Raw genomic sequence first — 72089 nt, forward strand, 5'->3', positions numbered from 1 at the left:
TATTGTGATTTCACATTGCTATGTCCAACGGTTTCATCTTCATGTTTTTAGATTTATTGGTTTAAATTCTAAAAATATTTGGAGGATGATGTTTTTGCAGTATTTAATCTTTATGATTTGGTATATTGCAACTTGTTATGAGATATTGGTGTTTACGTCCGTGAACTATGTTTGTCCCATACTTTGTCAAAAGTAAAGTCGTTTATGATCGATATTCATGTATTGGTTAAAGAATGTATGGACTTTTGACAATTACAAAAGTTAAGCCTATATTGTCAATCTTTGACGGAAGATAAGTTAAAATCTTTTGTTTGCAAGGATTATGTCTATTGAATGTCGTTATGCGAATAGTGATGGAAGATAGAATGAATCCTTGTGTATTCCATAGTATTGATATCTACTGATCCATATTTTATGTAATACTGTGAGGCTCCGTAATGTGTCTTATGTTGAGCACAATACAACTAAGCTGATTAATTTTTTGATTAGCTTGGTTGGTTGTTCCATAAGGTACTTTATGTTGAGCATTTAGAACTAATTAATCATCTTGGTTGGTTATTTAGTTATTTGCTCCGAAAGTCTTCTTTTGTCGAGCAAAACTTTTGACAATTAAATTGATTACTTTTGTGATTAGTTTGGTTGTGTATTCCAATTAGATTAATTATAGGTTCTCTTGTAATTAGTCTAATTGAGTATTCATATATTCCACAATTCCTTGTGTTGAGTATATGAACGGCTATACTAATCATGTTCTATTGGTTAATGTATTCGTAGCTCCGTAAGTTTACTTATGTTGAGCACAATCAATTAAATTGATCACTTTTGTGGTTTGATTTAGTTGTTTATTCCAATTAAATTAATCATGGGTTTACTTGTGATTAATTTGATTGAGTTTTGGATATAGAAAATCATTCCTATGGTTTTTGGTGTCCATTTAAAAATCCTTCTTTTCTTTCGAAATTAAGGTCGCTCTTGTTGTTCTTTCGTGAATGACATCAAACGGGGAGAGTTCTTTTGAACTTGTGCTTAATGGTAATATCTTGCGGGGTGTGCGGCTGTGGAATTTTATAGGGGTTATCTTGTATCTTAAAACTCCTTGATGAATGCATTTAGCTTCGACTTTATGATTGCATCTAAATTAAGTTGGTATGTATTTTTTTCTTTTAGTCTATGAAACGTCTCTTCTCGGAAATTTCATTAGGATCCCGTTCTTGTACCTTTGCCAGTTTTATTGACAAAAAGGGGGAGAATTAATGTGTAGTTCTACTACATATACATATGGTTTTCGGATCATTGTGTAAGGGGGAGTGGTTTCCATGTGAGATGGAGTATTGACTAAGGGGGAGTGATACATATCACCGTAGTATTATTGTTAAAGTCGTGATGCAATTGGACTTTGATGTTACATAATAATACTATGTCACTGTAAATTGATGATCGAGAATCTCGATTTCTCTCATTGTTATTATGTTATAGCTACGGATCTTCAACAACGGTGATGCTAAACTTACAACCTTTGGGACTAATGGATTACTTGGAAGGACGAAGATTTCAAGGAACGTTGAAAATTAGACTATGGAATAGGAGCAACTAAAGTTTATCTTTTTTGTATTCCATATGTATTAATAGTTTTGTCACTAAAATTGACAAAGGGGGAGATTGTTAGAGCATAGCTCGGTCGACCTCGCATGCATTGCCATATCAAGCATGTTTGTCAATGTTAGTGATCAAAACTATGAGTCTTCATTTCTAGTCTACATATCTAAGTCTCGGACTAGGATAGAAAAGTGTAGTTGAGCTCAAGGACTTCATGACGATCATCATACAACGACGAAGATCTACTCAAGGAACCGTGGAACTTCATCAACAAAAAGGTATGTGGAAACTTGAACTTATCTATCACTCAAAAGTCTGTCTACTCTATCTCCTACTTCTTATGAGGCAAAAGTCGTATGCTATATAGACTGGATCATACACATTTGATATTTCGAGCGGAGTATATCTCGCCTATCTATATCTCGAAATCATGTGTTGGTAAAGCGTTTCGCTTTGATCAGGTTTATCTTCACCTAGTGACGAAAGTCATAATGTTTCAATCACTTTGAAAATCGCTTTGGCGAGAAATAGTGTAACAACTATATAACGTCCTCTAAGAATGTTTCAATGTTTGGAATGAGAGTTTAGGTCTATATAACCAATGATGGATAGAAGCATTGTGTGGTAACACATATGTGCATAAGTCCTATTCCTTAATCCGAAGTTTGCGAACTTTGTTGATTGAGAGAAACCGGAGGAATTGGCTTTGCCAAGTCCGCGAACCCAGTTTGTGAACTCAGTCCGCGAACTGTCGGAAGTTATTGTACCGAGAATTTCTGTTGGGATTCCAAATTCGTTCGTGATGTACAAGTCCGCGAACTGGCGGAAGTCTCTTTACCGAGATTTTATGTTGAGTTTGGAAACTCTGCCGGTTGCCTTAAGTCCGCGAAATTGTTTGCGAACTTGAGTGGGTTATGATCTAAAGATGTGCTCTGAACATGAAACTTAAATTACTAAGGAATGCAGTATGCAAACCGTGGCTATAAAGTTCATGAGCCGATTCAAATCGAATCGAATCATATTTGTTTCAATTGTGTCTTCTGTAGTTACATAAGATCTCATAGCAATTGAATAACTCTCTAACTAGTTCATTTGAGTCAATTGAACTAGTTATGGTGAAGAAGAACAAGGTTAATATGAAATGCTCATATGGTTAACCTTTTGGGTTACTATGTTGAACCAACATACACGTACACGTTTGGGCACGGTTTTCACCAACCCAGTAAACGTATCTCTCAAGTGTGTGTGACAAGCTAAGTTTTCGGTCTAACGGTTGAGAAATATTAGCTTGAATCTAAATCAGGTTTTCATCTAACGGTGAATAGTGATTGCTTTATACCTAAGGAAAAACCCTGATTTGAAGACTATATAAAGGAGACATCTAGCATTGGGCAAAACTAATCCCCACACGTCTGTGTGCTACTAGTGTGCTCGCTAGAGTCGATTCTCCTCTAACCTTTGGTTTTCTTCTCTAAAACCAGGTTAACAACTTAAAGACTTCATTGGGATTGTGAAGCCAGACCGATACTACTTTTATCGTAGTTGTGTGATCTGATCTTGCATCTTCTATCGTACGAGTACAATCTTATTGATTGGCTTGAGATCGTGAGAGTTCTCCGATAGGAAAGATAAAGAAGTCACAAACATCTTCATCTTACTGTTTGTGATTCCTCGACGTCCTCTTGTTTATACAAGTAAGACTGTTGAGAGGTGATTGATTAATCTAGGCTGTTCTTCGGGAATATAAGACCGGATTATCAATTGGTTCCTGTTTACCTTGATTTCATATCATAAGACGGAACAAAAACCTAGGGTTCTTCTGTGGGAGACAAATTTATCCTTTGATAGACTTTTCAGTGTGAGACGAATTTTTTTATTATCAAGTCTGCGATTTTGGGTTGCAACAACTCTTAGTTGTGGGTGAGATCAGCTAAGAGAATCAAGTGCGCAGTGTCCTGCTGAATCAGAGGCATAGGGAGTACAACTGTAACTTGGATCAGTAGGAGACTGATTAGGGTTCAACTATAGTCCAGTCTGAAGTTAGCTTGGAGTAGGCTAGTGTCTGTAGCGGCTTAATACAGTGTGTGTATTCAATCTGGACTAGGTCCCGGGGTTTTTCTGCATTTGCGGTTTCCTCGTTAAGGAAATTTCTGGTGTCTTTGTTATTTCCTTTTCCGCATTATATTGTTTATCTTTATAATTGAAATAATACAGGTTGTGCGCTAAAGTTTAATCGATTAGAGATCCGACCTTGTGGTTGTTGATTTCATTGATTAACACTTGGACATTGGTCTTTGGTACCGTCCAAGTTATTCCTTGTATTTGATAAAGACTCGCTATTGTTTTTAGCTTGAGTAAAGATCAAATCAATAGAGAGATATTAACCCCTCGATATACTTTATTCTAGATTGAGTCTGACTGTCTAGTTGATTCTCTAGTAAAGTATATTGGAGTTAATCCATACAGATTGCTAAGCGAAATATTGGGTGGTGTTGTTAGACCCCCGCTTTTTCAGTTGATTCTCTAGAAAGTATATTGGAGTTTGTCCATACAAATTGCTAAGCGAAATATTGGGTGTGGTTGTTGTACCCCCACTTTTTCAATTGGTGTCAGAGCAGGAAAACACTCCAAACCTGATAAGTTTGTGTTTGTTCGTTCCTTAAAAATTGTCCCATGGGAAATTTCTTTGGAAAAATTGCTCTTGGCATCTGTAACGCACGCCGGAAGTCCTTAAAGATTGCTCAAGAATTATTATGGTTAAAACCTCCGGGTTCACATGATAATCTCATCTCATCTAAAAAGGAAAATTTAGATGATGAGAACCAATCAAAAGGAAAAAAAAATTTGAGGAAATTTTCTTCAGGCTCAAGGATATGGACCCTCAACAAGTTAACTCTTGATCTCTTTGAGGAATACTATTGTAATGGATCAATTGATAAAGATCTATTTAGAGCGTTCAAAAGGCGTTTTTAATCTCTTAGAAAAACTTAATTCTGTTAAGTCTAAGAATCCTTCCAAAAAAGGTTATGTACATGTTAAATCTTCGAATAATATTGTACATCCTGGGAATTGGAAGAATTTTCCTTCTAGCCAGATCAAACGAAGGATAGGAAGCTCTGACTGCCCTGATTATCATCATTACGTTTATTATATCACGGAGATTGTTCACACATATCAACCAGAAATGTTGCATGAGAATTCCTCTGCACATTATGCCTCTTGGTAACAAGCCTGGCACTACCCCATTTGTATGTATCTTGGAATGGGGCAAGAAATATTTGAGTTGTATACAGTTTTGTTATTCTCTCTTAGAATATCAAATAAAGCTTTCTACTGCATCCATCGTCTCTCACAAAAGTATGTTTTCACGGGATGCATAACCTTTGATGTGCAAACGGCTAAGAAAATCCCATCTTCCTTGTGTGGGTTGTGGTTCACAAACGGGTCCAAGCCCATATTTGGTCTTATAAAGAAGATGTTCGAGCACCCTCTTCTTCATCACCCGTCCGCGTATGTGAACCTCTAGGGTTTTGTGTGCTTCCTCCATTGAAGCCTTCTTGAAGAAATTGAAAGAAAGGGTGTTCAAGATTCACTCCAAGTAAGGAAATTCCTCTTGTTCCTTTCAATTTCTTAGATCTCATGATGAATTCTAAGGGCTCAAAAAGAAGCTCCAAAAACTCAAATACCTCTAGCATGGATTCTCCTTGTGACCAAAACTCTCTTAGGATTAGGTTTGTGGATGATTCTTGTGCTAGAATTTTTGAAAAGATTTCATCTAAAGGTTCCATCCTAGAAAAGAAATTGGATCTCTCTAGTGGTCATGAAGACGATTTAGCTTGCTTCACAAAATTCAAGCTTGGAAATATCTTTGATGGTCATGGTCAAGGATTTGATTCTCTCACAAGAATTTTCTATGCCAACATTCATGATGTTGATCTTAATAAGATGGAATTCAAATCCATGATAAATAGAAAAAGATTTCTTGTTGATAGAGAATTAATTTCAAAGGTTACCAATATTCCGTTGGGAAACGTGCGTCTTCCTAGACCAAGTGATGAACGACCATCATGTGATGAAATCTCTCTTGGGCTTTGTGGAAAGAAGGTAGCTTGGAATCAAGGAAAGTTTCCTACCAATGATCTTAGTATTGCGTTGATGGAATTTGGAAAACTTGGTATCTCAAATCTTTGTCCCTCCACAATTGAGAATTCTTGGTGGAGTCATGAGTTTCCGGAATTGGTCTATTTCCTTGAATCGGGTGTTCAAAGTATCGATATTTGTGGTTTTATCATCTTTCAAATGACTTCGATGACTTCACCTATCAAGATATTAGGTTACCCTTGCTTGATTGGTCAAATTTGCCATGATCTTTGTTTTGATCCAATTGACAACTCTCTCGGGGTTCCCAAACCGGTTCATCCATGTACCTTCAGACGCATAAGGGAGAATGTGTGCAAAAGACAAAGAGATGCTTCACTTAACGATTGTGACCCTACCACCTTGAGCCTTCTTCAAAAATTCCACAAGGGCGTGTGTAAGGTCGATTCAAGGGTGAAGTGTGTGTAAGAACAATTGTCATTAATTGCAACTAAGTTTCCCGAGCTCAAGGAAGAGTTGAAAACAATACAAGCATCTTAGAGTATTTCCGATGAGGAAGACAATGAGTAAAAGATGATCTTATTGCCTAGTAAATCTTATATTTTCTTGTTTTTGTTAGAAGAATAACTAGAGTTTGGAATAGCCATTATTGTGATTACACATAGCTATGTCCAACGTTTTCATCTTCATGTTTTTATAGATTTATTGGTTTAAACTCTAAATTTGTTTGGAAGATGATTTTTGCAGTATTAATCTTTATGGTTTTATATATTGCAATTTTTTTACGAGATATGTGTGTTTATGTCCGTGAACTATGATTGTCCCATACCTTGTCAAAAGTAAAGTCTTTCGTATGTCGATATGCATGTATTGACAAAAGAATGAATAGACTTTTGACAAATATAAAAGTTAAGCCTATTATGTCAATTATTGATGGAAGATAAGTTAAAATATTTTGTTTGCAAGGATTATGTCTATTGAATGTCGTTATGCGAATAGTAATGGAAAATAGAATGAATCCTTGTGTATTCCGCAGTATTGATCTTCTCTGATCCATATTTTATGTATTAGTGTGAGGCTCCGTAAAGTGTCTTATGTTCAGCATTGAACGACCAAGTTGATTATTTTTACGATTAGCTTTGTTGTTGTTCCGTGAGGTACTTTATGTCGAGCATATTCAACTAAATTAATCATCTTGTTTGGTTATTTAGTTGTTGCTCCGTAATTTTTCTTATGTCGAGCATGACCAATTAAATTGATTGTGTATTTCAATTAGATTAATTATGGGTTCTCTTGTGATTAATCTAATTGTATATTTTTGAGTCTCCATAAGTTCACTTATGTTTGAGCATTTTGGATTCAAATTCATACTTGTATGTGATTTGTTATGTCCAAAGAAATCCTTCTTTTCTTTCGAAATTAAGGTCGTTCTTGTTGTTCTTTCGAGAATGACATTTTATGGGGGAGAGTTCTTAATTGAACTTGTGCTTAATTGCCAAATCTTTGTGGAGAGTGCGACTGTGGAATATTATAGGGGTTATCTTGTATCTTTACAAATTCCTTGATGAATGCATTTAGCTTCGGCTTTATGATTGCATCTAAATAAGATGATATATTTTTGCTTTGTTTTGGTCATGAAATGTCTCTTTCGGAAATTTCATTAGGATCTCGTTCTTGTACCTTTACCAATTTTATTAACAAAAAGGGGGAGAATTAATATGTAGTTCACACTACAAATACATATGGTTTTCGGATCATTATGTAAGGGGGAGTGGTTTCCATGTGAGATGAAGTATTGACTAAGGGGGAGTGATACATATCACCATAGTATTGTTGTTGAAGTTGTGATACAATTGAACTTTGACGCTGTGTAATGATACTATGACACTGTATAACAATGATTGAGAACTCTTGTTTTCTCGTTGTTATAGCTATGGATTTTCAATAACGATGATGCTGAACTTACAACATTTGGGATCATTGGAGTACTTGGAAGTGACGAAGATTTCATGTAATATTGAAGATTAGACATATGGAATAGGAGCTACAATTAATTGTTTGCCTGATTAATAGTCATCACCTCCACACTTGCACTGCCGTACGTGCCAGTCCCCTATAATTTGGGTATATTTTAGGTCTTCCACTCTATAAACTATAATTATATTTGACCAAATGAATTACCGGTTGAACCACTGGTTAAACCAGTTGATCCTGACCCAATGATTTTACTAGGTCGTTGTCCGATCTGGGTCTTAAAACAATGGCTCTAACAGTTTTGGTTAACCATCCATGAACAATGTCTTTGTACACGGTTCGGTTACGGTTCATCCTAACCAGAGTGTATATCTTGTTATGTTAATCTCATTTCAAAGATTCATCTAACAGTGGATATTGTTTGCTTGGTTCCAAATCTATATTAACTTAAACCTAAAGCAACCTATAATTTGAAAGTCTATATAAGGGAGAACCTCAAGCAATTGGGATTTTTAAATCCCTGACACTTTTTTTTGTGTGTCCTAGTTGTAAACTAGAGTCGTCCTCTCCCTAAAACCCTTATAGGGTTTAGCAACTAAAAAGACTTCACCTAAGGATTCGTGAAGCTAGGTCCAACTATCTTTTATCTTGATAGTTTGTGTATCCTGATATTGTATGATTGTTGAGATGCTCACTCAAACAAGATAGATAGAAATCGCAAAGTTCTCTTCGTCTCAGACTTTGTGATTTCACAGGTTTAATACTTATGAGGTGAATAATAATCTATGCTTCTCTTCGGAAAGCATAAGTCCGGATTTTGATGTTAGCTAGACTTTATCTATTTCTATCGATTTCCAGTCTCACCTTGATCTATTGATCATAAAGGAAATTAGACATAGGCTTATCTATGGGAGGAAGATTGGTTTAAAGTATTCAATTGAGTTGGAGCAACTCTTATGTTGTAAAGGACGTCAGCTAAGGGAATCAATTGTGCGGAGTCCTGTTGGGACTCAAGAGGCGTAAGGAGCGCGTCTGTAACTGAATTGTTGTGAGGGTTTAATTCGCTCTTAACTATATTCCAGTCCGAAGTTAATTGGTAGTAGGCTAGTGTCTGTAGCGGTTTAATACAGTTTGGTGTTCAAGTGGGGACTAGGTCCCTGGGTTTTTTTTGCATTTGCGGTTTCCTCGTCAACATAATATTTGGTGTCTGTGAAAATTTTTTTTCCGAGTTATATTGTTTATCTTTATAATTGAAATATCACAGGTTGTACGTAAATCAATCAAAGTAGATACATCCATCATTGTTTATTGGATACGACTTGATTGATCCTTTGATATTGATTTTTGAGATCGTCCAAGTACTCTCGCACATAATCAGGTTCACAGATTCGGTTCTGTAAACTTTCTGATTGTGGGAGAAAGAGATATAAGCTTTTCGTATAATACCTTGATTGAGATTCATTAAGTTGAACTCTCGGAATTGTATTCGAGTTTAGTCCATATAGGTTTCCTAAGAAAAAGTTTGCGGTGTATTTTGGTACCCCCGCGTTTTCACTAAGTTATTATTAACATACCAGGAAAACTCAAAAGAGAAAAACCTGAAAATGCACGACTTAAAACAGTATTGGACGCGCATATGTTTCCTCATTAAAACCTTGACAAGGAAAACCAAGTGGGAGAAAACCTTGACGAAGGAAAAAGAGTACAACACGATAAGTCCATTGAATGCACCTTTGATGATGGCGCTCCCCCTGATAGATACTTCAGTCAATTCTTGGCTTGCAAATCTTTGAGTAGAGACTTTCCAGTTTTGAAGAGCGAATTTCTTGAATGCAGAAGATTACTGTGCTTTCGTGAGAATGTCAGATAGTTGGTGAAATCTTCTTTTGTGTTGCTCAAGCAGTATTGTCTTTGATTAATATATACTTTTGCAAAGTCTACGTTCTTCTTCAACATATTGAAGACTTGTGTCACGGATTGATGCTTCCCGAGATGATTTGAAAAAGTAGTTGATGTAGTTTCTTCAATAAACAACCAAGATATAGGTACATCACCTTAAGTGAACAAAAATATATTTGTGATCCACTGTATGTAGGGTTCATAAGGGACATCCAGTTTTCTTGGGAAATTTTTATGTTGATTTGGTTTAACAAAATGACCTAGTTAATAGTGGGAATCCACCAAATAACCAAAATTGATACAAATCCCCCTTGGATGACCACCATGTTGAATTAAATTGCCTTATTAAAACCTTTCCAATAAAACCCGATGGAAAAAATTTGGACGAAGGAAAAAGAGCGCAAATATCAACATTTTAAACGTCAACCAAATGTTACCTCATTAAAACAATGTCAGGAAATCATAGAGGACCAAACCTGAACGAAGGGAAAAGAGTACAACTTTTTATGTAAATATGGATGCTAACCCAACTATATGAGTTTTATATCAGACAAGCATCAAAATATCTAGTCTATCTCTTTAAGCTAGCATAATTCAAACTGCAGATTTAAGAAAGAAAAAAAAAATAGAATTTATGCTGCTAAAGCGTGGATTTTGGCGGTTTTTAAAGGGCTCCTCAAGAGACCTATAAAGTTGATATCATCAACTAATTAGTCCGGATTTTTTTTTTTGTACCAATTTTTTTTTTATAAAAAACATCAAGGATTGTTAAACCTGACATGGTTAGGTGGTTGTCTGAATATAATTTGAATCCTACAAGGATTACAAATTTAAATATATGGGATGATAACATGTTTGAATGTTTAGAAAATTTACTTGGTCCTAATACATTATCTCAAAAATTGAAATGCATAAGTGACAACTTGGAATGGTGTATTACTAATGTATATTCTCCTTGTACATATTGGGAAAGATGGGAATTTTTGGAAGAAGTTGAAGATCTTACAGGTTGGGCAACTGAAAACTGGGTATTAACAAGAAATTTTAATGCAATTAGAAGAACAAACGAAAGATATAAACCAGGTGGGTTAAAGAGGTATACAAGATTACGCAATGAATACATGGGAGCTCATAATTTGATAGATTTACCTCTCAATGGTGGTTTGTACACATGGAGCAATATGCAAGAAGATCCTTTGTTATGCAGAATAGAAATTTTTTTAGTGACACCACAATTTGCAGGAAAATTTCCCTTGTTTTCACAAACACTACTGTCAAGAACATTGTTAGATCACTCAGCTTTCTTGTTAACAACTTCAAATATCAATAGAAGTAAACCTCCATTCAGAGTGGAGAGTTATTGATTCTCTCATCCTGATTTCATCAAGAACTTTAAAGTATGGTGGGAAGTTATGCAGTTCTTTATGTCTCCAACTTACATATTATAAAAAAAAACTGGAAAATCTAAAATTCTTCCTCAAGAGATTGAGCAAAGAAACTTATGGTCAAGTAGAGAAAAAGAAGCAGAAGCTGATACGCAACATAGATGCATATAATGCATTAGACGAAAATGGTGCATTATTCCCTCAACAATTTATTGAAAGAGCAGACTGGAGATTTAAGCTCAAACAAATAAATTTGGATAATGCCAGGAAGTGTCTTGCAAAATCAAAATCACAGTACTTCAAGGAAGGTGATACAAGCACAAAATATTTTCATACACTGGCTAATGGTAGGAGAAGGAGGAACACAGTTCAAAAACTAGTGATCAGTAAGGATGATAACTTCTGTCAAGAAGACATAAAACAAGAAATCTCAAACTACTTCTTCAACTTATTCCAAGACAATCATCCTATAAGGCCACATATGAACCCAGCTTCACAAAGATTTCTGAAGAAGAAAGTACTGACATGGAAAGACAAATATCCATAAAAGAAGTTTGGACTGTAATCAAGCAGCTTAGAAATAATAAATCTCCAGGTCCTGATGGATATAATATGGAGTTCTATAAAGTTTCTTGGGAGGTAATTAAGAAAGATTTCACGGTAGTGATAGCAGAATTTGAAAATGAAATGAAGTTAGACTGGAGAACTAATTGCTCATTCATAAGTCTAATTCCAAAGAAGGAACCAATAGGTACACCTCAGGACTTTGGACCAATTAAAATTATTTTCAAAGTGCTGACTCAAAGATTCAAGCAGATGTCACCTAAACTGATCTCAGAGAACCAGGGAGTATTTATACAAGACAAGCAAATCTTGGATGGAATTCTAATTGCAGGTGAGCTTATAGATTCAAGATTCAAAGCAAAAAAGCCAGGTATTTTGTGCAAGCTAGATATCCAAAAGGCATTTGATAATGTGAGCTGACATACAAAAAGAAATGTTTTGCAGTCATCTGGTTTTGGAGAAAAATATATCAAATGGGTAGAATGGTGTGTCTCTACAGCTCAACATGCTCTACTGGTGAATGGATGATCAACTAAAAGATTCAAGCCACGGAAAGGATTGAGACAAGGAGACCCCTTGTCACATTTTATTTTCATTTTAGTTGCAAAAGTATTCTCAAAGCTCATAAAAAATGTTGTGCAACTAAATATGATCTCAGGTCTAAATATAAACTCCATTTAAATATCTCACTTGCAATATGCAGATGATACATTGGTTTTCTTAGATGCCACTGCAGAAGAAGCTGAAAATTTGGTCACAATTCTGCAAATTTTTGAAGCAATCACTGGATTGAAAATAAATTTCCCCAAAAGCTTAGTCATTAGCATTGGAGAAGATCATGTAATTCAATATTTAGCTGCTATCATAAGTTGCAAGATAGAAGCTTTACCTCGGGAGAATTTGAGCATGTCAGCTGGTGCCACCTCTAGATGCTCAAGCATTTGGGATTCAGTTATTGAAAAGTTTCAAAAAAAAATCTAGCAACTTAGAAAAGAAAGCTTTTACAAAAGCTGGTAGGATATTACTAATTCAAACTTTACCTTCCAGTCTTCCAATATACTACATGTCTATGTTCCATATGCGTGTTGAAGTGGAAAAGAAACTGAATCAAATAATGAGATTCTTTATGTGGGGGTCTTCAACTGAAAGAAAAAAAATATCAATTGATTAGCATGGGACAGAGCTTGTAAACCAAAGAAGATGGGTGGTTTGGGAATCAGAAATCTAAAGCTCTAATGGCTAAATGGTCATGGAGGTTTTAAAAGAAAAGAAGCAATTGTGGAGGAGAGTAATATAAAAAAAGATGCAAACCAACCAACAAGCTATGTAGGTCATAGTACTACAAAACCCCAAGGAAGAGGCATGTGAAACAACATTCAAAAACAAAAGAGGTGGTTCAAAATTTAACTACTCTTCAAATAAATGATGGAAAGTTTTTAATCTTTTGGAGGGACATCTGGGCAGGTACTCAAGCTTTGAAGACAAGATTTCCAAATATCTTCAAGTTAGCTACACAGAAAAATGCTTATGTGCATGATCTTATACTCTCTGCAACATGAAATCTGAAGCTAAGAAGATATTTGACTGATACTGAGATACCTGAAATGATTGATCTTTTTGTTGTAATTGGTACGCCAGCAGATGTACAAGATGGTTTTGAAGATGATCTTTAGTGTATAGCTTCAGTTGGGTTCAGTTTAAAGTTATGCTACAAATGGCTGGTTGAACAGTTACATACACAACTAACGAAGTACATTTCAGCTGCATATGGATTAAACAAGTGCCTCCGAAAGTTCAATTCTTCATGTGGACTGCAACTCAAAATTCAATTGAAACAACTGACAACCTACTGAGAAGAGTATGTCAGATCCAAAATGTTTTGTGCTTCTTTTGTAATCATGCTCCAAAAATTGTAGACCATATAATGCTGCAATGCTCTTTCCCTCCATCTTATTTGGAGCTATTTCATAAATGGATAAATATTAGGTGGGTCAATGCTGGTACTTTACTTCAGCAACTTCAGACTTGGAAGTTTAGAAGAGAAAGAAACAAGGGAAGAAAACTATGGCCATTGATACTCTTTGCGATTTGTTGGGCCATTTGGAATGAAAGAAACATAAGAGTCATGGCAAGGAAGAGAACACAAGGAGTTGATGAAGTGATTATTGAGGTTAAAAATTTGCTGCACATATGGGGGGAAAAGATAAATAATTTAGAACTACTTTCTTCGGTGAACTTGTAACTCACTAGAAAGCGGTTTTATACAGTAAATAAGCCTATATAGTGGTTAAATGAGGGCCTAATTTGTCCTTGTTACTTTTTTTCTTTTTAATACAATCTCAACCTTCTAAGTTAAAAAAAAAATTAAAAAAAAAAGTATCTTCAATATATATTTTTAGAATCCTATTATTGGGGCTTAAAAGGCTTGGCTTTTTGGGGGCTATATGGGGTCATGAAATAGTGAAAGTGAACACCCCCTATCCAAATATTTCTATAATGACTAATATGACCCCATATGATTTGAGATAATAAACTTGATTAAAATGACTAATCATGATTAGCTAATTAATCAACACTAATTCATTTCTTTAAGTTAAGTGTTGAAGATGAAAATCAAAACAAAAAAAATCATAGGGAAGAGAAGAAGAAGAAGAAGAAGAGAAAAAAAATTTTGGGTAACATATTCGAAATACGATAACATATTAATACCCATATTTTGATGTAGGTGAACCCTCATCTTCGAAATACGATAACATATTAATACCCATCAACAACGATCAGTTCTTTGCTGATTTTTCAGAAAATCATGAAATTTTTTCTCAAACTCAAAATAACCCTTATGAACCTTACTATGATTTCGAAGGACCAACCCAAGAAGAAGAAGAAATTGAAGAAACAATTGCTCAAGATTACCAGGTATACCTCTATCATATTTCAGTTTTTAAGCTCAGAGTTGCAAGAAGTTTCCATTTTTTCCTTCCGAAAACCCTAGGTTTCCAGCCGCCAGGTCCAATAACGGCTTGGAAACCATGAACTCCTAGCCGTTATTCAGTATTACGGCTCACTATTGATGAACTCCCAGCCGTTATCAAAATGTTACGGATGAAACGATGAATACTCCTGGACGTAACTGAAAAATTACGGCCAGGTTTTTTCTACGTGCATGGGAAGCATTTAATACTGTCGGTGGCGGTTAGGTTTCCTGGCCAAAAATATTAAATGCTATTTAATGTTGTCGGCACCGGTTGGGTTACCCAGCCGTAACTCGTTTTACGACTCGTTTTCTAGGCCGTAAGCTGACTCATCCAGTTACAAGACAACTTACGACCCAAAATTCTTGGACGTAAACAAGTTAAGACCCGGAATATCATTTTTCGACCCAGCTGTATACGATCTGACGGCTGGAATATCCCTGGTAAACCCAGCCGTGTAGCTTATTACGGCTGAATATTTACTTTTCGACCCAACCGTTTCTGTGTTTTTAAAAAATATTTTTTGACATATGTCATTCTATTATAGACTATACAGTACATTCTGGTGGAAGACCAAGAGGTGGTTATGGAAGATCAAGGGGTAGTTATTGAAGAGAAAGAGGAGGTTATGGAAGATCAACCCCAACCTGTGAAAGTTTCCGAGGACACAAGTGTTCATTATGTAAACAACTATGAGTGTAAAGATAAGGAAGATGCAAAGAAGTGAGCTCGATCACAAGGGTTGAAAAAGATGTGCATCATAGTCCTGAATTAACAAATTACATCCACCACCTTTCAAATGTTTTGCGAGTGTAGTGGAAAGTATGAGAGCCATTGGGAATATGGTAGTGAGTATAAACCAAAAACATAAAGGAAGAAGGGACGTTATAATACGAAGAAATATGGATGCCCTTTTATGCTTCAATTTAAATATAACGATGATAAGAAAGTGTGGTTTATGGTGAAAGTCGTCTCAGGTTATCATAATCATCATATTCCGGAGAGTTTGATCAACCATCCTTGTGCGGCAAGGCTCAACCCCTTAGAAAGGGAGTTAGTACACGTGTTGAGTAAAAGACACACAAGACCTATTGATATTCTTAGTGGCGTAAAGGTGTTAAACCCCCAAAACTCATCCTCATTGGCAAATATCTATAACGAAAGAGAAAATTTTAGAAAAGATTCATGGGAAGAGAGAGTGCTTATGCAACAATTATTGTTTTTATTTGAGGAGGAAAGTATTCTACTGCCTATGAAACGAATGAAGAAAGGGAAGTGGAATATCTTTTCATCGCCAATCCGGAATGTGTACAATTGGCAAGATGCTTTCATCAAATTCTCTTTATGGATTGCACGTATAAAACTAACAAGTACAACATGTCAATATTGAACTTTGTTGGGCAAACATCTATCAAGTCGACATTTACCGTTGCGTTTTGTTTCTTGAAAGACGAGACGAAGGAAAGTTATATGTGGGCATTGCAAAAGGTGAAGTTATTGTATCAATAAGGTTATACTCCACAGGTGTTGATTACGGATAAGGAGCAAGCATTGATTTGGGCCATACCACGTGTTTTCCCCTACGCACGTCATCATCTTTGCACGTTTCATCTATTGAACAATGTGCAAACTAATTGCAAGAGGGTTATATGGCCAGCAAAGAAGACTGAGATGGAGAGGATTAAAAATCTACCGTTGGAGAAACAACAAGAAGAGAAAGATAAGTTTGATATCAATGACAAAATAGCCGAGGTGTTTTGGGAGAATTTTCAAGTTGATTGGGAACAACTAATATGGTCGCTCACAGAACCATTATATTTCCTAAGGGAGCGTTTTGTAATGGAAAAATGGTCAACCTACCAGGATGTTATAACATATTTGAAGAACGAGTTATTGGATCCCCACAAAGAAAAGTTTGTTAGTGCATGGGTAAACCGTTATAGACATTATGACAATCAAGCCACAAGCACGGTAGAGTCGTCTCACTATCGGGTCAAGAGTAAGTTAAATGGTTGTGATGGTGGATTAGTTGTTGTTTTTGAAGCTATGGTCGAGTATTTCAAGCGTGATCTCGATAGAATTAAAGGGGATTTTGAAAAGAGCCGATCTAGAACGGTTGTCGACTATCGGGATAGCCCTTGGCTCCGGGGAATAAGTTTATATGTTTCTCAATGGGCAATCCTAAAAATTATAACGGAAGTGGAGGCTTGGGATGAACACAATTTTCCACCGGGAATGAGATGTAATTGTCCCATTAAGTCGGCTTTGGGGCTCCCATGTAGGCATCAGGTAGAAAATTATCCCACAAGGATGATTCCGATCGAAGATATAAATCCATTTTGGAAACAACACAAGGAACTTTTTGAGAAGTATGCTTCTTTACTACCGGCGCAAAGACAACTTTGGTTGTATGAATTGCGGAAATTCAACCGTCCATTCACTAAAGAAGATATTTTAGAACCTAATAAGGGGCAGGGCAAGGGTAGGCCTTCGACCAAAATAACAAAGAAACAGGAAAGGGCAGAAGCTAGGAGAAAGGTTCAAGAGGGTCCACAATTGACTCCTTCAATGCGAAGAGATCTTTCGGGTTTTGAGAAGTTGAACGACTTGTACAAACTTAAACAAAAGGAAATGGAAAAAGGCGGACCAAGCCGAGCTAGTGAAAGGAAGGTAAAAGGACGCAAGAAGAATGTGGTTGTTGCATCCCAAGAAAGTTCAAAAAGAAAAGTTAATAGTGGAGTAAAAATTAAAGACCCGGTTGTTCCATCCCAACAAGGTTCAACAACAAAGGAAGCTAGTAATTTCCAAAGAAAAGTTGGTGGTGCGGTTGGTATTAAGCAATTAGCGAGAAGCCGAGGTAATGATGTCAAAGGAAAAGCATTGATGGTCGAACCATCGCAAATCACCCCACAAAGAGTTGTTAGTAACCTTGATGGTGAGAAAGAGACGTTTTTTTTGGATGTAGGTCCGATGAAATCACCCCCTATAGATGAAAAAGGTAATTATATCCAACCTACTTACACGATATACAAAAATTACATGCACTTTTTACCACATTTTATTCATGAGTACGTCAAGTCCACCGACGATGTTGAGGGCGACGGAAATTGTGGTTACCATGTGTTCGTAGATCAACTTGGACCTTTTGAGGAGGCAAAAGAATGGGGTGACGACCAAATTACTCATGTATGGCAAAATTGTTTGCTTGAACTACAAGGTTTCCCCGATTTTTACAAGGCAATGATGAGATTCGAAAGAAATGACACGGAGGCGGTGCTAAATGAGGAGTTCAAAGAATTTGAACAACGTTTAATGGGAAACAGTACATTGACAAGTGAATATTGGATGAGAATGCCAATATGTGGCTATCTACTCGCCAACTTATTGCATTGCGTTATTCATTCCATCTCCTATTCACATAGTGTTACATATGCACCAGCAAGACGTATTTTTTCCTAAGAATAATCACCAAAGATAGTGATCATGGGGTTTGTGAACATAAACCATTTTATCGGCCTCCAATTGAAAGATGGATGCCCATTACCTCCATTAAGGAAGGGAGACGGTGGTGACGGCGAAATACCATTGGGTTGGTGTCATAGGTTCAAGGAAAGATTTCAATTGTGTGATGCATTACAGATTTCGAGGGATGACCCTTGTCTACTAATGAGTTTTGATGATGAGTAAATGTGGTGTGAACCTATGTATTTTGAAGGTTAGTGATAATATGATAACAATGTTTTTTGTAGGGTGATGATTAAAATGATAATATGATAACAATGTGGTGTGAACCTATGTATTTTGATTCACTCATTATAAATGAACAATCTAATTTTACTCTTATTATGTCTTTACAATGATAATATGATAAAAATGTGGTTATTTATAGGTGCTTACAGACAGGTTATACGCTAACACGACCTAGCCGTAATGACCCGAGTGAGCTTTTCGCAGAATTACGGCTGAAACACCAAGTCGTGAACAAGTTTACGGCTAGGAATCCTAGCCGTTTTTCTGGGTACTGACAGAATTACGGCTGGTAATTCTAGCCGCACATCCAACTTACGGCTGGTAATCCTGGCTGTAATTCTCCCTGGAATGTCAGTATCAGATTTTACTCTGTTACGGCTGAAACACCTAACCGTTAATCCCATTTCGGCTATAAATCTTAGCCGTAGCTCTCCCTGGATTGTGAATATCAAATTTCACTTCGTTATACTTAAACAAGAATCTGATAAATTAATAATCAAAACACTAGTATCCATTCATTCAAGGTAAATTAATATCTCATTACTTAAAACAAACGAAATCACCCAAATCCATAACCTAAAACATGTTAAAAGTAAGTATGCATAATGAAAAGCTGGAATGACTTAAACAAGTACATAAAGCAATCATCCACTACGACCAACAATCTTGGGAACATCCTCAGAAGATGATGAAGAACTGTGGGGAGTTTGGGAACCACTCATACAATCATCCTCGTTGTTAGTATATAGATCATCCTTCGCTGGATTATGTAACTCCTGAAGCCTGAGAAGTCGTATTTTTTGTTGGTCGCAATCCAAATATAAAACCTCCTCAATGTTACGGACCAGTCCCCTGGCAATCCACTTAACTTGCTTGACCTATTTCCACATCATTCAATTAATAGTGGTACATAATTTGAGAAACGTATACAAAAAAAAAGAATCATATACTTAGCCTACGTACCATCATCGTAGAAATATCACACATTGGTAATTCCTGGGGTTCTTTCTCCTTTTCAGGGTTCCTAAAAATGATGAAAAACATATCAGAAGATAAGACCAATTCACACAGAGTGATTCAATTATGGTTAGGAAATAACAGAGGACCCATCCGTTTTACAAAATATCGGCCGGGAAAAGTGAGACTTCCTAACCGTAAACATAGTCTCGGCTAAGAAACATGCAGACGACCCATCCGTTTGACACAATTACGTCCGGGAAGTGTGACACAACCTAACCGTAAACATAGTATCGGCTGGAAAATATAAATAACGGTCAGGAAAATTTAATTACGGTGAGGAAACTCCCAGCCGAAACACTCATCACCCAATTTTATTCTGCAAATACTGGACGACTTACGACGGGGAAAGTCCTATCCATAAAGGTATTTCACGGTTGGGATCTCAAATTTTCCTAACCGTATGAGACAATAACGGCTGGGAGTTCTTGATGTCCCAACCGTTAGGTACATTACGGCCAGGACGATATGATATCCCAGCCGTAAACGCTTCAGAAAATAATTTCTGAAAACCCTAAAATTATCAATCGAACCTATTTTTCAATCTAATGGTAAAATAACTGGTGGGTTTTTTGATTCTTACCTAGTAAGAGTCATTTGTGGAGGATTCACAGGTGTTTGAACAGATTGGTTCATCACATCAATAACTTGCGCAGTTTCAGAATCAGGGTTCAATCGGCCGGATCTTGTCACTCTTGATCTTGTTGTCATCTTGAGAATCAACTTTAGAATAGATTCACGTTGAGCTGCTTCAGAAATCAGTGGAGAAGAGGGGGAGATATTGTTAGGTTTTGGAGAATGTTTTTTGAGCAGAAGAGGAGAGAAAATGAAAATGAAAGGGTTTTGATTTTTGGGGCTTGAATTAGGAATAGGTTTTGATTATATAAAAGACAGAACTAGTCATAAAAAACCGATTTGTTTTTAAAATTGATTTATTAGGAAAGGATAAATCTAACTTTTGAATCACTTGAGATCTCCCCCTATCCGTTTTTTAACTACACAGAGCATTTTTGCCCCCAAAAACTCACCCACTACGGCCCCAATAATAGGATTCTATTTTTACCAAGGAAAAATGAGAGGTGTTCATGCTCCCAAGTCCCAACAAAGTATGATATCTTTGTCCATTCAGAAGTGATACAAAAATATCTATGTCCAAAGCAAGAAGAAGGTCCTCTTCACCCAAATTTGACTGACACTAAAGATAGGTGAATTACAACGAAAATCTCATTGAAAACTTATCTAAACCCGTAATAACGGCAACTTCAACTCCTCACCCTTCTACGGTATTATCTATTACAGAGTCCGATTTTAGTGTTAGCGCCACCAAAATGTCTTCTTCTCTATCTTCATCCTTCATCTTTACATCATCCCCAATTCAATGGAACCATAAAAATAACTCTAAACCAAACCCCAATTTCTTTGTTCAATTTAGCAAAACACTTCGCCCAAATTCAATTAAAATGTCTGCAGAATCTAATACAACAACAAAGTTAGTCACATTTCTTGGTAAAGGAGGTTCCGGGAAAACTACTTCATCCATTCTTGCAGCTCAGGTAATTATCAACATATTCTAATGTTATTTATTCTTAGACTCAAGAGTTACATTTTTTGAGATTTTTTTTTTCCTGTTTTTGGAAGGTCAGTATTATGCTAAACAAGGGCTTAATACATGCTTGGTAATACAATCTCAAGATCCTACTGCTGAATATCTTATGGGTTGTAAAATTGGAACTTCTCCTACTCAATGCAACAACAATCTTTCTGTTGTTAGGTTCGACACCACTAAAGTATGTGTTTTTTACCCTTTTCTTCTGCATTTTTAGTACACTTGAAATTGCTATTTAAGGTTCTGTTGAAGCGGTAAATTTTTGTCTACTTTGCTCGGATTTAGGCTTAAAGCGCTGTATAATACTATGCGAGGGTAAGGACTAAAGTGTGAGCAAGCTAGCTAGGTCTGACATGGGAATTTGTTTTTAGTAGGGTAGGTGTTTCTTTACCTACATTTTTGAGTTTATCTACAGGAATAGGAGGGATGTTAGTTTAAGAGCAAGCACAATTCAGGAAGACATAGGCAAGGAAACAATTCCCTTGGACGACCACTATGGTTATTGAAGGAAGATGCCCTATCTAATGTCGGTTCTGTTGTCACTTTAGTTGCATTAGTAGCAGTCAGGTGGCTTGCTCAGGTCTAGCGTCTTCAGTATCTGGATACTTTTTTAGATGAAAGAAAACTTGCCTTTTAGCTAAATTTTCAATATTAGGATCATTATTCCATGAATAGGGAGTTTATCCATGCAACAAAAGTGCTTGCTTTTGTTGGTTGTATTTTTTCTTCCTTTTTGATCGATATCAGTGCTTGCTCTAAGAAAGCTATTAGACCTTGGAAAACCACACTTTTAAGGCATTTAGAATATGCAATATATAGTAGAGATGGTATTATTTGGCACCATGTTTTCCGCCACTTCTCTCGTCGGTTTCAAACTGCCCAACCCTAACTAGATAACTGTCACCAATGTACTTTAATGATGGCTTGTTAACTGCAGATGCTTCTTGAACCACTAAATCAGCTGAAGAAAGCAGATGCTCGTCTTAATTTTACTCAAGGAGTTATTGAAGGGGTGGGTATGTAATAATCTTATCTAGTTACAGGATACAACAACAACTTTACAAAGAAAGGTACATTTTCATATGCATCTTAGTTTCTAATGTAGTAGGTGGTGGGTGAAGAACTTGGTGTGCTACCTGGGATGGGATCAATTTTTGCAGCTCTGGCACTTCAGAAACTGGTAGGAGTCACAGAGAGGACTTCGGCAGCAAAAAAACAGACGCAAGAAAAGTTTGACATAGTGATATATGATGGTGTTAGCAATGAGGAGACTTTGCGGATGATTAGTGCAACTGAGACAGCAAGGTTAACAAAATTTCTTTCTTTAAAGCTTTGTCCCCAACCCATTCACCCTTCTTTATGTTGGCGTCTATGGCGAATGACATATAAATGTGGACAGATCGTACTTGAAATATTTACGGAACCTGGCTGAGAAGACGGATATTGGGAGACTGACTGCTCCCTCACTTTTGAGATTGGCAGAAGAATCCGTCGAGTTAAATGATGGCAGATCTCGGTTTGATGGAAAAATGAGTTCAGATATATGGAATGACATTGAGCGGATGCTGGAGGTGTGTTTCCTTTCTCTTGTTCCTCTCTTTCTTCTTATTGGCCTTACAATTCTTAATATAGAGTGTCGATATATATGTGCTCCACAGAGAGTATCTACTGGTTTCGCTAAACCATCAAAGTTAAGCTGTTACCTCGTGATGGACCCAAATAATCCGACATCCATCAATGCTGCAATGCGCTATTGGGGATGTGCAATTCAGTCTGGTGCACATATTTCTGGTGCATTTGGCTATGCTCCTCCACAATCTACAGAATCTGCAGACGTGATCAAGACAAAATTTTCACCTTTGCCTTCTGCAATTATGCCATATCTCTCAATTGGTTCCCCCATAGATTGGGATGCAGTAGTGCTCAAATCTGTAGGAGAAGATGTGCGTTTGGTTTTTGCGGCAGAAAGAAATGACAGTTTTCCATCACCGGTTACATTCAACGCAGCCAATAAGTCGGTGACGCTTTTCATGCCAGGATTTGATAAGTCAGAGATCAAGCTATTCCAGGTAGGTCCTTTACCTATGCACTAATCTGGATTTTTTCTAATCTGGTTAATCTTCGAGGTGGAAACCTTTTTAGGCTTTTAGTTAAGGTCAAATTATGTTACTGGTCAACCACATGAGTACCTAAATCCAAAAGTGAAGGCTCTTAGTTTGCACACAGTAAATTCTTGCTCAGGAGAGTTCAAAACAGAAGTACGAGTCTAGGAAGTCTAAACATCTTTCAAATGGTGTTTATTGATATTGTTTGTTACTGCCTTGCAGTATAGAGGAGGATCAGAGTTGTTGGTGGAAGCTGGGGATCAAAGACGTGTTATCCGTTTGCCTAATTCTATCCAAGGAAAAGTGGGAGGTGCCAAATTCGTGGGCAGAAGTGTTGTGGTCACAATGCGATAAGGTTTTCTTTTACATGTGCAGAAATTGACATACCATTTTTCTCACTAAATCTCCAAAAAATTATAATAACTGTCCAAAACATGGTCATGATTTGTTCTTCTGATATATGCAGCTAGAAGTACAATTGTAAAAGCACATTGTATGTAAAACAAAATGTGAACAAGTTTCCCTTCTTTGAGATTCATTCAAGAATGATTCTGTTTCCCTTTCTAGTTTCTGTAACTTTTTCTTCTCCTTGTTTGTTTTCGTTACGCTTGAATTTCATGGTTGGCTGTCAAATTGGTATCCGGATCCTGAATCTGGATAGGAACATTGTTGCGAGGACACATACCTTTACGAGTTAAAACTCTCAGCTTAAAGATAGAAGTCAAATTCTCCTCATTGTTCAAATATCTTATAAAGCCGGAATAGAGGAGAAATGAATTTCAACAGCAGCTGAAGCTGAATTGTATAGCTCGTTTCTCTGCGGTGAATTTCAGAAACTGTGTGGAAATTATTACATCTAGAAGGAATTTAAAGGGTTTGGTACAAATGGATTTGCAGGTGTGCATTCTACTCGTTACTTTTTAAAAGAATACTGCCACTCTGTAATATTGGCTATTTCGCTAAGATCTCAGACTTGGTATTGTTATTTTTCCATTACAAGATGAACAAGATTTTGACATATACAATAGATAAACAGAAGGAATAAATAAATAGAGAGAGAGAGAGAGAGAGGAGTCCTCATGATTCGGATGTATTTTGCTCCTCAGTTTTTTGTGCATGGACACGGCCTCGCAGTTCCTCAAATGCCCTCATGCTTTCTGCATCAAAACCTCCAGCAAACTGGAAATAATCTCAGAGTTAGAACGTTCATTTATAAGAATAATCCAAGAAGATGTGCTGAACAAAGTACTGCTACTAAATATTTAGCTTCTCATAATACATTTAATTCTAACAAGCATAGTTTTGACTGCAGAGTTGGCGTGTTTTCTTTTCTTTTGCATGCTAATCATACGAAGATCCGGGATTACCTGATGAACACGGAACGCAAATCGTACACCTTGCAGAAGCAAAAATTCTCTATTTGGTTCTTTCTCGGGAACATTTGAAGCATCAAGCTCTGATGCTACTCGTTTCATGTACTTCCTTGCCAACTGTACAGATGCAAGCTTGATCTGCAGTGAGAAAGCAATCTTAGTATCCCATTAAACATATTGGCCTGCAGAATCTCTAGCTTTCGATTTCAAGTGTAGACGGTTCTTTAAGCTGCATCACCAATGCTAAGGAAAAAAAGGAACATTTAAAACCCATAGCCTACTACAGTTTTGGTGTGTACCTTTCCAACAACACCTGAGTCAAGCAACCAATCAACGGGGATTCCAAACTCCTTGTAACGAGAAACAGCCATGTCTCTTGTCCGTAATAGTGCGTAGACACTTGATTCCACTCTGAAAAATAAAAGAAGATTAGTTCCTGTAAAGAGATGGAATAATCTCAACAAAGATCAGTTGGAAAAGCTAAAATAACTTTGACTGTACATCAAAGACAAGATAAACTCACTTTTCAAGTAATGAGTACATCTTCTTCAGAGCAGCATCACATGAAAGTTTGGGATCATCAACAAAGGTAGAGACCCGTTTCTCAAGTTTCATCAGATCCTGGTATTCAAAAGCTGCTTCTCTCAATGCATCCGCTTTCCCCTCAGGCCAATCAAAGTGCTTAAGAACTGCACGCTCATCAACCTATGTTTTTATTTTAACATCAGGACATTGCGATCAATGATTTAAATAGAAACTGCAAATGCTAATCAAGGCGTTTATTATATAATAATGCAGAAATAAAACCATTGAATGCTACTTAAGCCTGAGGATTATAAACAGAATGCAGAAATGGAATCATTTCTACCACATGTGGGTAAGAAAGTCTACACAGCATTTTTACATAAATCTTGCATAATGCTTAGGGCTTAATGCCCATACCGAAGAAGAGAAAGTATTTATTTATCTGTGTTAATAGAATCCAATTCATCACCAGTTTAAAAACCATCCCCAAACCTAATGAGTTTGAATATGAATATCATACTTCAGCTCTGAAGTGTAGAGGGGACATACCAAGAAGGAGAGTTCCTCATCTAGCCAGTTCACAAATGTCAGTAGATCTTCTATATTGGTAAAAGAACATGCACGCACTTCAGTTGCCAATGATTGAACAAAGTCACCTTGTGTCTCCACATCGGCTTTCACCTGGATTCAGATAATGCAATTTACTTTCTTAGCAAAATGAAAACTCACATCAAGTTATTCTGAAGAAGCCGAAACAAGAATGGAAATGAAGTAGGTAAAACATAAACTTACAGCTAATAGGAACGTTGATCTGTTCTCGATCTCCCCGATCATATTGCTCCGAGCACTGGCTGTATTTGATGTTGAAGAAGTAACTAATGTGGTATCCTTCTTCGCCTCACGTTTCATTAAACTCTGATAGAATTCCACTAGCTCGGGAGCTCGGTGAACTTTATCACCAGTCCCTGGCCCTTTTGACAAACTTCCAGGTGGAGGTGGCGGCCTAGGTGGCCCACCGCCAGGTGGTGGTGGTGGTGGTGGAGGGCCTCCTGGTGGCCTTGGCGGAGGAGGTATTCCACCTGGAGAATTAGCATTTGCAGCAGCAGCACCAGGACCACCACCTGATGATTTAGGAGGCGGCCTAGGCACCCTTGGAGGCCTTTTTTCAATATCGGCATACTTTATCTTGCTCACCACTTGGGATGCAACTTCGGTAGCATCATTATTTGTTTGCTCACCTGAACCACCAGTTACAACGACTTTCTCCTTTATTTTGGCAAGTTTCGGCGGCAAGATTGCAGGCTTCCTATCACCCACCTTTCCTTGTGAATCTGAGCTTGAATAAACACCAGTGAATCTTTCTGTTCTTGCTTGCTCGGCTTTCTCCTTGATTGCCTTCTCCCTCTCTAACGCCAACTTGTGTCGATCCTTATAAGCAGGGTACTTTTCATCTATAACCCCATCAACTGATTTAGACATCAATTGGAATGATTCAGCTACATTGACAAGTGAATCACTGGATGGAACCCGTGATCTAATTCTTTGAAGGTTAGGTGTTTCTGGAGAATCGGCAGATTCCCACTCCTTTCCAAATGTAGTGATGGCAACACTATCACTAGCATTTCTTATCATCAAAGATTCCAATGGACCTCTCGACATGGAGGGTCGATAACTCCTGCTAGGTGATCCTATCGATCTTGAAGGTGATGAAAGCATACTTGAATCATCTTTGCCTTTTCCCCACTTCTTAAGCTTTTGGATTAGACTAGTTTTTTTACTAAAACTACTATTCCTACTGAATGAACTGTCCATAGAAGCATTCTCAAAATCTTCACTCCCGGGGGATGAAGGGGAGGCAATACTTTCAAGATCCGTATCTCCTTGTCCACGTTCAGATCCTGCATACTCCAACATAAGCTGTTTCGCTCTCTCTTGAGATTTAGGACTCAAGTTTGTGCTGAGATCACGAGCAGATGGTTTTCCAGCTGCTGTTTGATTGTTTCGAAGTTCAAATCTCAAGCAAGCATTGACCCATCGCAAGTAAACCAACTCTTCAACTTCGCTGAACCTGTTCAATTGAAGCCCTTCCACTTGCTTCTGGAGATCTTCATTTGCATGTCTTAAGTTACTTACATCCTCCCTTGCCTGCGCAACCAATTCAGTCTGCAACAGCACAATGCAAATATTCACGTGCATGAGTAAAATGGTCGAAATCATCTAAAATTGGAGTTCAGGTCTGTCCTACATAACGAAACATGACCTCCCTATGTTTTTTACTTAAGTGAGACGACAATTGTCTCTCCTACGCTTTGTATAATGCACTTTGTGTAAACAACGATAACAACCTGAAAGCATGGTTTGTCTCAGTGGAATGCAAAACCAACTCTAGTTATCTTGCTTGTGAGGAACTACACTGGCTACAGGATGAGTTTTGAGAAAATGAGATAAATCAGAGCATATAAGTTATACTACTTAAATTGATGCACTAAGACTAAGATTTTTTCTTTTTTTCACAAGTTTGAATTTGTTCATTAATCATTTCCGGATCAAACATGCAGAGGCTTAAACTTTCATATGCATGATATAAAAAGAATCTCACCTCTGTCATATTGGACAGGTTTCTTATTTTGGTCTCAGCAGCATCCAGTTTAACCATCAAATCCCTCTTCTCAAACTGAAGTTCTTTGTTCTTTCTCTTAAGCTCTACAACTGTCATTTCTAATTCCGACACGGCTTTGAGCTTTTTCTCTACTTCAGAATCATTCTTGAATGTGGCTTCTTCCTTTGACTGGAGACCAGTAACTTGTTGTTTGAGCATCAATAATTGTCCCCTGGTTTGGTTGGCGTCAAGTTGAATTTGCCTCTGCAACTCTTTAATCTTGTTCCTAGCAATCTCAAGCTCCTTTCTTGCCACGACTCCCTGTGATATTTCATCTTGGAGTTTCTTTCTTTCAGCTTGCAATGAATTAATGGTGACATTCAGCATATCGATTTCGACTGACTTTATCTTTACTTGCCTCTGTAACTCCGTGACATCTGATTCCTGCTCCTTCAGACCATAATACTCAAGTAATTCTCCTTCCAGTTTCACTTCTCTCTCTTCCAGTTCCTTAACTAAGTTCCTTAGCCGTTCAAGTTCATTTGCATTATTAGCCATCTCAAGCTCATACATTCTGTCTTTCTCGTTATCCTGTCTTAAATCGTACTTGTCATTTGGTAATGGATAGTCAATTTGTCCGGAAAGAAAATCTTCAAATTCTGGTAAAATCTCATCTTCTTCAAGAAAACAAGGATTGCTCAAAGATGGGTTTATGACACTGCTAATTCTTTTAACTTCTTCATTGTCTTCCCCTTCTATTTCTTCTTCTTCCCCTTTTATTTCTTCTGTTTTTTCTTCGTCATTTTTTTCTTCATCTACTTCTGTTTCTGTTTCTTTTTCTTGTTCATGTATTTCTTCTTCTTCCTTTTCCTGCAAAACATAAAACATTTTTGAATCATCAATCACCACCAATATGCATAAAGTACATTAGTTCAAACTAACTATATCTTTGCTTCTTCATTGATTCACAAAACAAATATTACACATTAGACCAAAACAGACAATGGTATCTGTGACTTACTTTCTCTTCAGGGCTAATAGTAAAATCGACAACCTCTTCTCTTTCAACCACCTCTGGTTCAATAGTTGCTTCGCCATTTTCTAAATTCACAAGTCATCAAAAAGAAATAAAACGTAAACCTGAGTTAGAACAGTCCAAGAATCAACCAACCTTGAAAGGCACATTCAAATTTTACATGCCAAAACAATGCTACACCATGATTTAGTAATCAATCAATGTACTTGAATAAACACGCACAAAAACTAGAACCAATTACTAAGCCAAAGATAACAAGTACCTGGAGGTTTGATTACAACAGAAGCCGGAGGCGGGCTCGGCTTCTTTCCAGTTATCTGCTTAACTGCATAGGTTGCAACTGAAGCAGCAAGCAGAAAACCTACCCTGGCTATCATGTATATGTTTTAACAACAACTACTTATCCTTTTATCCATCTTCAGACTTCACTAATTCTCACTATAACTTGTAAACTCCCTCCATAACTCAAACTTCAATACAATCGTGAACCATATACACTACTGTTCAAACATGAGAATTACAACTAACCCATGTTACAGAACTGTACTACAACTGTATGAACAAACAAGAACAATATCCAACTTTAACGTCCAGTTGAAGAATTATATTAATAGTCCTATCTCCATCAAAACCTTATCAAAACCATTCCTTCATTCAGAACTTTTGACAAATAAGAATCAAACACTTATAAAAAATCATCATGCTAAGAAGAGCTACAGCAACCATTCAATAAACAAGTGGACAAACTCTCTCCAAAGAGATTGAACTACATTTTTCTTTTTACTAGTAGTGGAATTTTTTATATCAACCATAATAACTGTAAATTCAAACACCAAAAAAACAGCTTTTCAGCTTGTCTTTTCTTTATTTTACAGGAACAGATTTTATGCAACCATTTCTAACTGTTAGGGCCCACTGACAGTGTGGGCCCGCTCAGTATCTACTAACTTAAGATCATGACACGTATTAATTTGAACGGTTGGTAGTGGATAATACAGATGGGGTTGAAGGCTAAGCTTGAGTGTTGAGTTTTTGTGTTTAGAGGTTAATAAGACAAGAATTTAATTGAAAGAAAAAAACGAAATCTAATAAAGTTGAAAATCGTGTGAAGAATGTGATGTGGATGAGAAGATGGGACTTTTGGTTGAGGGATTGACTAATAAGGATGAGAACGGAAATGTTTGTTTTATGGTCATTCATTTTCTTTCATGGAGTCCATTGGTTCATAAGATGCCAAAGTTTTATCCCAACCGAAATGTGTGCACATATTTCATCATCAAACACGTGTATATAGGAACATACGTGGAGAGTATGCGGACAAAATCATCAAAGCATGATGACATGTGCCCACAGCTAAGATTCCCATCCCGCCGACGTTGGATCTTTGCCCGAACAAATCTAAGGGCAGAAGTTAAAAAGACGTACCGGTAACACGATGTACTGCGGAGCACCAGATAACTCCCGAAGAGTTACTTTATCTCATCCCCAAAAGAAGCCAAGATCAACGGTGGAGAGAAAATGAACTGACATGGATGTGACGGGGGCAGAAGACACTTGCCTGACACGAGCAGGCACCTCAACTACCCGCATTAAACACTCTGAGCAGCATACGTGTCGATCAACCCGTGGAACGAACGAGGACGACTCTGCGTGATGAAGTAATAAACGAAGACCCCCGCGTGATGGACACAAAACACAAGAAGATAAGGTTCCAACGGTCCTCAGAGATGGGTCCCACACTCTAACCCTATAAATACCCCCTCTCCACCAAGAGTAAGGGGATCGGAAAATTGAGGAAGGGAAGGAGAGAGAGATTGTGAGTGTAAGTTAGTCCTTTACCATATACAGATCTATGTAAACCCCAAAGTCACTCGACTATCTTTGTAACCATCAAGTATATAGTGAAACAACAACCCCGTGGATGTAGGCCTTAGTGCTGAACCACGTAAATCCCAGTCTTATTTACATTTCAACACTTTATATTTGCCTAACGCTCCATGAGTTTTACTTTTATGCTTCGTTTTCTTTATCTTCTCCTACGTAAACGCCCCTCTCGATGTTATTGGATGAGGCTATGATAAACCCGAAGGTTTGGAGCCAAGGAATCAATGCCATTGTATTATCAGTGCGAGTCCGTACCTAGAGTGCGAATATTGTTTGTGAACATATAGATGCCTTCGTGATTTATGTGTTCACACCAAACAAATAAAGCACTAGTGGTTCTCAAATGCCGATGGGTCCAAAGACGAAAACATAATCTGTTTTTGTTTATTTATTTTACTATAATTGTTATTTTAGTGCAAGGTAAGTTTGGATAATTTCCTTCAACAGGTTTAGTCCATGATCCAAATTTTATACACCCCCTGTTTCTGGAAAAGAGATATTTTTATTTTTTCAATTTGGCCTATACTATTACTCAGTAATAAACTTTTTGGATAACTTAAAGTTTACATACTCTCTCTATTTCTGGAAAAGAGATACGTTCAGTTTTTCATTTTAGCCTATTTTTAGACTAAAATGAAAAACTGAACGTATCTCTTTTCCAAAAACAGAGGGAGTATGTAAACTTTAAGTTATCCAAAGAGTTTATTACTGAGTCATGTTATTTCGGGAGAAAGAATGGATGTGAGGAGGGAAAAAAAGCTAGTTAGATTGTAGTCGATGTCTAGACCAAGTCAAACAAAATGATAAAAGTGATGTTTTTTTTGAAAATACCAATCCTATCCTAATTAACCTAGCCATACTTCTGTCGAATTAATAAAATAATTGATCCATGATATTTATTTACCGTTAAACTTCTTGCCCTCGAACAGCCGAAACTTAGATACAAGAAGAACTGATACAACGGTAGTACAATAATTACATAATTGATTTCATTAATGAAATTATAATCTCAAGCAGCTAAATGCACATCAATAATTCCCATTAATATTTGATCTTCCTAATCCAAACAAAAAACCCTGCAATCAGTAATCAAACCAATATGCCATCGATCTGATGACACATGTGAAAATCATTTCAATCTTCGAAGAACAATTGAGTGAAGATAAAAGCTTAACACGTCTGTTTATTTATTTTTAACATTGACGATAGATGGTTCATCTCCATCACAGGGGATTGATTCTAGGTTAGCATTATAATCGTTAAACTTAAATTTGAGATGATGATGAATTTTATGAAAACGCAATGGTTTTTTATGATAGTTTCTATGATGAGGTTTCATTGTTCAACAGACTGTAACTTTCAAATTTTGGGGACGAAGATGTATTATTGATTTCTAACCTTTTGTGGGAGATCTTGACCGTTGAACTTAAGTTCAAGGACATGTTAGACATTTTCTCCCGCTTTTAGGAAGTCAATCTCTCCCATATTGTTTTATTTCCTCCTTGTAATCTTTCCCTCCACAAATCCATTTTTCCCTCCTATTAACATGTCTCGTTCTTTTTAATGTACTTATCAATTATTGTTTCTACAAAATTAGTGGATGTTGTTGCCATCCCACCTTATATGAATCTTGAGTTCATCAAATGTGTACCAACAAACCTTCATCATAAATTTAAAGAAAACATGCTTCAAAATAACTCAATTTGAAGAACAACATGATTATTTATTAGAAAACCTCAAATTTCTGAATCCTATAAACTAAACTCGGAAACCTTAATCGATTAATTTGCATAATTGGAAATGATAATCATAGAATAAAACGAAATATAAAAACCCTATATTTTCAAATCGTTTAAATTGAAGATTCGACAGAGAATGTTGGAAAAAAACCAGATCATCATAATTTGCATAATTGGAATTGATAATCATAGAATAAAACGAAATACAAAAACCCTATATTTTCAAATCATTTCAATCAGGTTCACTTCCACCTTCAAAACAAACTATGCAGCCTTAATTTTATTTTAATCTATACAATTAAATTGTCATTGTATAAATTTTTTGGTCGGAAGAAACTTTAACTAGAAGAAGTTGAAGACCGCCGAGAGTACAAAAAGAACCAAACTGGAGCGAGATAAATGTACACATCACTGCCACCACATCGGCTGCGCGAAGAGTAGGGCATCGATCAGGACGCCAAGTAGCATTACAACTAAAAGGGAAAAAAATTTGGTTGCGTACTTGTTTGACTTGACGATTTGCTGATGATATTGATCAATATGGATCAAAAAGAGAGAAAAATGTCGGAACAAAATTTGCTTGGCCCAGTAGCATATAACTATAACTCCCAGCTCCATCCCCAAAATAACCGTCATGAAACTTCTGATAGATACCTTTGAATCTTGAGTTCATCAAGTGCGTACAATTGGAGTTGATAATCAACAAACCTTCATCGTAAATTTGAAGAAGACATGCTTCAAAATAACTCAATTTGAAGAACAACATGATTATTTATTAGAAAACCTCAAAATTTTGAATCCTATAAACTAAACTCGGAAACCTTAATCGATTAATTTACATAATTTGAATTGATAATCATAAAAATAAAACGAAATACAAAAAACCTAGATTTTCAAATCGCTTGAATTTAAAATTTGACAAAAAAATTTGGAGAAAAACCCAGATCATCAGAACATAATCCTCTAAATAAATTCAATCAGGTTCACTTCCACCTTCAAAACAAACTATGCAACCTTAATTTTATTTTAATATATACAATTAAATTGTGATTGTATTAATTCTTTGGTCGGAAGAAACTTTAACTAGAAGAAGTTGAAGACCGTTGAGAGTACAAAAGAACCAAACTGGAGAAAGAGAGATAAATGTACACATCACTGCCACCACATCGGTTGCGCGAAGAGTAGAGCGTCGATCAGGACGCGGAGTAGCATTGTCACAAAACTAAAAGGGAAAAAAAATTGGTTACGTACTTGTGTGACTTGACGATTTGCTGATGATATTGATCAAAGATCACTTGAGTTTGATGCTAAAATATGGATCAAAAAAAGAGAGAAAAAAATGTCCGAACAAAATTTGCTTATCCCAGTAGCATATAAGTATAAGTCCCGGCTCAGTCCCCAAAATAACCGTCATGAAACTTCTGATAGAACCCTTTGAGATCCTGTACTTAAATCCATCTTACACGGGCATCGATATACTCTTGACTCCTTTTGGAAAACACAACAAAAGTCTCATCAAGATTCTTGAAGGCACAAACATTAGCAGCAGATCGACACGAAAAATCCTCCACCTTCAGGGCCAGTCCTGATATTTTTGTGTCCCCAAGCCAAGTAAATTTTTTTTTTGTGGTATCAAAAGAAGAAAGTCCTCGTATTGCTAGCCATAAAACTCCAACCAAGCAGTCCTAGGACTTATTTATGGGGTTCACAACTTCAACGCATGGCGCCCATTTAGGTGAAAATAATTTAGATGGACACATTGCACCCACCAGCACCAGGTAGAGATTCGTTTTGAAGGTCAGTGAAAAACGACACCATCACAACTGGGAGATGTTAAATTGCCAACCTCGGCATTATTTTGAGGGTTTTACACCCACGACTAAGATTATACGGCATTGCCTGCCAAGTGACTGCAGAAAATAATGGTATAGAACTAGTAGAACTTACATTCTTGTTCATTTCCAACTAGTAGAACTTACAGCCAACACCAACAATTTCCCCTTGTTCATTTCAAGAGTTGAGGGGTTTGTAACTTGTATAACCCTTTCATTTTGGTAAAACATGGTAAAAGATGAGTAGACAGGTCCCATATTGGCATAGTCCATTCTTCATCTGTTGGTCGGGATGGGCAAAAAGAACCAAAGTATTTTGAGTGCTCGATCGTTTTTGTTTTCAAGAAAATTATAGTTAGAAGAAAAAAATACAATTGCTTAAGAGGGGTAACCTTGGACTCTCAAAACAGACACTATAACAAAATTGGTCATTGACAATAGATCACATTCACAATGCTTTGCAAAACGATGTTGAAACGTGAGCTTTTTACAACACTTGGTCTAAAAAACCATTGTTGACAATAGACAGCACAGTTCAACACTATATGTAGGGATGGTCATGGGGCGGGTATGGGGTGGGTAGTGTCAATCCCAGTCACTGCCCCGTTCGTAAAAAAAATACCCATCCCCGCCCCGTTACTCATATGAATTGGGGTGGGGCAGGTATGGGGAATATTCATATGGGGCGTGTTTCCCATGAGTTATCCGTAACACTGAGTTAATACATAAATTTGATTATAATCAAAACTTAAATATGATTCAAACAAAAATAATAACGTAAGAACGACGCATTCTGAAATCTTAAATTCAGTAATTTATCTTAAAGTGAACAAAAGAATATGTTAATGACTTATTAGTTTTTCTGTTTTTTCCTGTCACGTTCTATCTTCGTCCACGTTAACCATTTCATTATCTGCTTCGTTTTTTCTATTTAACTTTTAGAGAATGTGTTTGATCACAAAAAAAAAGAACGAAAGTGATGAATGTACAAGAATGATCGAGAATATGATAAATGAAAGAAAGCTCGACTAAGTGGTGGAAGTATAAAAATTATATACATTGTTGCATAAAAGTCTAAGCCCCTAACTTGTGAAAGATACGGGGCGGGTATGGGGCGTGGACCTTGAATCCCATCCCCACCCCATCCCCGTAGGGTATTATCCATACCCGATCCCATCTCCATTTGTGCGGGTAAAACCCTACCCGAACGGGGCGGGTACCCACGGGGATGGGTTTGGGTGGGGCAAATGGCCATTCCTAACTATATGCTAATGTAAGAAAAATATTTTGTGACCGTTTTATTTGTGTGGCCCCAAGCAAGGCTTTCCTTGCTTATATGGAAGGGCCGGCCCTGTCCACCTTATAATCTTCAGAATACTCTTAACCCACGACCAACCAACGCTCGCGAGCAAGATTTTACTGGCGATAGGAAGCCTCAGACGCGAATTCCAAGTTTTCTATTTTCTTATCAGTTCGACACCAATAATCGCGAAGATTAACACTTCAAAACATATTACAATAGGTGCTCGTCGCATAGATTTCGTCGAGAGCTTTCAAATATATTAAAAAAAAAGTTCTAACTTATAATTTGAGAGATATTTAATTTTTATTTTATTTTTAATTTTAAAAAGAGAGAGAAAAGTAATAAGAAGAGAGACAAAATAAAGAAAAAGAAAAAGAAAGTGACTAAAATAAGTGAGAGAGAATTAATAGTTTTGCATCGTACATAAAATGACCAAATAAAGATCCCTTGAACGTAGGTGGACCAAACTGATTAGGGACCCCTTAAATTAGGACCAAATCATAATTTCTGCAAAATTAATAAAGGATGAAAGGTAGCAAGGGGAAAAAAAAAAAAAGGAAAACTAAGACCATCTCCAGTGAGGGAAGAAGGAATTCCCCTAAAATCCGAGGTGGCAACGAATCTTTTTGACGTGTAAAGAAATAAGGGAAGACCATGTCCTAAGGGTTGTTAAATAATAGGATCATCGATCGGTAAACTATATACCGATCCAAAACAGTTTCACGACCATAAAACAATTTCCCGACCAGTACATTTGGTGTGGTTTTTAAAATGAATACTAATCGTTAAAATGAATACCTATAGGTCAAATGAATACCGATCGATGTCTTGATAAAAAAAACTAATCGGTGAAATGTTTACCGATTGTTATTTTATTCCCCTATCGACCTATTGTTTACCTATCGGTGAACATTTTGTGTCATCCATTATTCACCTATTCCCTAATCAAATTCCCTATATATGGGTAGGGAAACAGGGTTTAAGGAAATTCCCAAGCCCTTAGAGCGTCCACAGTGGTGCGAGTATAACTAAAGACCAAAGACTAAAAAAAAGACCAAATTTGGGTTTAGTCCATCCTGTGGCGTAGCGGGTGACGAGTAAATTTGGTCGCGCGTTGATATAAAGTCCGCTTCATCGTCCAGCGTAGATAAAGATTACGCCTGGCATGGGGCGTTGATAAAGATAACGCCTGGTATGGGGCGTTGATAAAGATAACGCCTGGTATGGGGCGTGAACTATAGCAACGCCTGGTGTGTGGGACGGAGATTATACGTTCGCCCGGGTTCAAAAAAAAAAAAATATGGGGCGTTGATAAAGACAACGCCCCAAGCAAATTTCCTAAAGTTTTAAAACTATAGGCGTTGACTATATAAACGCCTCTCTTTAGGCGTTAAGAATATAAACGCCTGTTGCCCGCGTTAACTTTACGTACACCCGACGGGGCGTACATTTAACGGGGCGTACATTTTACCAACGCATGTTCGTTGGGCGTTAACTATACGAGTGCCTGATGAGTGGCGTAGACTATATCAGCGTCCGTGGTGTAGGCGGAGATTATATAAACGCCTGACTATATTTTGGTTTGGTCTTGGTCGCCGACCAAATTTGATCTGGTTTTTACTCTTTGATCAAATTTTGATCGATAGTCCATCCCACTGCGCCAGTCCACTGGACCAAATATTTGGGTTTACTCGTCCACTGCAGTTGCTCTTAGAAGATGGTATTTCCCCTCTATATGGGTATAAATCCCTCATTGGAGATGGTCTAAAGATAGAGAACGACATAACGAAATACTATTTTGTCCCTCAAGGATGAAAAATGACTTCGGCTCAGTAGAAAATCATTAGACTCAAAAAGCAAGGAAAAAAATATGATGGAAGATGAAGAAATACGAAAGGGTAAAAGAAAAACCGGAAAGCGAAAACAAATACATCAGGAGGATCTTACTTCACTCTCTTTCTTTCTTCAAATGAATTAAAAATGGGCATAATGTATCCATACATCTCCTAAAGGCTTATTTAAGGGGGTAACAACCATTATCCATAAAAACCACCACCACCTCCTTCTCTCACGAACACCAGAATCAATTGAACAAACCCCAAACTTCAAGTCTTAAGAATCACATTAAATGAATATCATTCTACTATTCATCTCTTAAAATTCTTAGCATGCACGTTAGTGATTAGTATCGTCATGGCCAACATTATAAGCAGTGGACACATAATATGCTTGGAAAAAAGTAGGGGCCAACTTTTTTCTTTAAAGCGAAGACAAAAAAACAAGTTACTAATTGTTGATCGATGTCGCATGCGTCAAAAATAAATTCATTTTCTTAAGTATGTGGTAAGAAAGAATTCGTTTCACAGGAGATTATTATTGTTATAAAATTTCTTAGTAACCAAGGGGGGATTGTATCAATGCAATAAAAGTAAATCAAAAGCAAATAAACAATTGGAGGTAATCAATAAGATGGAGATATTGGTCAAGGGATTGTATCATTCACAAACATGTATTTTTGTGAATAACTAGAATTGAAAATTTAATCTCTCATTTATCAAAAGTCCTAAAATATCTTGATCGCAAGAATATTCCGTTAATTTCTTAATTTCATCACAAACACATTAAAAGATGCACATGTGAATTCTACCTAGAAAGTAACCTAAAGTGTAAAAGCACAATTAAATTTAACTCCCTAAAAGCACTAAGTTCTATGGAATAAGAGTAATCAATGCAATCGAACGTTTAAAAGCACTAACCGATTTAACAAAGGTTATGATTCATATGTGATTATAGAGATGTATCACTGCAAGTAATAACCACACGATACTACTTATAATCAGGAATTGACAACTTTTACGTATTGAAAACCCTAATATAACTTAAGATAGCTTAAGAGATGAAGACTAATCTAATTGATTCCGGACTCAACCAAACTAGCATTCAAATTAGGGCTGTCAATGGGTACCCATTATCCGGATCCGGAACCGGACCCGGTATATTAGGGTCTGGTTCCGGGTCCTAAAGTTGGACCCATTAGCTACTTAGGACCCGGAGGGTAATTACCCGATTGGACCCAAATTTAAACGGGTAATACCCATTGGGTACCCGCGGGTATCGGGTACCCGTTTATTCATTCTTTTATTCATGTTTTTAGCAAAATTATAAGTATTTTTTCTAGTTTTAGCTTTGATATTTTACTCATTTAAATTTTTTCTCTTACATTTGATCTTTATTTAGTACATTCATAAGAAATAATAATAATTTTTTATAAAAATTACTTAAATCCGAGCTAAAAAGAGAAATATATTAAGTTTTTGAGATTTTTTAAATAGTTTTCTTTAGACCCAATGGGTACCCGGAACCGACGGGTACCCGGGTATTTAAACGGGTCCGGTTCTGGGTCCACAAGTTTAGGAACCAGACCCGGAAATGTTAGGAACCGGACCCGACCTTTATAAGTAGGGTCCGGGTCTGGGTCTAGTGATACCCGGGAAGACTCGGACCCGTTGACATCCCTAATTCAAATCATATGGAAATATAAACAATGAATCATAAACAATAAAGTTGAGACAAAACTAATTCATTGATGCAAATAACATGTTAAGAAATCAACTTTAAACCCTTAACCGATAATATGTGAATAAAAGAAAATGAAAAATAAAAAAAACAAACACTAGGAATATATACGGCTCTCTCCAAAAGGGCAAGTAGAAAATACATCATTTTTAAAAGTTGAAGAAGTTCTCTCTTTTATAGCTCTTCTTATCCTTCAAAACTGGGTCAAATCTTTAAAAGCCCATATACAATGACTGGGTCAAATCTTCGTGTAGAAACTCTGCCCAAAAATTATTGCCTGAAGTCCAAAAGTGACCGGAAGTGCCACCAGTACCGGCGAAAGTAACGGTCAACCGTCAAACTTGACGGTTGACTAATGGTCTTGGGAGTCAAGGTCAAACCAGCCACTAGGTCTGAGTCATGACCGAGTCAGTTATCTGACTCGGCTAGCCTTTTTGCACAGGCCAAATACGAAGTCACGCCATGGTGGCGCTTTAGCAGCAGTGATGCACCATATGGTGCATAATCCTTCAACCTAACCTTCAGCTTCATACACCATTCTCACATTGCTCAGCTGCAATTGCTCACACAAGCACTCATCTTCTGGCACTAACTCATCCCAGAACATCACACATAATGTAAACCCTTATAATCACCACCTGCAATACCCAGCTCAGGCCAATTCCATCTCTCGTCACAACCATCCCCTGCAACTCCATTCATAACATTTAACACCTGCAATAACAGCACCTCCATTACTTCTCTGCTAAATCAATCTCTCCTAGCCATCAGCTGCACAACCTGACCACAAAGGAACATAACTGTAATCCCATCCAACATCTGCAACAGCAACAAATCTGTAGCTTCCACCTTCTCAAATCCACAGCACAAACACTACCTGCAGTTGCAACTCATACTTCCTGTAGCAGCATCAGCTTCATCTTTGTCTTCACCATTGAACAACATCAAACAACAACATCTTGATTTACTGCACCACTCAGCTCAACAAACCTACACAGCCACAAACCCATTCTTGTTCTCAACTGATGGCAACAGTGAACACCACCAGAACCACAGCCGTACACTGCAACATAACCAGCACAATCTCCTTCATCTTAACTTAAAATACAGCTACTGAGTACCTGAACTACACAATAGAGTCCATCCTCCTGCCTGACATAACTAAACCTTCTCCCCAAAGAATATGTTTTAGCCTTCGAGGAACATCAGCTGGTTTAATCACACGTCCAACCTCACCTGATCCATCTTCATCGGTGGCAAACCCATCTACAAGTATCTTCTTTTTTTCCAATTTTGCCAGATAATGTTCAGCTAGACCCGATCTAGTATAAAAATCTTCTGGTTTCTTGCTCCTTAGTTTCACGACTAGAGGCTTCACCAAATGCATATCGCAATCCGTGGTTTGACCCATGATAAAATTGTCACAACTTTTGCAAACTCTGGCCTCATCATCCGTGGCTTTGCATTCCTCACAAGAGCAGAAATGTAAATGACTATAGAAAGTTGGAAGTGTAAGCGAATTACTCCGGACACGGAGATGAGAACGAGAACAGACATTTTCCTCAGCAAGTGCGACACCAGCTAAAATTCCCTTGAATACTTGATAATAAAATGAAATTCCAGCTTTTGAGAACTTAAGCTGAAGCAATGATTGGTTCTCTTAGCGCATTGCGTACAACAACTCCATATCCTCCATAGAGTTTTTTCTCATTGAAGTAAGCATACACATGAATCCAAGTCGATGCTTCAAGTCCTCCAGCATCTGACACTTTACATGAACTGATGAATCGTTCAAGTCTTTGGTCTGACATGTCCCACCAATCAAACCATTCAGACACCTCAAGACTGAGGCCAGAGGGAGCCTCATCCTGCAAACATCTTTATTGTCATTACATCATCTAGATATATACTGGAAAGATAGATAAAGTTTGGGGCTGCAAAGGTTTTTATACATCTTTATTTGTAATTGCATCAAAAGAAATTTGAAAAATAAATAAAATGAATTGTTATTATTATTATTATTACTCACTTTGTTCTCTTCTGTTGGTGTTAGATCTTCTTCATCATCTGCCTCACCTTCTTTTAAATATTCTTCTTCTGGGTAGGAATAGTCTATAGTACTCGTCGTAGAGAGGGCATCTTCTTCTGTTTGTTGTTTATAAGATTCTCGACTCATCATAGAGAGGGAATATTCTTCTGTTTGTTGTTGTTTATAAGATTCAACTGGTGAGAACTTGTCGGCGTTGCTGGCATTGACGTTGACAACGGTGGGAACAGCAACATCACAGGAATCACAAGATGAAAGAGGACCAAGTTTATTCCAATCAAGAGAACCAAATTGCAGGTCCTTTACATCCCCTTCTACACTACTGCCGGAGATTAAGATTAAGAGAAAAGATAAGACACTCTGTGTAAATTTGTTGCACAGACACCACAAACGAGCAATTCAAATTTTGTTATCTGAATATAATCATGAAGACAAACACACTAATATGACTGTCATCTTAGTTTTGATAGTTGATAGTTATACAGGTCTCAGACTCTCAGCCACACAAATTGTCCAAGATACATTCTTAAATCTGTGATATTAAAAAAAAAATCTAAAAAAAAAACATAACTACATGAGCCTACTGATTTAACTCAGAGAAGTCAAACAAAAGCATAAAGAAATATTTATTTAGCTTTGATCCTTGTTTATGAACATAACTAGATATAATTTAGAAAACATCCCTTGCGATAGAATCATAAACAGATCACGAGAATAATACCTTCTTGTCATCGTTACGCGAAACAAAGAAGCGGCAGGTATTTCACCTCCATAGATCTCCTTCCGCAAAACCATAAGGAAAAACCAATTAACAGGGGGTTAGTCGTGGGAGAGTTTGAGAGATTTTAATGGAGTTAGCAAATTCCCGGTTAGTCGTGAGAGAGTTTGTCAAAATCTTTTAAAATCTCTGTTAGTGGTGAGAGATTTATAGGGAGTTTCTAAAACTACCTCAAAATCCCTTAAACTCTCTGTTAGTGGTGAGAGATTTGATTAAAATCTTTTAAACTCCCTAGTCGTAAAACACTAGAGTCATAGGGAGTTTATAATTTGGGGGAGTTTGAGGGAGTTTCATGATGTTTTTGTGCTTGGACAAAATCTCTCAAAAAACAAGAGATTTCCCGGGAGTTTGGGTTAAACCCCCCAAATTGCCTAGACTCTCTCACACTCCCTCTAAATCCCTAGAGACTTAAATACATTAAAATCTCTCAAACTCTCCCACGACTAACCCCCTGTAAAAAAACCAACCGAGATCGATACAGACTTCCCGCCAGTTAAACGACCAACGAAGATTCCCAACCCTTTTTTTTTTAATACGTCCTGCTTCTGCAGCTGGCTCTTCGATTTATACTCAGTGAAAACAAACAGAACGGGAACGGGTTGAGAAAACCGGTCCAAACCCGTCTAGCCTGTTACTGAAATGCCGATGGATCGCTCAAAGATAAAGTAAAATCTGTTGTAGGGCTTACAACCCATAGGTGTGCAGCCCAAAACAGATGTCTTTTGGTTTTCCCATCTCCATGTATATACGTATATTATATCTAGGGCTGCACATGGTTCGGTTTTTATCGGTTTTTGGCAAAACCTAAACCGAAACCAAAGTACTCGGTTTTCCAATAATGAAAACCAATGAAACCATATAGCATATTCGGTTTCATTGGTTTCGGTTTCTACTCGGTTTTGTTAAAAACCATACGATTTTTGGTTAACCGAATGATTTATAAACAATAATGTGCCAGTGCTTTATAGTTTACACAAACAGTACACCCAATACTACAAGCGGCAGAAAAGTTTACTGGCAACATATCAGAGGCATAAATGACGAGCAACTAAAATGACAGCAAAAGGCTTTAACTCGAATAATCCTCCTAAGAGTCCTAACCATTCATTAACTACAATTCATCAGTGTGAAAAGATTCATTCTGATATGGTCACTATTAATCGGTTAACCAATTGGTTTTTGGTTCGGTTTTGAGATAAAACCTAAACCAAAACCAATACTTTTGGTTATCTGAAACTGACAACCATTAATAAACCATAACAATATGGTTTCGGTTCGGTTCGGTTTAAAATCTTCGGTTTCGGTTTCGGTTTTCGGTTCTGGTTCGGTTTTGTACAGACCTAATTATATCCATGTAACCTAATAACCCTGATTAATATAGAATTCTTCTCTTCCTCTTTTCTTATCTTTTATACTACAAAACCTTATCACGCACGAGCTCTAACCCTGCGGCAATGAATTTTGATTTTTTTTTTGGTTGCTATCAAATACATACGTTGGAATCAATGGAATCGTCATCGTAAAATTTAGCTAAGTTGGATTTTTTTTCCATATATATATTTTCTTCTCTTCAAATACAGATTCATATTCATCCGTGATGCCTTGATTTGATCTGATTTTGGCATAGGCGTCAAATATATTCATGAATGTGTATGTACGAAGGAGGAATTACTTTCATTAGTCTAATCGTTTGTAATTTTGAGATTTGCTTGCAGATCTAGAGTTAGATCGGATTTAGATTTTCCCTGTTTTTGATTTCTTTTTCCCATGTGTTTTTAATTTTGTATGATTCAATGGTGCACTAGTTTTAATTTAATTCGATGGTGCACTAATTTGTCTAGTATAAACTATATCCATGCAAATACGATAAACAATTGTATGATTACATTTTATAATACTAATACGTTTGTCCGTTTGTGGCGTGATTGATTATCTTACAGGGAAAATGGGAGAACGGAAATTTGTTCGAGAGGAGGAAGAAAATCATTATTCGGTGATCCTGTTTGTTCGCGAGGAGAAAGGAAAGTCCCCAATTCGGTCCAGTCCAACCCTGCCGATTCAACACGGCCGATCCATCCCAGTCGATCCAACTCGACCGATCCATCCCTGTCGATCCAGCCCGACAGATCCAACATGGTCTGATCTTCTGTTACAACTGAGTCATGTTCTGGTTATGGGACTCACGCGACTAAGGCTTTTATAGTTTTGTGTATACATCGGGAACCAAAGTCTGCGGTATGTAACTATAATTTTGGCTTTTACATTGAGTACTCGCTAGGCTTATTTATTTGTTTTAGAACATGCCTAGTTTTGTTTATTTTGTCTTAAGATAAGTCCACATTATATAAATGGTCAATTTAAATTATGATTGCTAATCTCGATCATTAAGAATTTTGGTCTTAATGTTATTTATTCTCTTGAATATGATATTGGCTATAGTTGAATGGTGTCTTTTGTTCAATTGGTTGTAACAACTCCAATGTATTATTTGGGGTTTAGAAGTACTTGGACCATTATAGCGTACTTGATATTGTCTCCCCAAATTCGAATGTTTCGTGGAATGTAATCCACGTGCTAGACTATTACAGAGTTGCAAATAAAATCACATGTATTCCAATTTTTGTGGAAGAACACATAAAAGATGATATGAGTCAGAAAATTTCCATTTCTTTACTTTATCCATGATATGAAACAATATATGTTTAAGTATGACAACAAGAGAACTATCTTTAGTAATATACTCAACCTAAAGTACATGGTTGACATGTGTAGTGATATTCTCTTGGCCTGTCGAGATAAAGAAATTTCTCAAATTAAGCTTAATGTAGCAAAATTCAAAATGGAAAAAACCCCGAAGTAAACTGACTCATATAAAGCATGTGAAAAGGGACATATATATCATGAGGTAGAGGTATCAATTGAACATGGGATGAAGCTAAGATGTAATTCTAGCTCTCACCAAAGAGTTGGGAATGAATTTTCTTACCGGTATTGGTACAAGCAATGTAATGCGGGTATGTTCATAATTTAGACATCAACTTTAATGATAAGAAGAACTTTGCATGGCCAATTGACTATTTAATTGAACTAGATCCAATATCTACGCTTATGGAATGAAAAGTACATCATTCCCTAGAGACATAAATTCTCTAAAGCACTTGAGATATATCTGGATGAAACGTAACATACATTCACTTTAAAATAATTGAGTTAAATCTCACTTTTGTTACTAATAAGGCTGCACCACTTATTTAATATTTCAAGACTCAATGTTTAACAGATAGTGGTTTCCCTCCCACCAGCTTAAGAAATTTAAACTAGTTGTTGAACTAGCTATTTCCTTATAATGTGACTACGGGGATTGGATCATCGAGATCAACACTACTCAAAATTTGTTTTCAAGATAGAACAAAGACGTCAGAAAATCTGTACATGTACCGAGAGATAATCACACCTTGTTAAATGGATATCACTTGGAACCTCACACTGATATGAGAATGTAATTGATTGCATCTTTTATAGTCTCTAATATATTTGGAAGGAAATATTTTAGAGAAACTAATGAGTCAATCTAGTGAAATGTAAATCACTATAGTATTTGGATTATTGAATCCATATTGACTCCGACGATGAAATGTTGGGAACTGACTCATACAGGCTTTGGGAATAACCATAAAACAACTTTGGTTGTGACACGATGATCGTTTTGAAAGGACTCATGCGAACATCACTTTATTTGAGTGAACAAAAACGAGAAAAAGATTGAAAGAATGCGAAGTAACGACATATATCTCAATAAGTGTTTTCTAAAGTACTAGATGCACAACCCCTCCTCCCTCCTAATATGCTTTTAAGTAAGAGAGCATATCACTCATTTTACAAAGTCTTCAGTAAAACAGGATCGAGACCATCCTAAGATGCAAATGGTAAACAATCCATATTACAAAGATAACAAGGTGAAATTTAGAAAAATATTCATGCAAAATGCGAACCATTAAAGTGACTTATGGCGCTGGTGAATGTTTTGACATTTTGGACTAGTTATAGTTCCAAGAAATTTGCGTTTAAAAACTCCTAGCACATATTACACAATACAAAGTGCAAATGCTCACCACCCTTATTAATGCTAGAGAATTTACATCAAAATGACTTGATGAATATTGCATGCTTAATAGGATCTATATAGAGCATCTTATACCCAATAGTCTCGCAGAGGCTACCATCAAAGGTTACAGATAGTGCCTAAGAAATAGGTTATGCGTACCAACCTATCTTTTATTGCTTTGGAGATATGCAATATTACACGCATCTTACTTAATTCGTTTTTAGAACCCAATATTAGTCAATCTTTTTTGCGTACCAGATGGTAACTGGATTTAAGCCCGACATTCGTGTTCTTACGCATTTCTGGTTGTACTATATATCTTCCATTATGACTCCACATCGTACTATGATGGGTCCTCAAAACTGTTAAGTAGTTATGTTGGAAATGAGTTCCCAACAATTATCCGTATTTTAAAACTTTTGGCAGGAGATCTCTTACCGCTAGATTTGCGGGTTATCACTTTAATGAGACAGTCTTCCCGTCGTTAGGGGGAGATAAGAAAAAGTATTTTCTAAGGGAACGACAGGAATTGTCGTGGTGTGTTCCCACTGTGTCTCATATTGATTCTTGTACTCCACAAATGTAAATGTGAAGTGATAAAGAATATTCGATTTTCAAAACGTACACTGATGTTGCTAAAGTGATGAGATCACACATACCAGCTGCAAACCTACCTGCAAAGTCACAAATCCTCAATACATGTACACCATAGACTAAGGTGTTGCAACTACACTCAGTGGAAGTGTGGTTGAGGCCGTGGATCCATAAAGGAAGTTGGAGAGACCACTTGGTTGGATCAATCCTCACCTAGAAAGGAAGTAGGTGAGTAAGACACAACTTATTTATATCATCAGAAATTATCTCATAAGGTTGTCTCTGAATATGTCCATGAATCAAACTGGAGGACGCTCCGAAGTTTAATGGTTCCATAGAACAATGACATCCCAAGTGGATTATGAGAATGCGCACGAGTCAATGGAAAGATCATGCGAGCATATTGATGATTAATTTCTTATACACTTGCTTAAGGAAATAAAGAAAGATGATATCGAACGAAGCTCTTTGTTGCTTAATTTCAACGAAGAGCATATTTGGCCTATACAATCCATGTAGAACTTGGTTCTTTGACAAATATACAGGTATTTGGTGTGGAGTGCTATCCAACCAAGTGTAAAATCTATTTGACATACATAATTAATTTGTCACAAAGCATAATGAGAAGAAAGAAGTCTTAAACTAAAAGGACTCGCCTTGTGGCGCGAGGTTTCTCAGAAAGCCCTGGAATTGTTCTCTTGTAATGAACGTTATAGAGTTCCGCTACTTAGTTAGCTTGGTAATTTTAAAAGGACTTGAAATGCAGCATATGTATGTGGTTGTTACGTATCTCTGAAAGAATCAAGAGATAGAAGATATTTACAAAAGTACTTGATAGACTTTTGTTGCCCAAATCAATTGACTCTAAACCACAGAGTGCGTTTACAGTTGGATAGAACGCTCACTTAGAGATTCAAGCAATCAGGCGGATGTGGTATACCCGTATAAGTGGCTAATTGATTTGGAGGGGATAGACAAGTAAGTTATTTTTCCTTGTGTATTCATAAGAAAGTTCCTGATTTGGAATTGTAGTTATTTGTGTTGATGGTACATACATGATGTGTCCTCTTGATGTAATAAGAGACCTTAAAAGCTATTTAAAATCCGAACTTGAGATGAAAAATCTAGGGAAAGCTCGATCGAATACTGAGCTTGTGGTATATTATTCCACCAGTATGCATATGTCTAAAGTTTTCAGGCAATTTAACAAAGACATGCATCCTGATAGCACTCCCATGATTAGTCGAGGTTCAAATGTAAGTAAGTAACCATTTCGTCCAAAGGAATATGACGAAGATGTGTTGGGTGATGAAATTCCCATATCTAAGTACAATAGACGCATTTTTGTACTTAGTATAATAATGTACTCGATTAAATTTTACATCCTCAGGGAACTTGTTAGCTAGATATAGCTCCGCGCCAACGCAACGTCATTGGAATGGTATAGTGAATGTAATCATGTACTTAAAAGTAACCATTGACATAAGTTTGTTTTATCCCTACAAAGACATTAAAAGTAATGCTAATGAAAGTGCAATCCAAAATTTGTTGATTATGAAGGAACAATAATCTCTTCTCCAACGAAAGTAATCAGAGGGAGATATGGTAGATTGTTTTCTAAGTCATTACCAATATTCAGTTTCGAAAAATACATGACTAAAGGAAATGTCTGGAACAACTCTGAAAATAATCAGGGGGAGATACCGACATCAGGGGAGGATCCAAGGATATGATGTCGACATATTTTACTTCGAAATTGAAGCTGTGTTGTACTATTTTTTCCCTTCGACCGAGAATAGTTTTTCCCAAAGGGTTTTGTTACTCGACAAGGTTTTTAGCGAGACAACACTAAAAAACATCAAGTATGTTGAACGTTGAAGACATAAAGATTGCCGTTGATATTACTAAAAATATCTGGATCAAAGAAATGAAACGCGATATTCTGTTAAGAAACGTAACTTCCATAATCAACAACATGGTCTTATAAACATTCATGTCACCAAAGTAAAGTGTGATAAACTCCTTTTGACTGCATTAGACTAATGAGAATTGTATGACATCAGGGGGAGCATCTAATGGCGTGTTGAAATATTTTCCTTCACCGAGGTTACTTTGTCCCAAAGGGTTTTGTTGCTCGGCAAGGTTTTTAATTAGACAACAACAAACACCTGGAATTAACTTCCCAAGTAAGGCTATTGTCTTTTCCAAAAGGATTTTCTGCCTAAGAAGTTGTGAAGCAACTAATCAACTTCAACGAAGCAAAGTGATCGTCTACAACGGATCACCTTTACTTGCATCTGTCACGTTGTACTCTTTCCCCTTCGTCAAGGTTTTGTCCCACTGGGTTTCCTTGTCAAGGTTTTAATGAGGCAACATATTTGAGTCCAACTATGTTCTAAGTTTGCTTAATATTGTACTCTTTTTTCTTTAGTTCAGGTTTTGTCCCTCTGGGTTTTCTTGACGAAGTTTTAACAGGGCAATTAACTTAGACTCATCGGTCTTTGAAGATCGTATTGCATGTGATGAACTACATGTAAAGTACGAGATAACATGTGAAGTACTACATGTGAAGAGTTTTACCAAGGTTTTATCCCACTGGGTTTTTCCTTGTCAAAGTCTTAGTGAGGCGATTGATTTCGGCACAAGTCATCAAGGAGAGGAAAACATTTGAAGAACTATATTCGAAGAACTTTATATGAAGCACTGCATACAGAGTTCTATTGGACCGCACAAGGGGGAGTGTTGTAGGACTTACAACCCATAGGTGTGCGGCCCAAAACAGATGTCTTTTGGTTTTTCCATCTCCATGTATATACATGTATTATATCCATGTAACCTAAGAACCCTGATTAATATAGAATTCTTCTCTTCCTCTTTTCTTATCTTTTATACTACAAAAAAATCTTTATTATTATCTAACTCCTTTAAAATCATAAGCTCATAAGGCCCCACGTGAAACGGTGATCCTCACCCACCCATAGAATTGCTTGGTTCCTCTTTTCCTCAAAAAAAGAGAAAAACAAAGCGTTTTTTCACAAAATAAAGAAATTTGTTTATTTATCCCGAAACAAAACAAAAAAAAAAGAATACAGAGAAAAACCTAAGAACAGACCCTAGGAACAAACCTGCAAAACACCGAAAACCCAGAAAAATCTCTACAAAAAACACTCTATTGGGAAACTCTAATCACTGAGTTTGACATTTTCTTTGCTTAAAACCCATCTTCTTCTTCCTCTATTTGACAATATATCCATCATCATCAACAACATCGGTTAATGTTCCACTGAGCCCTAAGTATTTTTTTTTTGCTCGGCAAGCCCTAAGTATATTTAATCTCGTTGGTTTCATTGATCTGTACCGTCTCTATCGTCAAGATCATATAAGGTTATGTTTTTTTTTGATAATTTCAATGTTTTGTGGGGTTGGTTGTTTGTTATGATTTTGATTTTTTTTTTAATGCTAAACATTAGGATGGTTCAACCACTGGTGAACTGACAAGAAAAAAAAATAAGTGTCAAGCAGCTGATGTGCTAAACGTCCTCATCGCAAGTGCTTGAGATTTTTTTTTTTTAATTGTTCAGGTTTAATCGAATTGATCCAATGAAGAAGCTAGGTATTAGTATTTGTGGGTTTACGAAGGAGGCAATGTACGGTAGTTCAAAGTTAGAGATTACAATTATAAAAAAGGAGCATCCAACAAGTTACTACACAAAACCACTGTATACAAGCAAAACTATGAGAATTCACAGTTCATAGATGATACTATCAACCAGAACGTAGCTTCTTTGAAGACAATAGATGGTTAGGAGACTTGAAGTCAAATAAGATTTTATATTTTGCCGGCATATTGTCGTAACCCTAACGTGTAATAGAATCAATAAACCATAACCCATGTTTTATTTTGCAGGTACGATCTTTGCTCTTAATAAATAACAAAATGTTGTCTGTTGGACTGGATTTCAAAGCTCAAGGTACTCTTTTTGATAAGCTTTGGTGCAAGATATTGTGCAGCTGATATCTACGTAGAAGACATTCAATAGAATGTTGTATTAATGTTGAAGACGTATTTAAAGGATTCCCACCAGAACCTGGTATATTTCGATGCATGTGTACGTTTTTTTTTGTTTCGACATCACTATAGTATCTTTAGTGATTAATGATATTATTCCTGGAGTTAGAGATATGCATGTCTTCTTGGGTACATATTTCAATTTTACATATTTTAGTTTCACTGTAAGCATATATTGGTGTTGAGTCGGCAATGGCAATGGAGTTTAGCCCTCAAAAAGAACACATTAGTAAACAGGTGTGTGTAAAATTTTGAGCCTTTGCACAACATTAATTTTTTGGACATGTTTTGTCATTAATGTTTGGATGTTTGGTTAAATTATAATACAATTACTTTTTGGTTAACAAGAACTGTCAAGTTTTTCTCTAACCTGAAGAAAAATTTGGGTCCTGGAGTTGATGGTTGGGCTGTTTCCTTGAAAGGAATGATGACCATTGTTGTCTGCACGGGGCTTTCAATCTGTGGTATCTATCGGTGGGTTAACATTTTTGAGCCTCTTCCCGTAACAGCAAGAAGAAGGTCTTTTTCAGCCAGTTATTTTTATCCTATACAGTTTTTAATGAGTAATGGAAAAGTAGTAGTAGTTTTGGGTCCTTGGATAAGTTTGTTATACATAATACACTATGGTATGTACTATAATAGCCAACTCTTTTCTTTTATGCAGGTGCGTACGAGAAGGTTCTTCTACCTACAGACTGGAGGTACAAGATTTACTGGAAACAAGCAGATGTTTGAATAAGTTGGTAAGTAAATTGACGTTCATCTGACTGATTTGCTACCTCTTTTCTCTTCTTCGCTCTTTCTGCTGCTCACTGTTTGTCTCCATTCTCTTGATTTTCAGTGTAACCGTCGTTTTTGAATCTAAGTTTTGAATGCTGAAATTGGTTTTTTGTTTTACATTGATTTCTACTTTGTTGGTTGGTATCTCAATTTTATATCTACTTAATTATCATCATCACCACCGTTTATACTTTAGGAACCCATCTCGCATGGTTTTTTTTTTTTTTTTTGCACAGATTGTGAAATTGTAGTCTTAAGTGCTGTGCTACTGAGCGAAGCGATGCTACCTCCAAGGGAATGAGTACTTTAAAGAGATGAATTCATCAGTTGGCACTTCAGATTCTGTAATACGACCTGTTCAAGGTATGTTCAATAATTTTTGTTAACAGGATTATGGGGGCACTTCTCGGTATCTACTGTTGAAAATAGATGCAGCTAAGACATCTGCATCCGAGATATATTTTCAACATGTCAAGAGAGATAATTTGGACTGTAAGCATTTTTGGAATCTGATATGCAAAGTTGCCACATCGATGGTAAGAGAAATTATAAACTGAGATGCTAGAAGAGTAAACAAAAGACTAGGATGGCCACCAAACCAGAGACCAAAGCAAGGCTAGACAAAACAGAAAGTATCAATGGTACTTCGTCCTTAACTAAAATGGAACTTTCATGCTGGAGCAAGAACTAGCATAAAAGTCGATTTATTATGACCAGCGCGGTTATTTGTTATTTCATTTTCTACTATCGAATACCCAGGAGACATTAACTTGATAATATACGTGTTGTCTTTACCTGTAACCAGTTATCCGACCCTTCCATTTATACAACTACTGAGTTTGAAAGCCACTATTGAGTAGAGATTGGCTCAAGTAAGTACTCATGGCAAACTATTATTCCCTCGGTGGAAATTCAGGCCAAATGCTTCAAAGCAAAAGAACAGTCCCTGACTAGAAAACTTATATGAAAGTAAGGTATGAATAATCCTTTTGTATCAGACATCTATTAGGTTTGAACATACTTTTCTAGATGTATTGATAATAGGCTTGCAAGCTCATTGTAAATACAGGGCAAGTGCAGCCTCCAATTGATGTAAAGGCTATATTAGCTGTTTGAGGGACTTAGAGTAAGTGTAGATGTTACATTGTGCTCTGCAGGGCTATGTAAGTGTTGGGAATCTTGGGATGTGTTTGTTTCATGTCCATTGGTAATTTTTGTTGCCAATGCCTAGGTGAATCAGATCAGAGGGATTTAAATTCAATATCTTCAACGGCACTGCGGTTTTGCTGTCTAAGATAGTTATTCGTGGTTTTGCACCTGTTTCAAATTCAATATTTTCGCATGCAGGGTTGTTAAAGTACCGGTATATTCTGAAAACTGAAGTGTGGTATGTGGTTAGCGGTGCATTAGAGTCTCAAGTATTACAGCACGTATTTCAACCAGGTTTGCCCATCTGGGTCTATGTATAATACGTTCTGTTTAATTTATTTTTGTTTATATAATTTCCTAGTGGAGTGTTTGTGACACCCACTTGCAATCTTATTTTATTTATTTCTTTGTGTGGCAGGGAAGACAAACTATCTATTACAGGTACATTTCACATAATGTATGAACTGTTGGTTAAGGCAGATGCTGATTTTGAAGTTCTTTGGTTGTTTTGCAGTTTTTGCTCGGGTCAGAAAGAAGTTTTGGTGATGTTTTGACTTTCTTGGATCGATCTTACATGCCCAGACTCCACATGAAAATTTTATCACTATGTTTCGAGTTTTTAACATCGCTATCCAGTTTGAGCTATTTGTCAGTATCTTATAAGAACAGTCTTCTCCGTAGGTAGAAAGGTTTTTATAGATAAGGAGAAGAAGGTTCTTATTAGTTACTAGCCAATTGCATCAAACGAGAACCATGAGAACTGCTTCTGGAATGAATTGAGAGAAACATGTGAAGATGGCATTGATCACAGCTGGATCTTACAAGAATCAGTGCAGCTACGATGTGGTCGGGCCACATACTTGAAGTATGTGGCCCCTCTTTAAATCATGACACGTCGCATAAAGTAAGAAAAATTTGGAAAACAGTTTTATTACCTAACTGTTTTTCTTTTTTCTTTCTATTAATTCCTACTTTTTCTCAAAAAGTGAAACAGTTAAGGGGATTTGGAGGGGGCAGGTTTTTTTGTTAAATAGGTGTCAGAAAATGAAGAGGGGCCACATATAAAATTGATGTGGCCCGACCACATCGTAGCCGGGGCGTACAAGAATTGTCTTCCCCTAGGGGTAACTGTAAGGCCAACTACTTTGGAGCGTGAAGATCCGTTCACGACTTTCGCCTTGGAAGATTTCTTTCTCTTTTCATCTGTACTTTCCTTAGAAGCAACAGCCTTCACCTTCCTCTCAAGAGAAGCAGCCTCTTTCTCCATCTGCCAATCAAGAAAGATCACAGGTTCTTTCATGTTACCATCCAATTGCATCAAACGAGTCCACTAGAACTGCTTCTGGAATATATTGAGAGAACAATATCAAGATGGCATGGAAAGCTGGATTTTTTACAATCTGTGCTTTTTCTTCATTGAGCAACTTCTGTGAACTTATTCGTGTTTGTTGCTATTTTCATGAAGTTTGGACTAAGCCTTACATTATGCAAAATCAAGTGATATGATGATTTGCTTGAGATGGCAAAGGAGTTAATCTCAAACACTGCCCTCGGTCAAATCTATGACAGCAATGCTCTAAATATCTGGGACCTGTAATATTAATATTCCTTGGTGGCAGTTTACAGATTTGTACTTTTATCTGTTATGTTTTGGAAGCTATTGGTCATATCTTAACATTTTTATTGTCGTTCTATGTGAAATCAGCTAGAGAGAGAACACTATGAATACATAACTGTTGAAGGCAAAATCGTGCACAAAAAAAGTAATCAAGTTCTCGATACAACTAAAGGATCTAACAAATCAAAATGGGTTTTCGTAATAAGAAACTCTACGCTGGCAAGGTAAGAGCAGAGGTAAACCTAAAACTTTTGATTTTTAGTTTACCTTGATTTCCTCTTCTGGCTTCGACTGATGCTTCTTCGACGTGGGGGGTCATATGACTGAATATGAAGATTTGTGAATGTCGAATGGCTTCTGAATATTGGTGTGTGTTTAGTTTGTGTTGGGCAGGGATTTGGAGAGGGATAGAAGGTGATTCTTGATGCAACATCAACAACACTGCATTGTGCTCAGCAACTGTTTGCTGAATTTCCTTAACTAAGTTAAAGACTGCGTGTAATTTGTGCTCAATTGATCTTTATATAGCAGACTTATTTTAAACGGTATGGCTGTGGTCTAGAGAATCTAAAGTTACATTTTATTTTGGGTTATCAGGGACTGGCGTATTCTATGTTTTCTTCAAGTTGGAACTTTGCAATTTCATAATTCTGAACATTAGGGAACAACAATTAGATAGACTCTGACATGAAGGGAGTAGAACCAGAAGTTTAAGTTGATGTGAATATGTTTTAATGAACCTTGCCTATCAGTTTAAAAATCATGGTTATAGACTAGCTGCATGATTGTATATTAGGCCCAAAATTTTGTAATTTTGTTGGTTAGCTATCGTATGCCATGCTCTTGGATTGAAAAGAACATTCAAAGGTGTAGAAAATTTGTGATGTCTGTTAACACTACTTATTACCAATTAAAGTGGCACACATCTACAAAACAACACTTTTCGTTTTATCTCCATGTTCTAACAATATCATTTTCTAATGACGTCTCTGACAGGTTGTTCGGAACTACGTCGGAGGAGCACCAGCCAGAAGTTAGTACGCTGAGTGATAACATGAGCATTTGAATGCGGCCAGTGGGTGATACTTTTTTTCTGAAGTCAATATGACTGAATTATCCATAAAAAATTGTTTTCGTATTCTACTCCCTTAAACCTTTGCATGGTTAATTGTACAAACAACACAATAACCTTACTTGACTGAATTTTCTAGATGTTAACATCTAACTGTAGAGTACTGGATGAGTTTACTTAGAGCAACTGCAGTGGACGACTAAACCCAAATTTGGTGTCGAGTGGGCTGGCGTAATGGGACGGACCATCGATCAAAATTTGATCAAAGAGTAAAACTCGGACCAAATTTGGTCGGCGATTAAGACCAAATCCAAATATAGTCGGGCGTTTATATAATGTCCGCCTACCCGACGGGCGTTGGTATAATGTCCGCCTGTAGCCGCGCGTTGGTAAAGTTAACGCCTGATGCAGGGCGTTGGTATAATGTCCGCCTGGATGGGGCGTTGGTATAATCAACGCCTGGCATGGGGCGTTGGTATAATGTCCGCCTGGATGGGGCGTTGGTATAATCAACGCCGGACACCAAATTTGAATGGGGCGTTGATATAGTCATGAACCCAAATTTGAAAAGTTTACAAAACTTTGGTTGGGGCGTTGTCTTTATCAACGCCCCATTTTTTTTTTTTTTTGAACCCGGCCGAACGTATAATCTCCGTCCCACACACCAGGCGTTGCTATAGTTCACGCCCCATACAGGCGTTGTCTTTATCAACTCCCCATACCAGGCGTTATCTTTATCAACGCCCCATGCCAGGCGTAATCTTTATCTACGCTGGACGATGAAGCGGACTTTATATCAACGCGCGACCAAATTTTCTCGTCACCCGCTACGTCACAGGACGGACTAAACCCAAATTTGATCTTTTTTTTTAGTCTTTGGTCTTTAGTTATGCTCGCACCACTGTGGACGCTCTTAGACTCCGCAATACATAGAGCATTACTTCCAATTCTGTTATCCGATTCCTTACAAGAATTACTTTGCCAAAACTAGGGGTTACATGCCAGTTTTAATAAAATGTTTAATGCATTCGCCACACCAAATCAAAAATTCATCGCGATTTGCTCCGCCACACCAAATCCAAAATACATTGCGACGTCCCACCGTAACAAATCAAAAATGCATCGCGATAAGGTGGTTCACCACACCATACCAAATAAAAAAATCCTTAGGGGCGGGGCATGGCCACAACAAATCAAAAATACGGTTTAAAGAAAAGTATGCCCGATGGTAGTACGGTCTGTATCGAGACAGGGCGAGGTGAAGCCGAGACACACACCAAATCAAAAATCCTGACATGCATCGGGATGAGACGGGGAGAGGCGAAACTGAGCCACACCAAATCAAAAATACATCGCGACATGGTGAAACCCCACGACACCAAAACAAAAATGCACGATGGGGCGAAGCCACATCACACCAAACCAAAAATAAGGTTAAAAGAAAAAAAATGATGATGGATGGTTTTCAGGTCTGCCCGGTGCGTAGCACGGGTACCAAATCTAGTGAAATCTGATATTCTCTTGAAAAAATTATGAAATTATTTATTATTATTATTTTATTTATTTTTTTGAAGCATGAGGTAAAATCTGTTTTTGTTTATTTATTTATATACTATTTGATGTTATTTTATTATTATTGTAGGCTGTAAGAGATAGGATATTTTTCTAGAGCAAGTTTAGTCCATAATTCTAATTTTAATGTGAACTTGAGGTTCGTAGGAGAAGTGTTTTGAAAGTCGGACCAATCGGCCGAAAAAAACCCAGTGAATTAATTAAAATACTAGGTTGGTTCGGTATAGACTAATAAGTTTACAATAAGAAGATTTTGATCTCAGGATAGGTAGAATCGACCGATTAAATCAGTGAATCTGTCTGGTTTGATCAAACCTAAAAATCCCATTATTGAGAATTTGGATTAGGAAAAAACATATGTGAAATATCCAAGGAATTCATTCTTCTCTTTTTCATAAACCCATTATGAAGATGGTATATATTTGTAACCAAAAGGTAAGATCTACACTTAAAAACATTAGTTTTAGATTGGATTTAAATTTTTATATTTTCAGCAGGATTAAATTGACCTTTATTTATTAAAAAGTTTTTAAAATAAAATTTCTTTCTAAGTAAATATGAAAGACCAAGAGATAGGAGAAACATAGATTTTTATTGATAGGGTTTGCATAGTAGTACATTGTATCTTTTATATACTAGGAAAATGAAAAATTAAAAGACTATCGTTTTGAACCGTACATACATGAGCATGGGCCCTTTAACACTCCCCTTTGTGCCAACAATGGAACTCTAGATTTATTGCCTCATTAAAATCTTGACAAGAAAAAACCCAGTGGGAGAAAACATTGACGAAGGGAAAAAAGTACAACGTGTTGAACCCTAGTAAAGTTGTTCCATGAGAGTTGACCACTTCTCTTGTTGCTTAAAAACTCCTAAAAATAAAAACCTCGTGGGAAAAAGATAATCTCAAGCGGGGAGTCACAACCCTGGTGTTGCTGATGTCTCATTAAAAACCTTACCGAGTAACAAAATCCATTGGGACAAAATAAAATCGGTGAAGGGAAAAAAAGTTCAACAGACACTCCCCCTGATGTCGACATCATATCATTAGGTATTCCCCCTGATGTCGCCATCTCCTCTTGATTGCATTCAAGGGAGTTCAGATAATTTTCTTAGTCTGATACTTTTGACATGTTTTTCAAAATTTTATTTAGGCAATGACTTAGTAAATAGGTTTGTCGCATTCTTATCAAATTTTACTTGACTGATTTGAATTTTCAGAAAAGACTGTTGTTGTTGATTGTAAAAGAACTTTGGTGATATATGCTTCGTATCATCACCCTTAATGTACCATTGATTCATATTTTCGATGCAAGTTGCATTATCCTCATAGATGCAAGTTGGATCATCAGTGGTAGAACTCATACTAGATGTCTCTCGAATGTGTGTAATGATAGACCTTCACCAGATGCACTCACGAACCGCCTCGTGCAAGGCAGTGATCTCAGAGTGGTTCGTGGAGGTAGCCACAAGAGTCTGCTTGGTCGATCTCCAAGATAACGTTGTGTTTTCAATAGTGAACACATAACCAGTTTGTGATCGACCTTTATGTGGGTCGGAGAGGTACCCAGCATCAGCAAAATCAACCAAAACATTATTTGGGGTTTCAGTGTAGGGAGTTGAATTTCCATTAGCGGTCCTTCTTACTTCTTCATAGGGATAAAATAAACCCGTGTCAATGGTTCCTTTTAGGTATCTGAAAACATTCTTTATATCATTCTAATGACGTTGCGTAGGCACTAAGTTGTATCTAGCTAACAAGTTCACTGAGAATGATATGTCGGGTCAAGTACATTGCACTAAGTACAATAACACGTATGCACTCTCATAATCCATAAATATTTCTTTGTTCTCTGGAATCATCTCAAACATCGGAGAGTCCTCCATTAATGATTCATGGACATACAATAATCAGAGAGAATCTCATGAGATAGATTATCTGCATCGATGATACATGAATATTTTGTGTCTTACTCATTTTTTTCTTCCTTGGTTGAGTATCAACCGAACCAAGTGGTCTTCCCCTCTTCCTTTGTGGGGACACGGCCTCAGCTATACTTCCACTAAGTGTAGGTTTAACACCTTTATATAGGGTTCCTTTTCCCATATTAGGGATGTCTAACCTTGCAGGCACGTTTGCAAATGGTATGTGTGATCACGTCACTTTACCAATATCAGTAAATGCACCAGGCATTGAATTTGCCACATTTTGAAGATAAATAACTCTTCACTCCACTTTCACCTTGTGAGGTGCGGGGATCAAGATGAGACAAAGTGGGAACACACCACGACAATTCATGTTGTTCCCTTAGGAAATCCTTTTGAATGCTGATAAGTGCATAATTCATATGATTTTAGTGTCCATTCCATACTTTTAATTTTTTTCCCTAATAATAATTAATCCAAAAAAGAAAGAGGATCAAACTTACAAGGAATGGCGGGCAGCCTAGCAACAAGCTGAGCGCCAATACCCTTTTGAATAACAATCCCTAGCCTATGAAAAAGAGAATTGCCTAGATTGAAATTAGCTTCATGCCTATCCATGCAATTTCTCAACCTCTTAAGGAAAGAAATTGTATCTGCACCGAGCTCACCCAAAGTGGAAAAAGCCAAAACACCAAACCTATAACCATGCAAAGAGCATTTTTCCAAATACTTGTTGTTTTTACGAGTGATAGTAGCCGAGATAGCATGCCCTGGGGTAAAATTGGTCATCGCGCTTGTGAAGGGAGAGACACCGGTAACATCTCGAGTGATAGCAGCTGAGATAACTTCCATACTTGTTTTAGCTATTACTCTTGCATATTTTCGTATTATTACTCTTGTTTTCTCTTGTTTGCATCTATTATGTGAATCATCCAAAAAGGAGCTACAAAGTTCTGAAAAGAGCTAAGAAGATAAGTATTCCAAGTATCCAAGTGCCAAAGTCCAAGAGAAGTGGAAGAAAAGCAACGAAAAGGAGCAAAACACACATAATCAAGAGAAGGGCCAAAGACCAATCTTAACTCATTCAAATTAAGGATTTCTCATCACCATCTTGAATAGAATTTAAATATAAAAAGAATGCAAAAAGAATGAGGTCATTCCGAGTTCGGATGAAGAAGTTGTGGCCAAAACAGTTTTATTGAAAACCGAAGATAGTGCAGTCCGCGAACTGGGTTTGCGGACGTGGTTCGCAGACTTATTTCCGAAAATTTCTACTGGATTTGGAAGTTTGCGGACTAGGTTCGCGCACTTAGCAAAGGGGAAACGTGTATTTACTCCTTGGAAGGCCTAAGGGCACGTTTGGGAACGTTAATTCGTTATTTTGGGTCGGGTTCTTGAACCGAACCCAATACGTGAACGCCAAGCAATGTAAAACATATAAAAAGGTATTAGGTTATGTGAAATCATATCATATCATTAGGTCACGAAATTTTTAGGGTTTGGAGAGAAGAAACATCACACGGAGCGATTATCAATCGTAACATTATCTCTTACTTTTCTCATATATCATGGATGTTTCTTTTTAGTTTTTAATTTTTATTTTTATTTTGTTATTTATTTTTAGTTTTTAATTTTTGTTTCAGGTACTATATCTTTGGTGAATGCTTAAAGAGGGAAGACCGAGTCCAATACGTCTTCGATCCGGCACTCAACTAAAAGACTTCATTCGAGCGGTTAATACTCCGCTTCCTCCTTCTTCATCAAGTGAGTTCGCAGATTCGGACATAGACGAAGAAGCAATGGGTGATCGTACACTCAAGGACCTAGCTTCTCACAAGCTCGACAAGCGACAATGGTGTATCCAAACTAACTCAACCTTCGAGATCAAAACGGGGTTGGTTAGAGAGTTACCAAAGTTTCATGGCATGGTGAACGAGGATCCAAACAAACATCTTATGGACTTCTATACCATAGTCATGGCCATGCTTCCACCGGAGACTAATGATAATGAAGCAATGTTGAAAGCTTTTACGTTCTCTTTGGAAGGCAATGGTAAGAAATGGTTATATTATTCGCCTTCCGGAAGTGTCACAACATGGAATGGGTTGAAGAAACTTTTCCTCGAGAGATATTTTCCTGCATCAAAGGCTACTCAACTTCGCAAGGAAATTTGTGGGATAAAGCAAAATGTGGGAGAGTCATTGTATGAATTTTGGGACCGATACAAGAGATTGGTGGAAAGCTGTCCACACCATCAATTCAGTGATGTTATGATACTCCAATACTTCTACGAAGGTCTTCAACCAAGTGATAGATCTCTTCTTGACGCCGCGGGTGGTGGTGCACTAGTGAACAAGACGGTAGCTCAAGCTACCGAGTTGATTGAAAGTATGGCATCAAACTCGCAACAGTTCTACACAAGATATGAACCAATAGTTAGGCGAGTGCATGAAGTTAGTGATTCATCATCATACCTTGAGCAAAGGATGTGGAGCATGGAAAGGACAATTCAACAGATAGCTTCTGCAGTTATTCCTACTTATGAAGATGATGCTGAGGAAAATGCTATATTTCCCAATCAAAGGCCAAGGTATGATCCATACTCAAATACTTATAATCCTGGTTGGAAAGATCATCCTAATTTCAGTTACACTAACAAACAAGCTGCAGCCCCTAACCCATATGAAAGACAAGGTGGTTTTCAACAACATTTACAGCAACCACAACAACATAAAGAGTAGGATTCCTCTATTGATGATAAACTGAGTGATACGATGCGAGGTATTACCTCTTTGTTCCAACAAAGTCAGCAGAAAACTGATCAGTTCATACAGAAAGTCGATCAAAATCAGTTAAAAACTGATAACGCTATTAGAGATATGCAAACTCAAATGGGGAAAATGGCGACATATATGAATCTAATGAAAGCGCAAGATTCAACAAAGTTGCCATCACAACCTTTTGTGAACCCAAGAGAGCACGTTAATGCAGTAACTCTAAGAAGTGGGAGAAAAACTGAAGAGCCACATCAACAAAAAGAGGTTAGTAACGACATTAAAAAGGAAGTAGAGGAGGAAACCGTCCCAAAGGAAAAGCCAACCTCAGACGGCCAACCTAAGGACACGGTTCCCACATTTACCATACCACCTCCTTTTCCTAGTCGTTTTGCCAAATCCAAGAAAGAAGCTCAAGACAAGGAGATCATGGATATTTTCAGCAAGATACACATCAACACTCCATTTATTGAGGGAATCAAAACCGTACCTAGGTATGCCAAGGTTTTGAAGGATTTGTGTACAAGGAAGGATAGGTTGATTGCTAATGAGATCACTCGAGTGGGAGAAAGTGCTACAGCTATGTTACTTAAGAAGATGCCTACAAAGTGTGAAGATCCTGGTGGTTTTACAGTTCTCGTTACCATTGGTAAGAGACGATTTGAGCGTGCTTTGCTTGATTTGGGAGCATCCATAAGTGTTATGTCAGCCGATGTTTATGATTCTTTGAATCTCGGACCTTTAAAAGAGGCAAAGATCATTATTCAATTAGCTAACAAGTCCAATATATATCCTAAGGGAGTCGTGCAGGACGTGTTAGTTCAAGTGAATCAGTTAATCTTTCCGGTTGATTTCTACATTGTGGATATGCACAATGGAGATAATTTTTCATCTACTTCGTTACTTCTTGGGAGACCGTTTATGAAAATTGCAAAGACGAAGATTGATGTTGATAGTGGTGCACTCACTATGGAATTTGATAAGGAGATCATACGGTTCAATATCTTTGAAACCATGCGCTACCCTAGTGATGTTCACTCAGCTTTTTCCATTGATGTTATTGGTTCGTTAGTGCAACAAATGTTTGAATTGAATGTTGAAGATGAACTTGGAGTTGTGATACGGAATAACATTGATTTAGACGTTCATGGACAACTGAACATGGACATTGAGATGTCCAAAGAGCTAGTGGAGATGTGTGGTGCCTTAACAGCACTACCAGAAGCAAAAACGGGTAATATTTCTTATATTTCGTTACCCATAACTAATGAGGTTCCTTTACCTTCTATTGTGCAGGCACCGAAACTAGAATTGAAGCCACTTCCAGACCACTTAAAGTACGCATACTTGGGTGATAAAGAAGAACTTCCGGTGATTATTGCAAAGAACCTCACACCAATACAAAAAGAACGCCTCCTTAGGGTTCTGAAAGAGCATAAAACGGCTATTGGTTGGACAATTGTTGATATTAAAGGCATTAGTCCATCCATGTGCATGCATAGAATCCTAATGGAAGATGATTTTAAGCCAGTATGTGATGCTCAACGTAGGCTTAATCCCCCAATGATGGAGGTCGTGAATAAAGAGATCCTCAAATTACTAAGTGTGGGGGTGATTTAGCTAATTTCTGACAGCAAATGGGTTAGCCCGGTTCAAGTGGTACCTAAGAAATCAGGTGTCACTGTTGTTAGAAATCAAGATGATGAACTTGTTCCTACAAGAGTTCAAACAGGATGGAGAGTATGCATAGACTACAGAAAGCTTAATACAACAACCCTAAAGGATCACTTTCCTTTGCCTTTCATTGATCAGATGTTAGAAAGGTTAGCCGGACACTCACATTATTGCTTTTAGACGGTTATTAGGGCTACAATCAGATTGTTATTGCGCCGGAGGATCAGGGGAAAACTACTTTTACTTGTCCTTTTGGTACGTTTGCCTATAGACGAATGCCGGTTGGTCTTTTCAATGCACCTGTAACTTTTCAGAGGTGTATGGTCAGTATATTTTCTGACTATGTGGAGCGCATTATTGAGGTATTTATGGATGATTTTAGTGTTTATGGTGATTCTTTTGATTTTTGTTTACAAAATCTTCAACTTGTGCTTAAAAAATGCATAGACACTAATCTTGTTCTTAATTGGGAGAAATGTCACTTTATGGTAAACCATGGCATAGTGCTTGGTCACATCGTGTTCTCTCGAGGGATTGAAGTTGACAAAGCAAAGATAGACTTAATAAGAAACTTACAATATCCCACTTAGGTGAGGGAAATTCGTTATTTTCTTGGTCATGCAGGTTTTTACAGGCGGTTTATCAAGGATTTCTCCAAAATCTCAATGCCGATGTGCAGATTATTGCAAAAAGAGGTTATTTTTGACTTCAACAAGGAGTGCAAGGATGCCTTTGATAAATTGAAAGAATTGTTGACAACTGCACCAATTATCAAGTCACCAGATTGGATTTTACCATTTGAATTAATGTGTGATGCAAGTGACTATGCAGTTGGAGCCGTTTTGGGTCAAAGAGTAGACAAGCTGTCTCATGTGATTTATTATGCATCTAGGACCCTAAACGATGCACAAATCAACTATTCTACCACCGAGAAAGAATTTTTGTCTATAGTGTTTGCACTAGAAAAATTTAGATCCTATTTGGTGGGTTCAAAAGTGGTTGTATATTCTGATCATGCAACACTTAGGTACTTACTAAAGAAGAAAGAAGCTAAGCCAAGACTTATACGGTGGATACTACTGTTGCAATAATTTGATTATGAAATCAAGGATAAAAGAGGTGTCGTAAATACTGTTGCTGATCACCTTAGCAGACTTGTTGTTTCCGAAGAAGAACTTCCTTTACAAGATCGTTTTCCAGACGAACAACTTTTCTTAATTGAAGATTCAACACCTTGGTACGCGGATATAGTGAACTACTTGGTTACAAGACAAGTACCTAGTACAATGTCTAATTTTCAAAAGCTTAAGCTTAAGAAAATAGCCAAGCAATATGTGTGGGATGAACCCTACTTGTGGAAATACGGTTCTGATCAAATCATCCGCAGGTGCGTACCTAATTCTGAAGTTCAATCTATTCTTACTTTTTGTCATACTTATGCATGTGGTGGTCACTTTGGTTTTAAACGTACCGCTTTCAAAGTACTTGAAAGTGGATTTTATTGGCCTACCTTATTTGAGGATGCATATATTTTTTGCAAATCTTGTGATAGATGTCAAAGAACGGGCAATCTAGGTGCTCGAAATCAAATGCCACTCACACCAATTCTTGTTGTTGAAGTATTCGATGTGTGGGGAATTGATTTTATGGGTCCTTTTGTCAATTCTAACAGAAAATTTTATATACTTCTTGATGTGGATTATGTTTCGAAATGGGTGGAAGCTAAAGCCACCCCTACTAATGATTCTCAAGTTGTTTGTGAGTTTGTGAAGGAATATATTTTCTCTAGACATGGTACACCAAGAGTGGTTATCAGTGACGGAGGTTCGCATTTTCAGAAATCCTTCCATGCTCTACTCAAGAAGTACAACATAACACACAAGGTTGGTACGCCATACCACCCACAAATTAGTGGGCAGCCGAAATCTCAAATTGTGAGATTAAATCCATTCTTAAGAAAATCCTAAACACTACACGGAAAGATTGGAGTTATAGGCTTAATGATGCATTATGGGCATATAGAACGGCGTACAAAACACCGATTGGTATGTCTCCATATCGGTTTGTTTATGGAAAAACTTGTCATCTTCCGGTTGAACTTGAACATAAGGCATATTGGGCGATAAAGATGTGCAACATGGATTATGACAATGCGGGGAAACAAAGGAAGTTACAACTTAATGATCTAGAGGAGATACACAATGATGCGTACGAGAGTTCTCGTATATACAAGGAAAAGACGAAACTTTTCCATGACAAGATGATTTCTCGAAAGAATTTTGTTGTGGGGCAAAAAGTTCTTTTATTTTATTCTCGTCTTAAACTATTTCCTAGTAAGCTAAGGTCCAAATGGATTGGACCGTATGTTGTTACTAATGTTTATTCTCATGGCGCAGTTGAAATTTCTAGTCTTAGAGATGGAACAAACTTAAAGGTGAACGGACATAGATTGAAGCCATATTATGAAAGCATTGCTTATGTGGATATGGATGTGCAAGAATTTCATGATTATCTCCCTCTGGAGGAGTAATTAAAAGAATGACCAAGTCGGGCCGAGGACATTAAACTAAGCGCTAAATGGGAGGCAACCCATCGGTTTTGTATCTTTATCCTTTTGTTTTTAATTTTCTTAGTTTTTCATATCATATCTTGCATTCCCATCTTATATTTTACAAGTCCTATATCTATAATGAAAGTTTTGACGAATTCTCGTCAGAAAATTCTGACTGCGCAGTTTTCAGGAAAATAGATCTCGAGACTTCATACGGAGTCCGATTTGAGTGGTTGACCCCAAATTTTAAAAAGAACGGACTCACCTTTCTTTTCCAAAAATAAAATCTGAATTCGGAGTCTGTTAAGTTGGACCGATTGGCCTGGACATTTGAGTTTCGGTATTTTTCCAGAACTTTTTTTCAGATTGCATGTCAGTCAGTCCGGAGGCCATAAAAGTCAGACCGTTTATTGAAACACTGTGCCCTTTTGATACGTTATATAAAAGACGTAGGCGAACAACTTTCGTGTAGGATGTTTTTCCTAGTTCCCTACCCATTTGTACAGTTTTTGAGTTTTTCAGAGCTATTATGTCATAAATCAGAATTTTCGGTTTTGAACATTGAGGACAATGTTGAGTTTAAGTGTGGGGGAGCATTTAGTATCTACTATTTGCATATAAACATAATAATAATACTCTTTGATTTCTTGCATTCTTGAGACTTCATCTTTTGGAGTTAATTATGAGCTATTTAGGATGACACTCTAAACCTTTTTAAGGTTGAAATAGTTCTTACGGCTATAGATTGAGTTCCACTTTATCAATTCTACAATCCTTAAATATATACATTCATAATTGAATGCGAAACTAAGCTATGATAGTCGTTTGAAATAGTCATCCTCGTAATTAATCATTACTGAATCACTTTCTTTTTATTTTTGCAGTTTATGTTTCTCTAAAGTGATTTGGTGGGATCCTAATACTTCCATGGACGTTGTAGCAAGGTAATCATTGGTTGAGTATATAAAAGTCCCATAAGAAAATTGTCTTACACTCTTAAAGAGTAAAGAGTGAGCCGGAAAAAAAAAAGGAAAGTTATAAGGCTCCTCTTCATTTATCTACACTAATAAATGGTAGGTCCGGAATCGCGGATAATCATAGTCGATGAAAACAAAAACCATATCATCATTATATAGCAAGTAAAAAAAAAAATACTATTGATGAGGTTCTTGACACTTGGATAGCATTATGTGTGAAACGTTGTCCCTGTCTCCGTCGCCTAAGCAAGCGTGGAGTGCAGGATCCAAGGCAACTATCACATACTTGTGTAGATGGTGGATTTTCGACAAGGGCTAAAATCGTAAACTCATAATTATACGAAGCTCTGATCCAGCAATCAGACGTGAGTATTGAGACACGGGTCTCTCATCGAATTCTCAACGGAGAGTACTTTCTCTCAGAGTACATGTAGATATGTAGTCTCACGACTGGACAACGGCATATCTCATGAATACTGAACACTTTCAGTGATTATTTCTATATAGTATCACGAGATGGACGGCTCCTAGACAGCTTGCTTTGCTAGTATAGAGCGATAACGTCTTCAGGAACAAACAACGAGTTTACCCTGACTATATAAAGGATATGACTTACCGACAAGCTCATATCGGGATAATTAATGCTCCTAGACAGCTTGCTCTGCTATTATAGAGCCACAAAGTTAATTATTCCTAATTAAGATTAATTCTGCCATGACATTCACTACTGAATTCCCATAATAATCTATTATTGCTCCTATTCCATGGTTGAATCCACGACTGGTCCCATGGAATGGCAATAAAAATTGCTCCAATTCCATGGTCGAATCCACGACTGGTCCCATGGAATGGAAATAAACAATTGTTCTGATTTTATGATCGAATCCACGACTTGATCTCATAGAATGTCAATAACAATTGTATTATCGCATTACTCCGATTTCATGATCGAATCCACAACTGGTCTCATAAATGGTAATAGATAAATCTTAATTACTCCGATTCTATGGTCGAATCTACTATCCCATGGAATGGTAATGCTCACTTTATTATTCTGAATTCGTAGTCGAATCCTCAGCTGGTCCTATGAATTAATAATAAACATCTTATTACTCAGTTTTGTGAATTATTCTCCACTGAATTCCACAATTAGTAATAAATAACCAACAACCGGGCATCTGAGCTACCTCTAAGTAAGCCCCGATTCAAATGGTGAAAGTGTATTCAATGATGATACACTAAAAGTCACTGCACGAACGAGTATTTAAAAATACAACGAAACGATGAACCTATGTAAAATAGGAAAGAAAATAATAAATAATTAAAAATATTGACCAGGGTGCTGGGAGCACGGACACACGACTGACCGACCGTGTCGTGGTCATTTCCACGCCAATTTTTATATTTTTAATACATTTTTATTATTTTCCATGATTTGATGAAAATTCTCTCGTTTGATCAAATCTCCTTCGTCTCGAGGAAACTCCTCGGTTTCATGGTATTTTCATAAATCCGTAAAAAAATAATATAAAATTAAGGAAAGGAGTGTGGGGCGTGACCATTGGCCAACCGGCCCCACACCTCACGGTTTCTTATTATTTTATTATTATTATTTCTCTAATTTCATGAAAAACTCCTTGATTTCATGGTATTTTTGCACAAATTATCAAATAATAAAATAAAATAAAATTATGAAAACTTGTGGGACCGGGCCCCTAGCCGACCGGTCATGCCCTAGCCGGTCCCACACGCCCCTTTGTTTTATTATTTTATTATTAGTTTTCCTTGAATTCATCAAATTCCTTGATTTCATGATATTTCTCTCAAATTAGGAAAAATTCCCTCAATTCATCAAAAATACATGAAAAATACACAAAAATTAGGGAAACTCGTGGGACCGGGCCCAAGCCGGCCGGCCATGCCTTCCACGGTCCCACATGCCCTTATTTTTATTATTTTAATATTCTTTGCTTCCTTCAACTCATGAAAATTCCTTCATTTCATGGAAACTCCCTAAATTCATCAAATTTCTCAAAAATTCATGAATTTTCATAAAATCATCAAAATATTATAAAATTAAGGAAAAGACACCACGTGACCGTGCTCACGACCGTCCGACCATGCCCTGACCACGGCGGTCACACGCCTCCTCATTCCTTATTTTATAATTATTTTCTATCATCTCATGAAGTTTCCCTCGTTTCAGCAAAACCCTAATTTTGGCATATTTTCTCGAATAGACGCTCAATTGCACGCCAGAAAATATCAAAATTCTCAGGACTGAGACGCGGATGCCTTGGGGATGCGAGCACGTTATCTTGAACGACCAAGATTAGCTCTTTGGCTCACGGAATCCGGTCCTATCAATTTTCATAGTTTTGACCTAATTTGCACAATTGCACGTATTGGGTCCAAAACTCTTCCAAACACTTTGGATTTTCATGAAGTGATCATCAAGCGGTCACGTGACTACCCAGGGCCGGTTTCATGACCCCATGGTCGGTCCCTCACTCCGTCATAATTAATTAGGTTTTCTCACCTAAGGCTCAGACGAGCATTTTCGAATAAATGATTAAACAAACATTTAATCATTCTTTCACCAACAAATCGTCAACTCTTCAGGAGTCCTTTGTATTTTCTCACGTGAGCATATGGACACTACATGGTTGATCCACGGTCCCATGTAGTCGCTCCCTCTTTCGCCCCATGGTTAAACTTCTGACGAACCATGAATTGATCATCAATTGATCAAATTAGGGTTTATGAATCCAAGGATCATCATTCCAGATTCCAACCTTAATAATTTTACTACGACCTCATGGTCATTAATTTTATTAATTATGCTCGGTTCAACGACCAGTATTTAAATTAATATTTTTAGTACACTGCCAATAATCCATCAGATAAGCAACACATGCTCAGACGATCAAATATTCAAAAATTCATCACATAAGCAACACTTGCTCAGATGATAAATATTTGCTCAAACCAAGGAATATTGGTTCGACAATCAATATTCAATGATCTATCGAATGAGCAATACTTGCTCACTTCATCGTAAGAATTATACCTCTGTCCCATGACATGTTCAATTCATGAGTTTCATAACATCATGTTCAACTCAGAAACTACATGGACTCATCGTCCCATCAAACCAAGAAGTCATCGATTGACTAACAAACCACGAGACGTCAATCGTGTCACTTTGGGAGGATATCACTTAGGGTTTTGGTCTGGCGGTCTACGACACGTGTGTTCAAACACACGATGGAATGTGAGCAAGTCGTGCAATCAAGTTGAAGTAATTCACGAGGTAGTGGGTGGAGAATCGACCAAGTCTTCACACGTTGAGCAACTGGTTTCAAACACGATCTCCACTTACCCACTCCTTGATTCCATCAACTGTCACACTTCATGAGATCATGGTGTCTACAATTCCAGCAATATAAATAAGTCTCTGAATCATGATTGAAGGACATACGAATAGAACATCATCAATCTCATGTCTCATCGACAACACGAGATCATCAACTCATCAATTGAGCAACTACTCTCAATTGAGCAATTTCAATCATTCAGAGCTTATCATATTCAGAATTCACACACCCACAATCTTTGATTACCATTGATTCCACACATTTCTCAGCTTCCCTCCTATAGATCAGCCCATCCTCTCTTGTGACCGAATTTATTCTGGAACGATCATTGTCTTGATTTAGGCCGGAGTACTACAGATTGATTTCTCGAATCTAAAGCACCCCCTTTGCAGCGGTGCATCTGTGTGAGGTTTAACATTTTGCTCGGTTCGAGGAGTCTCCTCCGTACGGTCGTCTCCTCAATTCCTTAAGAACCAGCAAATCGTTTTTTCCCATCTACAACTTGCTGAAAAGGAACATGCGCTTAGAATATCTAATCATGAGGTCGAGTTAAATGGGTGCTTCTCTCAACTAGTGCGCTATAAATATATATTCTTTGACGACATTCATACAAGTATTGTGGGTAACATCTTTCACTTAAGTCAACATTTGCATACTTCACTTTTCTATTTTCATTTTCTTATCTATCCATGTGATTTCAGTATGCGAGTGTTGTGATAAACGTTGCAACAAGTACGATGACTATCTTAGTAGAGTTTTGCAAACAGGTTGAATGTCACACGCAAGTAATTGCTTATGTGTGATGATTGGAATGTATGTGGGATGTTTGTAACTAAAGAACGTATGCAAGCTAAGTATTTGACTTTTTGCTTTGTGTCTATCCTTAGTGGTTCTTCCAAGGCGAGAAATTGGAGTAGGTTTTGTGGGTATACCTCTTTTAAGCCCTCACGAGACTATAACTCGTCCACTAGGGACACCTAGGGGTTTAAAGACCTGTTATTCATGCTAAGAGTAACCGTATCCTCACAACATGGAGTTGTTGTATTTAGGATTAGTTTTATTTAGTTTGATCGAGGACTAGAAAAAGCTAAGTGTGGGGGAATTTGATAAGTGCATAATTCATATGATTTTAATGTCCATTCCATACTTGTTTTAGCTATCATTCTTGCATATTTTCTTATTATTACTCTTGTTTTCTCTTGTTTGCCTCTATTAGTGAATCATCCAAAAAGGAGCTAAAAAATACTGAAAATAGCTAAGAAGACAAGTATTCCAAGTATCCAAGTGCCAAAGTCCAAGAGAAGTGGAAGAAAAGCAACGAAAAGGAGCAAAACAACCATAATCAAGAGAAGGGACAAATACCGATCTTAACTCATTAAAATTAAGGATTTTTCATCGCCATCTTAAAGAGAATTGAAATATAAAAAGAATTCAAAAATAATGAGGTCATTCCGAGTTCGGATGAAGAAGTTGTGGCCAAAACAGTTTTATTGAAAACCGAAGATAGTGCAGTCCGCGAACTGGATGAAGATAGTTGCGGACGGGGTCCGCGGACGGGGTTCGCAGACTTATTTTCCGAAAATTTCTGCTGGATTTTGAAGTTTGCGTACTAGGTTCGCGCACTTAGCAAAGGGGAAACATGTATTTACTCCTTGGAAGGCCTAAAGGCACGTTTGGGAACGTTAATTCGTTATTTTGGGTCGGGTTCTTGAACCGAACCCAATACGTGAAAGCCAAGCAATGTAAAACATATAAAAAGGTATTAGGTTATGTGAAATCATATCATATCATTAGGTCACGAAATTGTTAGGGTTTGGAGAGAAGAAACATCACACGGAGCGATTATCAATCGTAACGTTATCTCTTACTTTTCTCATATGTATATCATGGATGTTTCTACATCCATGAGTAGCTAAACACCTATTGATTGAGGATGCATTCTAAGTTGTAAACAAGATTTGAGTTATTATATTAATCTACTTTGAAGTTCTTCATATGATTATCGTTTGTTTATACTATTTGAATATTTATGATTAATTAATAAATAGTTTAGGTGGCCAATTGGATTGATTTGCTGATTCAATCTATTGATAGTATTGAGTTAGGAGATAAGTAATCGTCGAATAACTTGTACACAAGTAGAGAACACAAAACCTTGCAGAGGGATTCTGTGGAGCGATTGTGTGTATGAAA

The 72089-nt window shown here is 37.1% G+C and overlaps 4 protein-coding genes across 22 annotated transcripts; 2 read left to right on the forward strand and 2 right to left on the reverse strand.

The window, feature by feature from the left end:
• The first annotated feature begins 20477 nt into the window (after positions 1-20477).
• On the forward strand, positions 20478-23532 carry LOC113282024 (uncharacterized protein At1g26090, chloroplastic-like). 2 transcript variants are annotated; one of them, XM_026530942.1, is made up of 7 exons: positions 20478-20808; positions 20894-21042; positions 21799-21873; positions 21970-22166; positions 22261-22432; positions 22520-22930; positions 23189-23532. In XM_026530942.1, the coding sequence occupies exons 2-7, from the start codon at positions 20968-20970 to the stop codon at positions 23318-23320; spliced, it is 1062 nt and encodes a 353-aa protein (XP_026386727.1). In that variant the 5' UTR covers positions 20478-20808; positions 20894-20967; the 3' UTR covers positions 23321-23532. The 2 variants fall into 2 exon arrangements, with proteins under 2 accessions (XP_026386727.1, XP_026386726.1); XM_026530941.1 differs by having other exon boundaries at positions 20899-21042.
• A 297-nt stretch (positions 23533-23829) lies between these two features.
• LOC113282023 (protein CHUP1, chloroplastic-like) lies at positions 23830-29260 on the reverse strand. The gene is made up of 9 exons (XM_026530939.1): positions 28762-29260; positions 28485-28564; positions 27464-28333; positions 25657-27027; positions 25414-25545; positions 24863-25044; positions 24639-24750; positions 24334-24477; positions 23830-24145 (listed from the first exon to the last, which is right to left on the reverse strand). Exons 1-9 carry the CDS (start codon positions 28874-28876, stop codon positions 24044-24046), a joined length of 3108 nt encoding a protein of 1035 aa, XP_026386724.1. The 5' UTR covers positions 28877-29260; the 3' UTR covers positions 23830-24043.
• Positions 29261-38821: 9561 nt separating this feature from the next.
• Positions 38822-41761, reverse strand: LOC113282025. The gene is made up of 3 exons (XM_026530943.1): positions 41602-41761; positions 40863-41202; positions 38822-40701 (listed from the first exon to the last, which is right to left on the reverse strand). The coding sequence occupies exons 1-3, from the start codon at positions 41673-41675 to the stop codon at positions 40468-40470; spliced, it is 648 nt and encodes a 215-aa protein (XP_026386728.1). The 5' UTR covers positions 41676-41761; the 3' UTR covers positions 38822-40467.
• Positions 41762-49443: 7682 nt separating this feature from the next.
• LOC113282026 (ADP,ATP carrier protein 2, chloroplastic-like) lies at positions 49444-55225 on the forward strand. 18 transcript variants are annotated; one of them, XR_003326498.1, is made up of 9 exons: positions 49444-49741; positions 50265-50663; positions 50775-50945; positions 51091-51169; positions 51443-51569; positions 52554-52649; positions 52870-54197; positions 54353-54518; positions 54970-55225. XR_003326498.1 is itself a non-coding variant. In XM_026530951.1 (7 exons), the coding sequence occupies exons 4-7, from the start codon at positions 51521-51523 to the stop codon at positions 53038-53040; spliced, it is 339 nt and encodes a 112-aa protein (XP_026386736.1). In that variant the 5' UTR covers positions 49444-49741; positions 50265-50945; positions 51091-51169; positions 51443-51520; the 3' UTR covers positions 53041-53894. The 18 variants fall into 18 exon arrangements, 9 of the variants coding, with proteins under 9 accessions (XP_026386736.1, XP_026386737.1, XP_026386739.1 ...); XR_003326499.1 differs by having other exon boundaries at positions 51443-53645; positions 54061-54197; XR_003326497.1 differs by having other exon boundaries at positions 50265-50448; positions 50584-50663; positions 50849-50945; positions 51443-54197.
• The last annotated feature ends 16864 nt before the right edge of the window (positions 55226-72089 follow it).

This window comes from Papaver somniferum, chromosome 5 (assembly GCF_003573695.1).
Source record: "Papaver somniferum cultivar HN1 chromosome 5, ASM357369v1, whole genome shotgun sequence".
Taxonomy (NCBI): Eukaryota; Viridiplantae; Streptophyta; class Magnoliopsida; order Ranunculales; family Papaveraceae; genus Papaver; species Papaver somniferum.

What these genes read in the sequence shown, in the direction of transcription:
- LOC113282026 (XM_026530946.1), top strand. Translation starts at nt 50,410, where the DNA reads ATGTTGAAGACGTATTTAAAGGATTCCCACCAGAACCTG. An exon ending in AGGATTCCCACCAGAACCTG is followed by an intron (nt 50,449 to 50,583) that starts GTATATTTCGAT and finishes TACATATTTTAG; the next exon opens with TTTCACTGTAAGCATATATT. An exon ending in AAGAACACATTAGTAAACAG is followed by an intron (nt 50,664 to 50,774) that starts GTGTGTGTAAAA and finishes TTGGTTAACAAG; the next exon opens with AACTGTCAAGTTTTTCTCTA.
- LOC113282024 (XM_026530941.1), top strand. Translation starts at nt 20,584, where the DNA reads ATGTCTTCTTCTCTATCTTCATCCTTCATCTTTACATCATCCCCAATT. An exon ending in TTAGGTTCGACACCACTAAA is followed by an intron (nt 21,043 to 21,798) that starts GTATGTGTTTTT and finishes TGTTAACTGCAG; the next exon opens with ATGCTTCTTGAACCACTAAA. An exon ending in AGTGCAACTGAGACAGCAAG is followed by an intron (nt 22,167 to 22,260) that starts GTTAACAAAATT and finishes AAATGTGGACAG; the next exon opens with ATCGTACTTGAAATATTTAC.
- LOC113282025 (XM_026530943.1), bottom strand. Translation starts at nt 41,675, where the DNA reads ATGGTTTTGCGGAAGGAGATCTATGGAGGTGAAATACCTGCCGCTTCT. An exon ending in CGCGTAACGATGACAAGAAG is followed by an intron (nt 41,203 to 41,601) that starts GTATTATTCTCG and finishes AATCTCCGGCAG; the next exon opens with TAGTGTAGAAGGGGATGTAA. An exon ending in CACCAACAGAAGAGAACAAA is followed by an intron (nt 40,702 to 40,862) that starts GTGAGTAATAAT and finishes AGATGTTTGCAG; the next exon opens with GATGAGGCTCCCTCTGGCCT.
- LOC113282023 (XM_026530939.1), bottom strand. Translation starts at nt 28,876, where the DNA reads ATGATAGCCAGGGTAGGTTTTCTGCTTGCTGCTTCAGTTGCAACCTAT. An exon ending in CTATTAGCCCTGAAGAGAAA is followed by an intron (nt 28,334 to 28,484) that starts GTAAGTCACAGA and finishes TATGTTTTGCAG; the next exon opens with GAAAAGGAAGAAGAAGAAAT. An exon ending in ACTCAGGTGTTGTTGGAAAG is followed by an intron (nt 24,478 to 24,638) that starts GTACACACCAAA and finishes TTCTCACTGCAG; the next exon opens with ATCAAGCTTGCATCTGTACA.